We start from the raw sequence: 72,089 nt of genomic DNA, 5'->3' as shown, positions 1-72,089 counted from the left end.
TCTAAATCATTCAGTAATCCAGCCCTGCATGCAAGAGAGGCGAGTCATGTGGTGCTGATAATCCAAAAGGAGCTCCATTTTTCAATTCTATTGGCAAGAGGCACAACTCGCTCAGGAGAGAAGCTAGTTTTTTTTTAGTCTCTGGACACTGAGCAGGCATAAGAGTGAGGAAGAACGACGACTGAGACCTAGACTTAGCAAGAGCCTAAAGGAATAAAATGTCAGATAAAACTGGGCCAATAGCTAGAAGTCAAGCCAGAAAATGGCTCTACCACATACCATCAGTAGCTCAAGACAGAAACCTGGGTATTATCCTATCTTCCTCCCATTCTAATGATCCCTCTCCGCCAGCCAATCCATCACTAGATCCTCACTATTTTTGTAAATTTTATTTATTTATTTATTTATGGCTGTGTTGGGTCTTCGTTTCTGTGCGAGGGCTTTCTCTAGTTGCGGCAAGTGGGGGCCACTCTTCATCGCGGTGCGCGGGCCTCTCACTATCGCGGCCTCTCTTGTTGCGGAGCACAGGCTCCAGACGTGCAGGCTCAGTAATTGTGGCTCATGGGCCCAGTTGCTCCGCAGCATGTGGGATCTTCCCAGACCAGGGCTCGAACCCGTGTCCCCTGTATTGGCAGGCAGATTCTCAACCACTGCGCCACCAGGGAAGCCCTAGAGCCTCATTTTTTGCCACCGAATTATACCCTTAATCCTTCAGCCTCTCTCAACCTCTACTGGTACCACCACCCTAGACCAAGCCATCACCGTGTCTCCTCCTGACTTTTGTAATTGCTTCCATACTGGTTTGCCTGCTTCCACTTGTTTCCCCCCAATCCATTCTCCTTGTAGAAGCCATAGTGGCTTTTACAAATAGAAATCTGATCATGTAACCTCTAGTTTGTTCTCAGTACCTGTGAGTCTGTTTCTTTTTTGTTATATTCACTAGTTTGTTTTATGTTTTTAGATGCCACAAAAATCCAAACTTTGTATCATGGTCCAGTTGGCGAATCATAATGCTTCCCTTCCTGCCTCTCTAACCATGTCTGGTGCCCAATCTCCCCCTCCCCCTTCATCATCCTCCCCCACACACTGATTTCAGCCACACTGACCACCTTTCAGTTGCTCAAATATACCAAGCTCTTTCCTCCCAGCACTGTTCCCTTTGCCTAGAACATTCTTCCCTACCACCCCCAGCCTCATCCCCAACCTCTTTGCATGGCTGCTCCTTCTGACCTTACTGGTCTCACCCTAAATATGACCTCCTGAATGAGCCCTTCTCTGAGCAACCTACCAAAGAACATTATTCCTCCAAGCCCAACACCATGCAACACCATCCCCCCAAAAAGAAGGTTTGACACCTTCTTCCAGGGTTTTCACATCATCTCCTTTCTTTCGCTTGTCTCAAGAGACTGAGAAACAGAAACCCCAGTTTTTATCCTGGCTCTTTGAAGCCCATCAACGCTGCTGCAGCAGCAGTAAGAGATTAAACACTTCGAGATCTGCTCCTGCTGGGATCCATTTCCTCTATTGGCGGGCACTCTCCAAAAGGGATAGCATTCGGATGGTGGGGGACCCACCTGAGATGATTTGCTTTCAATGCAGTCAACAAGGCGAGGCAATTCAGCCTCCCATTTAGTACCACTTGCTTTGCTAAGTACATTCTGACAGAGTTTTAACAACCTAACTTGGGAACATTCTATCTACATATCAGTTGATTGGTTGAGAACTTTGATTTCCCCACCAGAGACCTCTCACTATTAATCCATGATTTATTAAGCTATTAGTCAAAGATTTCAACACCCCAAACATGCTGTCATTAATACTTATGCTACCCGATCTCTCACATTTCTTTTCCACTTCTTGGAATGACTTCTGGGGGCTTCGGCCTCTGTGTACCTGCCCCAAGAACCAGTGGCATCCCCATCTTACTTCATGTTCTACGTACACCCTTCAGCCTTGAACTCTGATTTAGCCAAAGAGGCCTTAACAGAATTGCCACCAAAGTCTTAACCAACTTCTATGCTTCTTAATCTGACTTCACCTATCTTGGCCCTGTAGAGGGTTTTTTTTTAAATAAATTTATTTATTTATTTTTGGCTGCGTTGGGTCTTCGTTGCTGCGCGGGCTTTTCTCTAGTTGCAGCGAGCAGGGGCTACTTTCGTCGCGGTGCACGGGCTTCTCATTGAGGTGGCTTTTCTTGTTGAGGAGCACGGGCTCTAGGCGCACGGGCTCAGTAGTTGTGGCGCACGGGCTCTAGAGCGCAGGCTCAGTAGTTGTGGCACACGGGCTTAGTTGCTCTGCGGCATGTGGGATCTTCCCGGACCAGGGCTCGAACCTGTGTCCCCTGCATTGGCAGGCGGATTCTTAACCACTGAGCGACCAGGGAAGCCCCCTGCAGAGGTTTTTAATAAGCCCAGTGGCAGCTTCCTATTTTTCTCAACTGATTAGCCTAACCCACTTAATCAAATCCATCTTCTGAAAACTCACTCATTTTTGCAAATATGCTCGAGAATATGATGAAAAGGGGCATACAAAATGTATACCACCTCTGACATAGTCCATCAAATTGCTCGTTTTTATAGTTGTTTTTAAATGCACTTTTAAAAACAGAACCTTATCTCTTTTTCTTTTTTTATCCCTTTTTGGGGTTAAAGAAATGAAGTCTGGCGGAGGGGGTTACTAATAATCAACTTATTATTACCATTGTCATATCGTGTTAAAAAGATACTTTCTTCCTACTAATACTAGCATAGATAATAAGCATTACTCTAGAATTTAGCTTTCCTTCTTTCCTCTTTCTCTTTTGGCATTTATTGCCTTTATCAATTAGAATTCCTAATTCCAAGAAACCAAAATGCACTCTCAATGTCTGGAGATAAAATTGAATTTACTGACAGGAAATTAGAAACACAATATCTCTGAGACACTGAGACACTGGAAAGCTGGGTATCAGGCATATTTTGGCTAGTTACTGCTCCCACAAACCTCAAAAGACACCCATGCCCATGGCTGCTGCTGCCGCCCTGAGTGAATGCTAATGGACCCTTCTTTGTGTTCTTTCCTCAAGATCTAAAGTCCTTGGTGAGAGAATATGATGGGCTGAGCTCACGCACGTGGCACATGCCATAGCAGCCAGGCAAGAGGGAGACAGGGAAACTGGCTGCAGGAATGGATGCTGTGATACATCAGCAGTGCCTCCCTTCAGGGCCCAGGCCCTCACCCCCCAGCTGCTGGAGATGTTGCCTGCTGATGCCCCACAGATGACTCCCTCCCAAGGAATCATAGTCCACTGGGAGGAAATGCCTCACCCAAGGGTACACCCTCTACTAGAGGCAGCCTGCATTCAACGCCAGTGGATACAAGGACACAAAAGTCTGGCCCCTGTGCCTCAATCTGGGACATCTCTGAAGGACCATCCCAGACTCAGAGCTCCTTGTGGTGTTGGCTGACATGTCTATGCAAACACAGTTCAACATCATCCTGTTTTCCTCTCTCCCTTACAGGCATTGTTCCTAAGAGTGCATCCCAGTGAACCACACACAGGCAAGTAAATGTCTGTCTCAGGATCTGTCTTCAATCTATGATGGCCGCCCTCACTTTTCCAGAAAGAACTGCCCTTAATAGGAGAGTCTGTTGTAAATATGACAGGCCTTGGATACTGGGTAACCAAAGAAAAAGGCATACATCTACTATGTCCCATACTTTTCCATGTTAGGTTAGACAATGCCATTAGCAAATAGTTCTCAATTTATAGTTCTATTCTTAAAATGCTAGTAAATTCCTATGAAGTCAGGTGAGTTTCCTTACCCCCACTCATCCCCTCCCTTCCCTGTTCTCCCTCCTATATCTCACTCCTTCCTATACCTATATCTATTTATTTCTATGTCTCTATGTACAGCTATCTCTATCTCTAGAAATGATAGCAATGGAGATGGAGAGAGAGAGAGACAGATAGCAACAGAGATAGAGTACAGAGATAAGAGACAGACAGAGAGAGAGAGCAAGAGCAAGCGAGCGCAGATACAATTTTACTTCCATCGGTCCTCATGATCTTCTCCCTTCCTCGAATTCCTTCTCCTTTTCCCTCTCTGCCACTATAAATCCTACCTATTCTTATTTGGAAAATCAATCCCTTAGTTAGGGAGTTTGGGATTGACATGTACACACTGCTATATTTAAAATGGATAACCAACAAGGACTTACTGTATAGCACAGGGAACTCTGTTCAGTATTATGTAACAACCTAAATGGGAAAAGAATTTGAAAAAGAATAGATACATATCACCTCACACCAGTCAGAATGGCCATCATCAAAAAATCTACAAACAATAAATGCTGGAGAGGGTGTGGAGAAAAGGGAACCCTCTTGCACTGTTGATGGGAATGTAAATTGATACAGCCACTATGGAGAACAGTATGGAGGTTCCTTAAAAAACTAAAAATAGAACTGCCATACGACCCAGCAATCCCACTACTGGGCATATACCCTGAGAAAACCATAATTCAAAAAGAGTCATGTACCACAATGTTCACTGCAGCTCTGTTTACAATAGTCAGGACATGGAAGCAACCTAAGTGTCCATGGACAGATGAATGGATAAAGAAGATGTGACACATATATACAATGGAATATTACTCAGCCATAAAAAGAAATGAAAGTGAGTGGATGGACCTAGAGTCTGTCATACAGAGTGAAGTAAGTCAGAAAGAGAAAAACAAATACCGTATGCTAACACATATATACGGAATCCAAAAAAAAAAAAAAAGGTTCTGAAGAACCTAGGGGCAGGACAGGAATAAAGATGCAAACACAGAGAATGGACTTGAGGACACGGGGAGGGGGAAGGGTAAGCTGGGACAAAGTGAGAGAGTGGCATGGACATATATACACTACCAAATGTAAAATCGATAGCTGCCTTTCCACCAACCATGCATCTAAAATATGGCAGCCATTTGTACTTGTTATAGACCACCACAGTCCATTAACATATATTGCATTACACATATTACCAAAACACAGTATTTTATAAACCAGGAGCAACTCTCATTTTGAAGATGTAGTAACTTCAGCCCAGAGAATAAGTGATTGTCCAAAGTCACGTAGTCAAAAAGTAGCAGAAAGGGGACTAAAATTGAGTCCAGAACCAATATCCCTTCCTCTAGTCCACAAATGAACAGGGTTATTTCTCATCAGGTTAGCTTACTCTCAAGCCCCATGGTGAAAACTCAGGGTTGTGCATCAGAAGAGATTAATGTTAGTTTCATTTTAAGAAAGGTTCAGAGTTATTTGGTTGCCAGGAATGGAAACCCACCCAGACTGCCTTAAATAAGAGGAGATTTTTTTTTAAGGTTCAGGAGTATCTCTTGGAAATTTAAGGCTGTTGAGAAACTGACACTAGAAAAGCTAGCTCACACCAAGGAAGCTATTTTCTGTCTTGCTCTTCTCCATTCTTCACTGCAATGTCATCTCCTGGTCTCTCGCTCCTTCTTCTCCCTTATGTGTGCACATTCTTCTCAAGCCCAGCTTTCTGTTTCTTCTTAACCATGAATGAAACACAGCTGCCTGAATGCCTTTACTGCTTCCCAGTTCCAATGCCACCAACTAGCTCCCTATCATCCCTGTGTCCCAATTACAAATTCCCAGGTGAGAATGTCTGATTAGCTGAGCTCAACCAATGAAAAGATTCACTTTACTCAGGTGTCTATCCTCATCCAAGCTGCTGGAGTCATGGAAGAGTATAGTTACATAATGTAATCATGATTGCAGGACATCACTTCTTTGTGTGCTGAGAGCGACAATTTCTCAGAGAAGGAGCTGCCCAAAAGAAACTGTTAGAGGGGCTTCCCTGGTGGCTCAGTGGTTGGGAATCCACCTGCCAATGCAGGGGACACGGGCTCAAGCCCTGGTCTGGGAAGATCCCACATGCCAGGGAGCACCTAAGCCCGTGTGCCACAACTATTGAGACTGCGCTCCAGAGCCCACGAGCCACAACTACTGAGCCCATGCGCCTAGAGCCCGTGCTCCACAGCAAGAGAAGCCACCACAGTGAGAAGCCCTCGCGCCACAATAAAGAGTAGCCCTCACTTGCCACAATCAGAGAAAAACCCGTGCGCAGTGACAAAGACCCAACGCAGCCAAAAACAATAAATAAATAAAATAAATTTTTAAAAAAACTATTAGAATAACCTTGGATATTAAAATGACAGCCTTGTATCAATCATCTGGCTTCTTCCAAACATCTCAATGATGGGCATCTCCATTTATGCATTTTGACAATCTGTCCAAATAGATGTGAACTCTAACAGTGCCAAAGTCAGGGGCTGTACCACTCAGACCTTCCTTCAAGAGAGACACCGGCATCTCGAAGACATATTTTCACACCTATGTTCACTGTGACAATATTCACAATAGCCAACAGGTATAATCAACCTAAGTGTCCATCAACAGATGAATGAATAAAAAAGTGTGATATATACCTACAAGGGATTACTATTCAGCCTGAGAAAAGAATGAAATTCTGACACATGCTACAACATGGATGAAACTTGAGGACAGTATGCTTAGTGAAATAAGTCAGTCACAGAAAGGCAGATACAGCATGATGTCACTTATATGTGGTATCTAATATAGTCAAACTCTTAACAACAGAAAATAGACTGGTGGTTGCCAGGGGCTGTGGGAGGGGGAAAAGGGAAGCTGTTTGAGAGATATCAAGTTTCTGCTGTGCAAGCTGAGAAAGCTCCAGAGATTGCTGTACAACAATGTGCGCCTACTTAACATTACTGTACCCTTAAAAATGGTTAAAATGGTAAATTTCATGTTACGTCTTTTTGACCACAATAGGGGGTGGGGGGAGGGAAGGAGAAAGAAAAAGAGAGAGACAGAGAGTGCAGTTAGCCGTCAGTCTCCACTGTGAGTGTCTTCAGGATCGACTTCAATTTTTAGCGAAGGCCACCCAGTTCCCAGGCACACCCCAGCCAGTGACAAGCACAATAACAGCACAGGACTCACTAGCATGGGATGCTTCTACAGGTAACCTTTACACCAGCGCTCCCTTGGGGCTGGCCAAGACTCTCTCACATCTGTCCTGCGTTGTGAGGCTCCTCTTCCTTCCTTTCCTCTTACCTTTCATAGGTGTCAGCCCTGCCTCATGGTCTGAAGGTTTCTGTGCCTACGTTTCCTCCCCTCCTCTTATCTTTCATAGGTATTATCCCCAACGAACCTCTTCCACACCTACCTCTATCTTGGCATCTGCTTCCCAAGGAAACTACCTGTCATAAATCACTAAAACCACCCACAAAAACGTTCTCCCGTACACCCGTGGGAGAAAGGGCATGCATGGGCATGCACGCCCACGGCTAAGGATGCTGCATGAGGAAGCCCCTCTGAGCACCAACCTGACACCCCAGACAGCGCTAGCTCCTCTCTATTCCCATTGCATCTTTCATACCTCCATCATCACACTTAGCACCTTATCACAGTTGTTTACAAATTCACGATCCCACTATGAATATGCTCCTTGAGGGCTAAGGGCGTACCTTTATTTATTTCTGTATCCCCAGCACCTGCCAGCACCTGGCAGATAGGACATGCTCAGGAAATGTTTGGGGAAAGAAAGAAGGTCAGGCAGGAGGGAAAGAATGAAGGAAGAAGGGTTAAAGGACAGGAACCATTTTTTATATATCTCTGCATGTGTCCAAAAATGCTCATCCACAGGCTGCACTGTATACAGTAGTCCGCCCTTCCTGTCATCCACCCAATTGTTACCAAATATATATTGAGTGCCTACAGTGTACCAGATGGAGAGAGAACATCTCCCCCTGACTCATGCATGTGGTCTCTATCACGAGCATCACAACACAAGGGCAGTTGATTCTATTGTGGTCACTGTTTCCCAGCATTATTTGGTCAACAAAGTATCCTCTGCGCACTGTGAATTTTGTGAGGAAGAGTGAGGGTCATCGCTCGGGAAAATGGACATTGATGTCACTGACAGTTCTCCCAAGACGGTACAGGGCGACATTCCACTCAATGACTCACTAGTCATTTTCTGGTACAGCCTGAGCTTTCTCTTCACTAATTACGTTGACCTTTCTCAAGGCAAAGATTGACACTGTGAATATATTACCTGTTTCAAAACTCATCTGTTTGTAAATGAAATGGTGGCGTGGTGCCTGCGGAGGTTTGCAGACATGGCCACATGAGTGTACCTCCCATTTGGAAGATTTTACCACATTTAAGTCATCTGAGACTTTTAAACCAATTGCCCTGAGACTTCCCTGGTGGCACAGTGGTTAAGACTCCACGCTCCCAACGCAGGGGGGCCTGGGTTCAATCCCTGGTCAGGGAACTAATCTCACATGCATGCCGCAACTAAGAGTTCGCATGCCACAACTAAGGAGCCGGCGCGCTGCAACTAAGTAGCCCGTGAGCTGCAACTGAGGCGCTCACGTGCCACAACTAAGGAGCCGGCGAGCTGCAACTAAGGAGCACACATGCCACAACTAAGGAGTCAGTGAGCTGCAACTAAGGAGCCCGCCTGCTGCAACCAAGACCTGGCACAACCAAATAAATTAATTAATTAAATATTTAAAATAAAAATAAAACAGGGGCTTCCCTGGTGGCGCAGTGGTTGAGAGTCTGCCTGCCAGTGCAGGGGACACGGGTTCGAGCCCTGGTCTGGGAAGATCCCACATGCCACGGAGCAACTAGGCCCGTGAGCCACAACTGCTGAGCCTGAGTGTCTGGAGCCTCTGCTCCGCAACAAGAGAGGCCGCGATAGTGAGAGGCCCGCGCACCGCGATGAGGAGTGGCCCCCACTCGCCGCAACTGGAGAAAGCCCTCACACAGAAACGAAGACCCGACACAGCCAAAAATAAAAACATAATAAATTAAAAATAAAACAATTGCCCCAACCATTACCAAATCTTGGGACTTTCTTCAAGAAGAAATACTACTAAATATAGCCAGATTTTAGCTCCATCTTTAAAAATTTGTTTTGCTGACTCATCCTAGCTTTGGGTAGATTTCTGAATTCCAGAGTGGAATGACCAGAAATGATGGAGACTGCTTGAGTTCAGTGTCCCTTAGCAACCAGCATTTCACTTTCCTGTTGCCATAACAACTATAGCACGAACATCAAGGTCATCAAGCCCACTGAGCCTCTCTCAGGAAGCTGAATCTCTCACACTCTCCAGTACTCTCTTCTCTGTTTGCTCTCACAGAAGATGTTTTCTGGAAAATGACATTTGCTTCTCCCTCCCTCCACTCCATACTACCTTAGAAAGCAATCTATTTAAAAGGAACAAGATAATCCCTAAGAAAGGGGATGCAAAGACCCAACCTCATAGATTGATAAAGCCACCATAACCTGGTATTTAAACTGTGCTATATCTTCAAATGGTTCTGTTTTTCAAAAATGGAGAGACAACATGGCTACGGGAAGGATTTTGAAATTCTCCAAGCCTTCGATTCCAGTATGACATTTGTCACCATCTTAGGACTCACTTAGGTCCTCCAGCTTGTAGTTTTGGGGGAAAAAGCGTGTGGGGCGGGGTGGGTGGGTGCTATATGTGATGATCTCCAAGGTCCCTTTCAGTTCCCACATTTTGTGAATCCACATTCCGACGTGTCACCTCTTGCAAAGCCTTGCAAGTGGTAAACGGAAGCCAGTCCCAGCAGAGGGAGGCTTGTCCACCTTTCATTAAAACAATCAGCCTCGTGGAACAAAGGTAAAAGGCCCCTCTCAACACAAGCTTTTGGGCCCACTCTCATGTGCCACTGGTAGAGCTGGCGCTCCAGAAATACTGAATCACTGTGAATAATTAGGCAGCAGCGAAACTTTCCCTTCTTTGTGTTCGCTTAAGAATTATAAATAATCGACATAAACAATGGCTTTTCACCTCAGCTCTCACTCGCAAAATCAGAAGAATGAGCTAGATATTAGCACTTAGAGACAGCATAATTTTGTAGTTCCATTAAGGCCAACAAATAAATCTCCCAGCAAAATTGATTCTATTTTAGGGGAAGAAAGGTCTACTTAGACCCCTTCTTCCCCTAAAATACAAGAATAAGTGATCCTTAGCCTGTTCCAGATAAATCCCACTTGCCAAGCTTTCCAAGTCATCACTGTTAACTGCAACCACCTTCTGAAATTCTGCCCTGCTGATCACACAATGTAGCTTTCATTGCATATCAAATACATTTGATTTCAAGACTTGTGCATTGCACTCATTTATTGAACTGAAGACCTCACCTTTTTTCTTTACTTTTTGATGATTTTTTGTCGGAAAAAAATATTTCATTAGTTGAGAACAGTTCTTACGGTATTGTGCCTTCTTCTATTTGCCAAAGTGTTTATGATAGTTATTTATGCTTCCTTTCTTTTTTTTTCCCCCCCAAAAAGCAGTGCTAGCTGAGGTTGATGCTCTAAATTATCATCTGCCCCCTTGCTTGTTCTGCCAGGCCTTACTGACATGAAAGTCTTAATGCTAGCTAATCAGGGTCCTCTCCCCCAGCCAGCATGGACACCTTGAGAAACTGCTGGGGGGCAGGGGGTAGAATTCGGCACCAAGACGTACCTAGCTGAAACTTTTTTCGTTGGGTAAAGCGAAGACACTGCAGGAAAGAAAGGATGCTTCCTGATGGCCCTTGTTTCATCAGTGCTTTCTCAGGAGGAAAAAGGTGACTTGGCAAAGGAGGAAGAACACCTGGAAACTAGTCAATGATTTCATCCTGCAGGCATGGAGATCTGAATAGTGTATTCCGTAGAAGTGGAAGAAGATGCCAGCCATGCAGCAAATGATAAATTCCTTATAAAAATGCTGATTAGAAACTGGTGCCTGGCGCATAGTGGGCACTTAATAAAAGTCTCTTGAATGAATACATGAATCCCAATGTCAGTAATTAGCATGTGCTGAGGAGAGGTAGAATAAAGTTGCAACTCTGAAGAATTCAATCAAATTCATCCACTCATGGACGATCCACATAATTCTATCTCATATTTATAGTTTATATGGTATTCTTCCTTCTCACTGCTCTGCGACACACTCTCACTGGCACTCACAACATCCCCATGAGCAGAAAATTTTTGTGAAAGTGGGGGTGGGTGGTGGTGGTGGAATGAACTGGGAGATTGAGATTGACATGTATACACTAACATGCATAAAATAGATAACTAATAAGAACCTGCTGTATAAAAAAATAAAATTTAAAGAAATGATTTCAAAATAAATCCCTTCCAAGCCTCTATCTACTAAGTGAGTCAGATATATCTGCAGGGAGATAATGATGTAACATTTATCTGCTCATTTGTACTATAAGTTGACTATTTAAAATAATTATGTTAACGGAATTGTGGTCTTCATAGCATCTGGGGGGGAAAAAGAATCAAAAGGTAGGATTGGTAAATATGTTTCTTGGAGTTACCCTGGGTACTCAGACCAGTATAACAGGCACAGGTGTCACAGTACATGAATATATTGGCATCAGGCTTTATAAATCATCTCTTAACGAATTTGGCTAATGTGAGTTAGGTCACCAGAGCAAAGTTAACTTTGAACCCACCATACAGAGAGCCAGAACCTGTATCATGATGAATCTACGAAGACATTAAACAATATGAAGCTCTGCCTGAGGTCCCAGCTGGCCTCTTTGACACTGCTCTCTAACTTTGGGAGTAATCCCAATTCTCCAACTGCATTGACTTCTACAGTAAGCATATTGTGTAAGTAATTCATTTTATAGATCAGTTTCTCTCTTTGAGTAACTATAACATACCTAACATGTATTAGTTATGGTAATGCTAACTACTGTAAGACACAAATCCCCAGATTTTAGTCATGTAATAGGACAAACTAAAAAAAAAAAAGAAAGAAAGAAAGAAAATTATCCTACTCCCATTTTATAGGTGAAGAAACTGAGATGGACCTTAAATGACTCACTGAAATCCTATAGCTAAATGGCTAGAGCACTGGGGGTTAAATTTAGTGCTCCTGACTCCCAGCCCAGTGGCTTTACCCTAAAGTCTAATCTTTTCTAGAAAGTGGATGAATTTGTAATTAGAATTCCTTACCTATAAAATACAGTCAAAGAAATTTTTTTTTAAAAAACAAAGGCATCAGTTAGGATCCCTGGCTGCAAGGAAGATAAACCAACTGCGATGATCTTTAGTGAGAAGGATTCGTTGGAAGCATGTAAATGGCTCAGTTCCAGGGGGCAGCTGGAACGTGGGGTTTGGTGATGGCAAGGGCTCCAGGGGCTGATTTGCTAGAAACAGGAAGCACAGCAACTCTGTCTCTTCAGAAATAGTCTAGCCAGAATATTGCAGGTGATACCACTCTTACCGATGCCATTGCCAACAGTGGCCATGAAAATTCCTCCAAACACTTTGCTTATGCTTGTATCACTACTTAGAGATTTAAGCCCCAGGTGAGGGCATCTGATTGGCTGAACTCAAGTCACACATCGAGTTGCTGCCTCTTTCAGAGAACAGGTGGAGGTGGAATCTGCTCTCCTATCCTCAACCCTTGGTTTCTGCAGCAGGAGAGAGGTACATGGAAGCCCACATCCAATGGAGGAGGGATAATTCTCCAGAAAAAAAGCCGATGGCATTAAGAAGATGAATGATTACTGAGCCAAAAATGAAAGTCAACTGCTTGTCATTCCAGGTTATAGATAAATATATTATTCAAGAGAATTTCACTAGGAAGTTAAAGCCTAAATGTAGAGAGCTGGGCCACCTCCCATCACTTGGACCCTTCTTGGGGTCCCTGGAGTGACATAATGAAAACAAGCTAACAGGACACACAGAATCCTAGAAAACCTGGTTGACTTGGTGAGATGTGGGTGGAAGGAGGCATTTCAATTCCCAATGAAGGAAGCACACGTCTACAAATCCTTGTGTTGGTTAAGCCCCGTTCCATCCTGTACTGTCTTTCATAAAGTGTACTCCTCCCAGTTCAGTGTACTTCCCTTCACCATAACAAACCACAGCTCACAACCAGAGTGAGGTTCTTATTAGAAAAGAAGTGAAGAGTAAGCTGGTACAGGTAATTTCTGCCTTTACTTTGGATTTTGCCATTGAGGGCCTCACCTGGTGATCTAGTGAGTTCTTTTAGTCAATGAGCTCTTCTTTCTAAGACCTTTTCTACTTCTTAACTTCAGGGACACTCATCAGACTTAGAGATATGTTGGCACCACAGTGAATAACCGTGAGTTTTGTCTATCCAGCACCCCATCTTCTTCTTTCCAGAGATAACACCTGGGTCCCAGCAAGGGGGAAAACAGCCTCCCAGACTCTCAGAACACACAGTGCTGGTGGGGCTGAGTGCACCCTCCCTTGATCCTGGGATGGGCACGACCAAAGTCTGGACAACTCACATGACCCTCCCCCCAGGCAACAGTGATTGGTTCAGGACACGAGCATGTACCCAAGTTGGGCCAATAACATTCAAGTCTGGGACTTCTGATGGAAGAACTGAGAAAAAGGAGGCTTTTTACACTGAGATGACAAAATTGTGAGGATACTCTGCTGCAGCTGGTTGCAGTCTATTCACCATAAGGTAACGGGCTGTCTAAGCATGAGGATAACAGAGAGAGGCAGAGCTGAGAGATGGAGATTTAGATCCTCACTGTTTGAGCATTTGCCTCCTGCCTCCATTCAGGAATCTACCCCCTGAATTTTCAATTATATGAGCTAGTAATTCCCTTTTTGTGATTGAGTCCATTTGGGTTGTATTTCTCTCCACGCTTGTTTTTCACAAATATATGAATAATAAATCCATCTATTCATTCAGCAAATATTTTCTGAATGCCAGGCACCCTGATAGGTACTGGGGATACTATCCTATGCAAAACAGACACAGGTGCTGCAGTCTGGGGGTAGAGACATGAGTCAAGACACAGATAAATATGCTTTGAAAAATGGTGAGGAATCTTAAAAGGAAAATATAGAGCACTACGAGACTATATAGAAGGCCTATCTGACTACTCCCTGACATAAAAGAGATTGTAAAATGTCTACAGGTAAAGAGGATATTGACATGAGAGAGCAATAAAGGGTAACCTTCAGGAAAGACCAAGGCAAATGAGAGGCAGACCAAACCAGACAGGTAAGGCAGTTTCACTCCCATTTTATGTGAGTAGCCCTCTTGTTTTTAATTGTGGTAAGAACACTCAATATGAGATCAACTCTCTTAAATTTTTAACGGTACACCACAGTATTGGTAACTATAGGCACAATGTTACACAGCAGATCTCTAGAACTTACTCATCTTGCATAACTGTAATTTTATACCTGTTGAACTATAACTCCCCATTTTGCTTTCGCCCAGCCCCTGGCAACCACCATTCTACTCTCTGCTTCTATGTGTTTGACTAGTTCATATCCCTCATATAAGTAGAATCACACAGTATTTGCCCTTCTGTCCATTGTTTGTATATACCACATTTTCATCATCTGTTCATCTGTGATAAGGATTTAGGTTGTGTCTACTTTTGGCCACTGTGAATAATGCTCCCATGAATATGGGAGTACAGATGTCTCTTCAAGGTCTTGATTTCAATTCTTTTGGATCTTTTTAAGGCTCCCTAACATAGAGCATGGATATAGAGCTGAGAATAAGAAAACTTATGTGTTCCAGAGCAGGGAATACAGTCTCAACTTCCAATGGAGACATTTCAGAGAAAAAGTCCTAAATGAACCCAAACTTGGTCAGCTTGTTTTCGGTGAAGGACTCTTTGAGCATCTGCCCATGACATCTTATTTTACCAGCACTGGGCTGGGCCATGAGGGAGGCAAGAGAAGGACCACAAACACCCTCATTGTCCTTAAGATGCTCACAGCGTTTGTACAGGAGAAACAGTAAATCAGTTTATCCAAGGGCATGGTTGTGTGAAGCAGATAAACCATGTTCAAGGACGGTGATTCTCAGCAGAGAGGAAGAAGGTGTTTGACATTTGAAAAAGCATTCAATACCCTAAAAACGTAAGACTTTATTAAACAAGTTTGTGGCTGGTACAAAACATAGAAGACAGCAAAACGTATTGAGGGAACATGAGTTTTTTTTACAGTTCTAGAATTTTTTCATCTAAAGGAGAGGTTCATGGCAGGTACAGCAGCAGCAGAAGGTAGAACTTACTAGGTACAAGGGCTTTGGGGTTAGATGGTCCAGGGTTCAAATCCCAGCACTGTCACTCACTAGCTGTAAAGAACGGGAGTCTGGGCATAGGATCTCACTTTTCAGCATATCAGATTCCTCTTTTAAACAACAGAGATACTAATACTGCCTACTTTATGGAGTAGATGTGATAACGAGATGGGATAATTATTGGAAAGAACCTTGTGCTTTCTGGCACACAGTAAATACTCAATAACTCTTAGCTATTATCATGACTGTCATTGTTCTGGTCTTTGACGGAGGGGGAAGGTGTGAATAGATTTGGCTCTTAAAGACTACCATTGCCCTAATAGCTAATAATAATAGTTAACTTATATAGAGTATGGATTGCATGCTAGACATTATGCTGAGTTCTTCCCACACTAATCCTCACTCATGCTCAGTGGGGAAGTACCATCATTACCCCCATATAACAGGTAACAGCACTGAAGTACAGAGAAGTTACTAATCTAGGCTCACAGCTGAGAAGTTGCAATGCAGAGATTAACCCTATACAGTCTGACTCAAAGTCTCCACACTTTACCACGATGCAACACTGCAAGGCAGTTCTTAATTCTGTCCAATCCTCAAAACCTTCTGCAGAGATTTTTTTCAAAGATTTTATCTCAGGCCCACACCAAAGTCTCCCATTCAGTAAGTCAAGGTGGACCTAGGAATCAGTATGTTTAAAGCTCTCCAGGGGATTCTGAAGATCAAAAGAATTTAGAAACTCCAGCTTTAGAGGACCATGACCCTGATGACCCTGACGGGGAGTTAACTGTAGCTGCCCCCCAGCCCCATCACCATGGTCTCTAGAATAGACAGTGCTGCATCTTCCACCAACATTAAAGAATTGTTTTCCTGCAGAGCTTAACTCAGTTGGGACCAAGGATAACTCAGCAGTCAGGGACTCATTCCAGGTGTCAGTTTCCTGCATCAAAGTCAAGAGCTTTCTTTGCCCAGACTTAAGAGGCACTCAAATATTAATTTCAGTTCCATTACAAATCACGAGTTGTAGCCCATGCCCACAGTCCTTGAAAATATTTTGAGCTCTCTAGACTCATGAAGTCTGTGTTCCACTCCCCCTCAATTTATCCCACTCCCTCCCAGAATGTTACGCTGTCCATTAATGACCATCCCGGTCCCCCAGATCAGGGTCAGACACCAGCCCCTCAATCGCCACAAAGAGATACAGAACATTCTCCATCTGATTCCAAGCCAAAAGGTCCCACCACAAGTCTCTGTGCAGGCTCAGAGCAGAGGAGTTAACCACTTAAGTGGTCTTTGTTATATGGTTGGCAATGACTCACCACAACGAGGAAAAGCTCTATCTGATTTTCTGGGAACATTTAGAATGAACATTGCCCTCGGCAGGACACGTAACCAAAACCAGAAGTTGTTCCCTGAAATCTGTAAAAACCACCGGAGCTGAGGGCTGTATACCTGTGGCTGTCAGCTCAGCCCAAATGAAGCTATCACTTTCACCATATGATCCCAGCAAGTCATTAAAGACGAGTGGTACCCATACTTGTAGATCAATAACCCAGGCAAATACATCCAACAGCAGCCAGAGTCAATGCGCACCAAGTCCATGTTTAATCCAGGCCAGGTATTTGCATACGGTGGAACCATGCAATTGCTAAACTACTCCCGGCCTCCGCCACCGCCCTGCCTTTTCTAGTGTGATATCCCGGCAGTCATTGCTGCTGCCTGCAGCAGCAAAAAACCTTGTTTAGACAAGTTTTTGAAGCACATTGTTCACACAACAGTGGAAAAAGAGACACTGAGCAAAAGCTCCGTGCTTTGACTGATGTCTGATACAGCCTAAGGTGACATATTATAAAAAATTTAGTTGAAACAATGCACATAGCTGGAGCTCTTTTGCAAATGTAAACACAAGTACCTTCACAGCAATTTCCTCATTATCTACTGGTGGTTTTTCTGCACTCTTGCTTTTGCTCCATCCTCCTTGACAGAGTACTTTGGGGGACTTCTGCCGCTGACTTTAATGTATTTGTAATACAGATTTTCAGCTGTATTAAAGATAAATCGACTTTTAACTCTATTCAAAAAGTCTAGGGGCAATGTCTTGTGAAATCCAAAAAAACCTTATTTTTTGCACAGGGGAAATTGTAAGGGTAAACAATGATACTTGGTGGCAACTGACTTCAATCTGTGAAATGGGTCTCTTCGGGATGTATGTGGACAAGCAGAAAAGTGAACTGCCTTGCAGCTCACCCCACCCCTACCCCCATTCCCTGGAATACACATTGAAAACACATTCTCAGCATGTTAAATACGGAATCCCCATCCATGAATTTCCAGATGAACAAGCAAACCATGAAATTAAATGTAAGCAGGTAAACTTGGGGAATGTCTACTCTAAGATTTTTCTCTCCCTATTTCTGATTCCTCTCCATAAATGTGTTAAATATAACTATGTGCTATTATTCATGTATCCTAAAACTTATTCTTTTGTGCCATTGGGGAAATTTATTCTCCTTTAGTAAGAGTGATTTCCGTATTTTTACAATCTATTTCTTACCCCTATTTTTCTTAGTTAATGGCACATTCAGGATCCACTTTGGAAAGGCTATTTAATTCTCAGTGCTGCAGTGATTAAACACATTCAAGTGACCAACAAGTATTGAGCATACTCTTCGTGATGAAGACACAGCGTCTACTCACAAAAAAAAAACTAAAAAAACCCACTAAAATCAAAGGAAAGCATGCATCTCAATCTTCCCTCATCCTTCCAAAGGAGCAGCATGCCCTTCACAACGGTCACCAAACCATCATTTGAGTACCACCATTTTCTAAGATGTAGCAACCTCCTGGTTTTGCTGTTTATTTATCTGTTTGGACTGCTTAAAGCCAACAACAGTCCCTGAGTTGCAAGCAAATTAGTCATGAGAGCTACAACCAAAATAAGCAGAGATAGAGAAAGGAAACTAAAGCTTACTGGACAATTGGTGGCAGTTTCCCATGCTTCCTCCCTCTCCTTTCTGAACAGCCTTCGATTTGCATCTGGAGATCCACATGGTTCCGGGACGCTGACTCCACCCAAAACTCCAGCAGGGGAGCGTGTGACCTCAGCTGAACCAATCCATGCATTCCACCCTTCAGATCAGTGACTGCTTCAGGATTAGGTAGATGTTTTTAAAAGGATGTGCCTGTAAATGGGACAGAGGCTCAAAATTAACAGTGACTTAACCAAGATCAAGGTTTATTTCTCTATCAGATAAAACTCAAGCTGGGATGATGACTCTGCTCTGTGGAGGCAGCAGGGGCCCGAGCTCCTTCTACCTTGTTGCTCTTCTAGTCCTAAAGTCCTGCTCTTATATGCATATTTCCAAGATTGCTTACAACTAGAAAGCTCCCGTGTTTCCTCTTCTTTACTTTAGGGGAAAACCACGAAAACTGTACACAGTAATTTTGCTTACATCTCATTGGCTAGAACTCAGTCACACAGTTACACTAGCAGCAAAGGAAGGTGGAAAACATAGGGCTTTTTTTCAGGCATAAATGTGCCCAGCTAAAATTATGTTACTAGGAAAAAAGAGGAGAACAGATATTAGAGGTCAACCAGTAGCCTCTTCCTGGCATGTGAACTAAACTATTTCAGATCCTCGTGTTGTAACTTGGAACCCAAGATAACAGGTGAATATTCTTTTTCTGGATGTATGGTTTGCTGAAGTAGGAACCTGAGTGACAGAAGCAATTTTTACAACCATAAGGAAACCAATAATAGGATGAAGCTGACACCTGGAAGAGGACAGAATCAAGGAAATTCCAGAGAAAAGTATCTAGATATCTAATAACATCATAAAATTCTGAATCAAACCACATCTGAAGCTCTATCTTCAGACTTTTTCACTTATGTCACCCCGTAAACTCTCCATATTTTCTGAAAGCTTGAATTGAGATGTTCTTATTTTCAATCAAAACTTCCTAAGATACAGAATGAGAAAGGGACAGAGAAAGAGATGGGGAGAAAGACCCAGATGAATACTGAAAGATGCGAGATAGCCATTAACACAAAATTTGACCAAAGTTACTTTGAGAAACATGAAGGGTATAAACTAAAACAGAAGTGCTGAATATTAACAAGAGCAGAGAATGACTGAAATATTATCAGAACTTCTTAGAACAAAGAATAGATGACAAAGAATAGCTGGTATTGAGCAGCCGAGAAGTATGTTCTGAATAATTCTTTCCCAAACTGCTAGTGGGGGTTAAACTCTACTGCCACATCACACTTTACTCCACCCTCTTCCATAGAAAAGACTTTGTTGGGCGAGATAATGCCTTCAACCTAAAAGCCGCATTAAATTAGCAATTATTCTAGATCAAAGCCTTGGGTAGATGCCACTGGCCTTAACTCTTCAACAAATTCCATTGTGATGGTCAGTGTGAGCCCTTGAACACAGCTTTGTAAATTTCCAAGTATGTCGTCTAGGCTCCTTTAACTCTGGGCCCCATGAGAAGATCAAGCAATTACAACCCTTTTGGCCTTTATTTCCCCTAAGATCATCATCGGAAGTTATTAGGCAAAATTTACAATGTAAGTGAAGACAAATTAGGCACAATTTTTAGAAATTATGAAAGGAGTATGTTTTTTCTCTAAGATAAAGTTGAATAAGACGTGTTTGAATAAAAAGGAAACTGAAGAGGTGAGAAAAAATAAGGTGGAAGAAATTGTGTTCTTCACGGTCACAAATAAATGAGAGGTGGAAATGGAATTAGAATTGGGATCTACTTGTTCTAATAGACATCCTACCTAAAATTCCTTCCATTTTATTGATTTCCAGATTGAGAAGAATTTTAGTAGGGATAAGTACTGACAGAAATATGGCTTAAAATTGGTAGTATCCTACTGCAAAAGGTCATTCAAATTTGTAAACAAAAACAGACATTCCAGTAGGTATTTTTATGTATTATTTTGCATATGAGACAGGAAGCAGACAAAAGAAGACTGTTAAGAGTAGAGATTGTGGAGCAGGACATTTGTTCATTTCACAAATACTGATTGCCCTTACTATGGGCCATGAACCACTCCGGGTGCTGAGGACACGGCGTTAAATAAAACAGACATGAAACCCCTGTCTTCAGAGGCTTTAGGTGGTAAAGGCTAAGAAAAAAGAAGTGTAAGGAGGCTGGGGAGTTCTGTGATAGCAGGGGAAGGAGTCAATTTTAAGTAGGAGAGTCAGGGAAACACTCCCTGAGGTGACTATATTGGTTGTCTATTGCTCCATAGAAAATTAGACCTTAACTTCGCATCTTAAAACAACAAACATTTATTATCTCATAGTTTCTGTGGGTCAGGAATTTGAGAGCAGCTTAGTTGCTTGGCTCTGACTCAGGGTCTCTCATAAAGTTGCTGTCAGCTGGGGCTGCAGGCAACTGAGGCTGGGCTGGGGCTGAAGAATCTACAGTTGGGCAAGCCTCGGTACCTTTCTACGTGGATGGCTCTATGTGCTGCTGAGGGCCCTCACAACCCAGGAGTTAGCTCCCCCTAGAGCAAGTGATGAATGAGAGAACCTCATCTCAGAAGTGACAGACCACTCCTTCTGCTGTATGCTCTTGGTCACACAGATGTAACGTGGGCCACTGTGGGAGATTACCAGAGCGTGACTATCAGGAGGCCAGTATCGCTGGGGGCCTCCTTGGAAGCTGGCTACGTTGATATTGAATAAATAGCTGAAAGAGATGAGTTCAATATCACAAAACTTAAGACGAACAACTTAACTTTTATAAATTTTCGTTTTCTCATCAATATACTAGAAAGTTTTTAACTATCTACACCATCATCATGTTGAGAAGCCTTAGATAATGTCAAAAATTTCTTTGGCTCGGTGCCTGGCATTTCATAAATGAGCAACACATGTCAGGCTATTATCATTAGTGTGGAAGTGGTTGTCATCATCACCCTCATTTTACAGATGAGAAAACTAAGCCTTCAAGATTTAAATCCTCACTGATGGTCATGCCCCTGAAACAGATGATAATCATATTCAAGCCTTCTGAATCCAATAGCTTCTTTTTTTATTTTACTGTGCAGCCTCATAGATACCATGGGAAGGATGGATAAAAGAGTTGAAGGTTATTCCAAAGCAGGAATAAGAAAATTAAAATTATATGAGGAAAGAAAGGCAAGAAGACTCAAAACCTACTCCACTGGCAATTACCATCAGGGCTATCAGGAGTGCTTTTTGGCTTAATGTAATAGAAAACCCAACTCTCCACGGCTTACACAAGAAGTATGAGTGTCGGTAATTGCTAGCTTTCATTCTCACAGTTACCTTTTGTCCTTTTGTCTTCATGCTTGTTGCTTCATAGTTACAAGATGACTGCTGTAGCTTCTGGCATCACACTGACAATTCAGGAAGAGAGGAGGGTGGTATGCACAAGTTCTGCTTTCCAAGATGCCTCAACTGACTTTCATTTACACCTAATCAGCAAGACCTGTATCGATGACTCCCCTAGTACATGGGTAGGTGGCAAAGGCATGGCTTCAACCAATCACGATTCACCCCTAAGCCTAGTCACGTTACTGCCCAAGTAAAATCTGAGTTCTGTGTTTGGAAAAAAGGGCAAGTCTTTGTCTATTGTAGGCAACTGATAGGTTCATCCACAGTCAGGTGGATTCCCCAAGAGAAAAGCACCCACCAGCATGGTTGTTTGTTCCCACTTTTCAGGTGAAATCCATGTAAATACTCTGTAGCTTTTTTTTTAATTAATTTAGTTAGTTAGTTATGGCTGTGTTGGGTCTTCGTTGCTGCCCGTGGTCTTTCTCTAGTTGCAGCGAGCAGGGGTTTACTCTTTGTTGCGGTGCACAGGCCTCTCATTGCGGTGGCTTATCTTGTTGTGGAGCATGGGCTCTAGGCACGCGGGCTTCAGTAGTTGTGGCACGCGGGCTCTAGAGCTCAGGCTCAGTAGTTGTGGCGCAAGGGCCTGGTTGCTCCGCAGCATGTGAGATCTTCCCAGACCAGGGATCAAACCCGCGTCCCCTGCATTGGCAGGTGGATTCTTAACCGCTGCGCCACCAGGGAAGTCCAAGTCTGTAGCTTCTATGTCAGAGATATAAAAACTGCAGAAGAGCCGCTGGGCAAATGGCTCCTTGGAAGCACCTAACCTTGTTTATAGCGTCTCTCAGAGGCAGGTGAAACAAATCTGGCTTAAACTTACTGAAGGCTCTTAAAGGGCACCAACCAATAACACCCCTTGGCGATTCAGCCAGACTACACTGTCACTGCCGAACACACTTCTACCCTTCCTGCCCTCACCACAGGTCTGCACTACCCAGTGTCTCCTTCCGTGGTAATTCAGGATACTGCTTCTTGCGCCTGGTAGGCAGCAACAAATATTCTCACAATTCCAAATCACAGACGTTATGCACATCAACCTTTAGCATAGAACAAATCTCTTTTTTCATTATTTTTCATATTTGATGATTTTATTTAACCATTCTCCATTCTTTGTGGCATCAGAGAGCCCCCAGAAGTATATTCTACAATGGAAAAGTTTCCAAAAGCTCATAGAAGTATAAGACAGACTTGAAAAACAATAAACCTCCTCAGATAATCTAACGAAAGCACAATGCAGGACTTTTTAATTCAGGGAAAGCAGATGCTTTAAAAAAAATTCTCCTCACCACTGAAGTCATGAGGTGCTGCAGTATATCAGAAAGAACAGAGAGTATCAGAATTCATAAGCTCTAAGCCCTGTGTGTCTAGCCAGAAGCACTGAGGTGTGAAGCAAGTTATCTATGCTGAGGCTGAGATATCTTCTGCCAACACAGGTTGGGGTGGTGGATCTGGGGTTGACCCCCAAAAAATGGTATTCTGTGCGGAAGTACTTTCTGAATAGCTACATTTTATTATGTGACAAGTTTGTGGCAGATCTGATGCAAACTTTACTCTCATCTCATTTGAGCCCGATCTACATGGTAGATGCTGTTATTACAACTTTAGAGTTGAGAAAATTTGGGATCAGAAGAGCTAAAGGGACAGTTCTGATGACACAGACAGAAAATCATAGAGCTTGGATTCAAATTTGGATCTATATGGCTCTTTCCACCACAGGATTATTATTATTATTCATTTATTTACTTATTTATTTATTTTTGGCTGAGTTGGGTCTTTGTTGCTGCACGCAGGCCTCCTCTAGTTGCGGTGAGCAGGGGGTACTCTTCGTTGTGGTGCGTGGGCTTCTCATTGCAGTGGCTTCTCTTGTTGCAGAGCACGGGCTCCAGGCATATGGGCTTCAGTAGTTGTGGCACACGGGCTTCAGTAGCTGTGGCTCCCAGGCTCCAGAGCGCAGGCTCAGTAGTCGTGGCGCATTAGCTTAGCTGCTCCGCATGTGGGATCTTCCCAGACCATGGCTCGAACCCGTGTCCCCTGCATTGGCAGGTGGACTCCCAATCACTGCGCCACCAGGGAAGCCCAGGATTATTATTTTTATTTAGAGTTTCTCGCACGAGCATGCTCACATGCACACACACACAAATTCACTGCCTATAGTTGTGTTCTCTAGCGTTGTCTACTTTCCAAAACATCTCACCGTCCTTCAGATCTGCCCAAGGTAATATTTTAGAATCTTTAAACAAAACTCAACAACTTACTCGAGTACCCTGTCTTCCCCTGACATATGTTACTTCTGAAACACACACGCGTGTGCACATACACACACACACATATATATATAACACAAGCCATTTTATTTATTTTTTTTACAAGTGTTTTTTTTTATTCTTTTCTCTTTTTATTTATTTATTTATGGCTGCCTTGGGTCTTTGTTGCTGTGCGCGGGCTTTCTCTAGTTGCAGCGAGCGGGGGCTACTCTACGTTGCGGTGCGCGAGTTTCTCATTGCAGTGGCTTCTCTTGTTGCAGAGCACAGGCTCTAGGGCATGGGCTTCAGTAGTTGCAGCACGCAGGCTCAGTAGTTGCAGCATGTGGGCCCTAGAGCATGCGGGCTTCAGTAGTTGCAGCACGTGGGCTCACTAGTTGTGGTGTGCAGGCCCTAGGGTGCACGGGCTTCAGTAGTTGTGGCACGTGGGCTCAGGGGCTGTAGCTTGCAGGCTCTAGAGAGCAGGCTCAGTAGTTGTGGCACATGGGCTTAGTTGCTCCGCAGCATGTGGGATCTTCCCGGATCTGGGCTCCAACCCGTGTCTCCTTCATTGGCAGGCGGATTCTTAACCACTGTGCCCCCAGGGAAGCCCACACAAGCCATTTTAGATCTTACAGTTTGGGGTGAATTATCAGAAGATGAATAAAATGACTGATACTGATTAAACTGAAAAATATGAAAGGAATAAAATTGCTGAAGCTACAAAACTTTTAGAAGCCAATAATCTTCTAACAGAGAGGCTTACTGACATTCTGGCTAGATATGGAAAATCAAAGAGATTGGAATTATGAGGAGAAAATTATTCTGCCTTTTATAAACGAGAGGAAGGAGGAGGAAAAAAGAGCAGCATAAGCGAGGGAAGTAATTATAGCAGGATACATTTCATTTCAGAAAAAGTCCTTTGATAACCAGAAAACACCACATTTTAAAGTTAAGGATTTAATACTCCTAAGTCCATTACAGATAGACTCTTTACCATGCTGGAAATAATTGAAAAGCAGAGGCATGCAATTGACCACTTTATGGCTTCTTTGATTTTTCCAGGCTGTTTGAAGAGTTGAATTCTGGAAAGGATTTGAAAACTGGGCATACCAACCCTGACCAGCTAATTGCCAATGAAGAAGAATGAATTACTCTGCAATTATATTAAAGGTGAAAGAGGTCCCAAGGAAAAATTCTAACCAAAAAAATGGACTGACTTGGGATAAAAGCTTGATTGGTAACAGCCATGACTATTAAGATGTTGAGCCTGAGTTCAAAGGAAGGACAAGATCAACTTTATGTCTGACAGTCTTAAGACAAGGTCACCACCTTCTACCAAGTATATGCCAACTTATTCAGATATGTCATTCCATGTCACACATCAGATTTGTTTACCATGACTTGTTCCTGGATTTGCCCTTAAGGTTTTGCATCCAGGTCATTAGTTTGGCCATTGTCAAGTTACAGACAAATTTATGACAGAGGAGCACAGATAGACTCATTCTTCTAGACTTACATAGGTGGTTACTCACCTTATGGAACTCATTAATCCCAAAAGCTGATAGAGCTTGAAAATAGAGACAGATTGCAAGCAGGTTTTGATAATTCTTGGATGACAGATCATAATGGGTCCCAAAGAAAAAAGAGGCCCAACAATTATCTTTTGAGCATCTAATAGGGTTGCCACATAAAATACAGGACACCCGATTACATTTGAGTTTCAGAAAAACAATGAACAGTATTTTAGTGTAAGTATATCCCATGCAGTATTTGAGATACACTTTAAAAGGTATTGTTTATCTGAAATTCAAATGTAACTGATCATCCTAGTTTGTTCTGGTTTTTCTTTTGCTTGTTTGCTTGCTTGCTTACTTGCTTGTTTTTGCTAAGTCTGGCAACCTTAGTCTCTATTAGTGTAGGGTCCCATCTTACATAGTGAGTAAGGAAAAATTGCCTGTCTTAAAAATTATCATGAAAAACCATTTAAATCACTCAAAGTCTAGTCTACTTGATATTATATCATTGTACTATCTCTCAGTGACTCCAAAACAGACTGTTTTCCCTCAATATTGAAAAGTTCTCAGTTGAACACCAAATGAAGTCTGGGTTGTGTTTATGGGCCATGCTGTATAAAAAAATATATTGTCTGACTTTTTAAATTAATGTTTATCAAAACAGTATCAGTGCATGGTTTTAAATGCAAAATAGTACACTTAATTTAATGACATAATGAAAAATTACATTCCTCTGCCTAACCTCTCTGCATACTTCAGACCAACTCCCCACAGCCAACAAACACTCAACTCTTCTAAATGTTTTCCTTAATATTTACTTACATATTTATAAATAATAGGCCTATACTATTCTTTCTTAACTTACCCATTTTAGACATTATCTACACCTTTTATGATGCTTCTGAGCCAACCTGTATTTTATGAATATGCCTTCTTTTTTGGACAAGCATTCATAGTCCTTGGAGTCAATCACTGCCTTGGGTTTGTTTGTTTACCTGTTTTTGCCTGGTTTTCTAAGTGAGGTTTGTTCATATTTTTCAAATGGTTCAACATCTCTGCCACACACCTGTGAATAATATTTTCCGTTTACCCAAACACATCAGTTCCATTTTCTTTCTTCCCTAAAGATCTCCCTCCCAGAGCTTTCCACCCACTTTGCTCCATTCCGGACCTTCATTTCTCAGCCTGCTACTCAACTGTTATTCTAGGTCTTTTCCTTTGCAAGTCTCCTGTGTTGGGGTGCCCATTCCTGAATTCCATGTTTGCTTTTTTTGTTGTTTTCTACCCAATTGTTTATAGGAGTACACCCTCCAGAATATTCCCCAGGAAGGCTATCTGAGAGTAAATATATTGAGTCTTTGCAAGCATGACAGTGTCCTTTTACCAGAAAATAAATATCCTGTCTCTTGTCAGGAGTGCATAGGGAAGGGTAGTCTACTGTCTGGGCAGAGTGGAACAGGGAATCTGGCCTCTAATAGCTCCATATTATTTTCTTTTTTAACCAAACTCTGTTTCTTCAGCCCCATTCATTACCCTGCTCTTGGTAATAGCTTTTTTGAATACAGAGTAAAAGAAAAAAAAAGAAGTTACTAATTTTAGGGCTCCGTGTGTACCAGACCCTTTAGCTAATTTTAAAAAGTTCTAACATTTGTGCCTGCCATCAACCAAATCATGTCCTCAAATACTGCTTTTTTAATGATGGTGAGAATGACTCAAAAAGGTCCTACCCTATATGATGTGAAAAGGGAGAGACAGCATTTGCTAATAGTCTATCAAAGCTGTACTGGAGAATTCGAGAACAGGTATGAGGTGAGGATACAATAATAAATGGAGTAAAGAAATCCCTAAATGACTAGGGATGCAATACTAGTTGGGAAATAATATTGGTACTGGACTATAGCTAAGGGCAATAAAGGCTAGTATGTGGGAAGGATGGAGGCTACCATGCTCAGGACTCCAGTGGTTAAGAACAGGGATCCACGTTCAAGTCCCAGCTTACGTATCTTCTCACAAACTCTGGCTCCAGTTTCTAGCTCATGCTGAATTCTCCATCACTACTCTGAATCTCTCCCTTCTTGTGCTTTTCTGGACAGTATGAGGCCACGCTGAACACCATCCCAGTGCCTTCACTCCATAAAGTGCCCCAGAAAAAAGATAATATAGTATATGAACTTCTCTATAGATGGTTTAGAAAAGACTGATGGAGCAGAGGCAGGGAACGGGAGATTCACAACACTTTTGTAGCGACAGTCACTAAGGATTGGATTTTGCCCATCATTTTTTTCAACCCCTCTATAACTGCCACTGGCTTTTAGTTTGTCTCTAGCTAATTTGCTAGCTAGTTCTCTTCCCTCCAGAGCCCCTCTGCCTCTTTCCACAGTGGCTCCTGAGAGCTCTCACATTCCTTTTTTTTTTTTTAATGAGTGGCATTTAATTCTCTTGTTTCAATTTTCTATCTTCAGGACTTGTACAGAGACCACCATTTTGTTGATAAATAGCCTATGAATGTATTTTGCTAAGCAAAAGGTTATCTGATCCAGAAAGAAATGTTGCCACCTCTTAAGGAGATAGACGTGGCTGTGTGTTACTAGTAAAGAACAGTTTTGTTTTTCTCACACCTTCTTATAGTTATATAGTATGACTGCATTTTTATAAAAACATACGTGTGTATGCACATACACATACATAACTTCATATACATAAATGTGCATATTATACACACAACTTTAGATACGTGTACAGAGAGAGAGAGAAAGAGAAATTTGTAATTATATTTACTAAAACCCTTAAGAAAGGGTCAGAGAAATTATCTCTGGAAAGTGCTGTTAAAGAAGGGCTTTGGACAGTGTGCTCCGAGGCGCCGCGGATCTGTCTTTTGCTTCAACAGCGTTTGGACAGAACAGACCCAGGGACACCCCTTGCTCCAGCCTCCCACCACCCTCCAGCCTTTTTTCCAGTCACAACCTGTGGAATCAGCCGCTCCGCTATCCTCGGTCACAGGGACCGGCCAACACCATTTTTTGAGCTGAACTCCTCATTACCGATCAACCACGAGCTCCCGGATTCCTCAGAACTACTCCACCGACGTCAACCACCTGGCCAACATGCATCTGCGAGCCTCCTACACCTACCTCGCTCTGGGCTTCTATTTCGACGAGGTCGCTCTGGAGAGCGTGGGCCACTTTTCCGGGAATTGGCCGAGGAGAAGCACGAGGGCGCCGAGCGTCTTGAAAATGCAAAACCAGTGCGGCGGCCGCCCTCTCTTCCAGGAAGAGCAAAAGCCTCGCCACGACGAGTGGGGTAAAACCCAAGACGCTGTGGGAGCCGCCGTGCTCGTGGAGAAGAACCTGAATCAGGCCCTTGTGGACCTGCCTGCCCTGGGCTCTGCCCCCGCGGACCCCCGCCTCCGTGACTTCCGGGAGAGCCGCTTCCGGGAGGAGCAGGTGAAACTCATCAAGAAGATGGGCGACCACGTGACTAACCTCCGCAGGCCGGCTGGGCGAATATCTCTTTCAGAGGCTCGCCCTCCAGCACCACTAGGAGCCTCCGGAGCCCAGCAGGCTTTGAGGAGCCCCTCTCTGCAGCCACTAGGCAGCTTTTTAGCCACCCTGGAGCCCTCTCCCAAGATGTGGACCAAATGGGAACAATAAAGCTTTTTGCAGAAAAAAAAAAATAGAGCTTTGGTTTTCTGCATTTTTACAGGGATGTATTACTCAAATAATGAGAAAATGAAAGTGCAACTATCTCCATTTAGAAAAGTAAATTGAGTATGTGTCAGATGAGAAATAAACATAAGAAGTCTAAATAGAACCACAGAGAATGTTTTTAAAAAAGAAAGAAAAAAAGGCATTTATAATGGAGAGGGAGGGAAGTCATGATCTGAAAAAATTCATTAAACAGAGGATGACACATCTTATGTCACATTCCCATAATACAATACAGAGGTCCTAAGTGCATTTCATGAAGCATGAAAAAAAAAGAAACAGCTAAAGGTTAATGAAAACCCAAAGAGAAGGAAGTTCGTTGTAAGATCTGCAAAATCCATGCAATCTGGAATTGCATTCATATTAAGGAAGTGGGTGGTTCATACTCTCCCCGCCAACCCCCCGCACTTTACCTCTTCATGGATAACTCTGGTTTTTCTACCAGATTAATTCAGCTCAGATCACTTTCTTTATGGAAACATATTAAATAAATTAAGGAAATTAGCCAATTTGGTCGATTTTATAAAGAAATGGTGATTATGTATGCAATCCCACATCTGGTAGAGACATGAGTAAAGGACCAAATTTCATTGCAGTAGTTACCATATGCTCACTCCATTTCCCTTAGCACTATGAAATTGATGGTACCATTGGAAAAAAAAAAAAAATGAATCCCACAGAGTTAGAAATAATCTCAAAATTAAAAAAAAAAAAAAGAATAGAACATAAGTCAGACAAAAGGAAAGAAAAATTCCTGAATTTCTTAGGGTTTTTTCCCTGATTATAAAAGGAAAAAAGTTATTAAAGATGTTTAAAGACAATTCTTTAAAAGCCTGATGAGGTGACAATGACAGACCAGGTTATTTGGACTAGCTCTCCCACTGAAACAGCTAAAACTGCTGAATTAAACATTTGTAACCCTTTAACAGCATCAAAGAGCTGACAAAATAGAAAGGAAATACCAAGTAAGTATTAGAATAAGAAAGGTAAATGGAAAATTTACGGTTTGCTTTACCTCTGAAGGCATTTGCCAATCTGGAAGAAACGGAGCTGTGTTTTTGAAGGCCTTGTGGGACTGGGGAAGCAAGAGTTAAAGCATGGGGCCCATTCAGTGTTGTGTGTCTGGTAAACCATCTCGCATTTATGCATTAAGCTGAGATCTCAAAGGGCTACAGCATCACAGAAAGGATCAACCATCAGTATTTCCACCCCAGTAGTTTTTTGGGAGAAGTACCTTGGTGCTAAGCAGAGCAGGAGAAAAGAAAGGAAGGAGAAAACAAAGAGTATTGTCCTTGAGAGGGGGTAAACCATGGATAAGCTCTCTTGAGGGTTTACAGTCCCAATTTTGCAGCACCTAAGTGATCAAAAAGATATATGCCATGGTTTTAACTTAAAATAGTTCTCTGGTCATCAGGAAGTCCCCCCACACGTACACACAAATAATTGTTTAAGGGCAGTGAGCCACACAAAGACACCAACTATATAAGGAAATAATATACCATGAGTGAGAACCAGCAGAAATAACAGACACCTAAACACTTCAGATACTGCAATTATCAGACATGGAGTATTAAAAAACAACTATGCTCCTTTGTTTAAGGAAATGAGATAAATTTGAAAATGAATGAAGGGTACAGGAAATTCTAAAAAGTGTTACAGCAGATTTGAAAAAGAACCAAATTGAACTTGCATAAATTAAAAATACAATAACTGAAATTTAAAACAATATATAGATTGGGCAGGAGATCACATATAAAGAGAATAAATGGACTGGAAGAGAGAAGGCACTTATCCAGAATGCAGCTCACAGAACAAATAACTGGAAAAATAAGAGAGGCTTAGGAGGGACCTGGCTCAGAATAGGTATTCAGCAAACAGTTGCTGAATGCTCTGAAAACCAATGACACTATAACTTTTACTGATGAGGTTATTTCCTGGCTTCAGATGTGAGCTGGCTCTTCTAGACTGGGACTTAAGAGAAGATCCTGTAAAAGGAATATCAATTTCAGTGGCTGCAACTGAAAAAATTGATATGATCCACAGACATTTACTGAGAGCTTACTAACTGCAAAACACTGTGCTAAGCATCAGAGTTAAAAACATGTATGTTATTACACATAATTTATATGTTCTTTCTTATAAGAACAAGAGTTTCATAAGGGTTTTATAAAGGCACAATGTTCTAACCAGATTCTTCTACTAGCTTGCTGTGCAATCTTAAACAACTTATGTAAAGTCTCTCTGAGGCTCATTTTCTCTATTTTTAAGATGAGGACAATAGAAACAGAAAAGATATCACAGAAAGCAATGGCTTTGCTCATGGCATATCTATCGTAGCTGCTCAGTAAATATAAGTATATTCCCTCATTAACTAAAAATGTTTTTTGATGCACTGGGATTGGAGAAACCTGTATATGATATTTAATTCAACTGGATTGTGAATCCACATAATCTCCAAAGCCAGTGAAGTACTGGAATCTCCTTTTGATTATGTCATAGTTACGTAACAAGATGTGGAGAATATTGCTAGCGACCTGTCCAGTATCCATTCCCCACTTCTTCCTAACAGAACCCAAATCTATTTGTAGCAGTAACATGATGACCTAATGCTTTATCTCCCAGACCCTCGGAAGGCAAGTGTGTCCATGTGACAGCTGTAAGCAAGTTAGTAAGTCCGGCAATGAGGTATTTATTAGCCATGCTGCCACATGAGGCTTCCCATGAGCCCCTTTAGCCTTTGTCCCTCCAACAGCCACCTTGTGAGCATAAGAACAAAGCCACACAGAGCAGCAAAGAAGGAACAGAGAGACAGCCTGGGTCCTTGATCGCCGGGCTGCCATGTTGACCCAATACTGACGACTCCCAGACACTTCTGTGAGGCAAATGCCTTACTCATTTAAGTTTTACAGGCTTTTTCATTACAAGCTGTATTAGTCGGGGTTCTCCAAAGAAACAGAACCAACAGGATAGATATAGATATATAGATACAGATAAAGATACAGATATAGGTATAAAGAGATTTGTTTTTATAAGGAATTGACTCACGTGATTATGGAGGCTGAAAAGTCATAAGATCGGCAGTTAGCAAGCTGGAGACTCAGCAGAACCAATGGTAAAAGTCCAGGCCAAATCCAAAGGCCTGAGAAACAGGAGAGCCGAGGGTATAAACTCCAGTCCAAAAGCCAGCAGGCTTGAGACCTAAGAAGACCCAATGTTTCGATTCAAGTTAAAAGCCAGGAAAAAAGCAATGTCCCAGCTCAGCAGTCAGGCACGAGGAGTTTGTCCCTTCATCATGGGAAAGTCAGCTTTTTTGTTCTATTCAATTGATTGGAAGAGGGCCACGCATTAGGTAGTGCAATATGCTTTTCTCAGTCTCCCAATTCAAATATTAATCTCATCCAAAAACACACAGACACACCCAGAAGAATGTTTGACCAAATATCTGAGCCCCCTGTGACCCAGTCAGGTGGACACAGAAATTGAACCATCACACAAGCAGTCAGATACAATCCTGATATACCAGTCTGGACCACCTCATGGGCACCTGTAAAAGAAAACCCAAGACTTCATTTAAGAATAAGTTTTTTTGTGAGGTATCCTCAACCCCTACAATTTGACATTTAAAAAATCCACAGGAAGGGTAGTAGCACATGAACACAAATATTAAGGGAGTTAAGGATAGTGCAGAAAATCAGCTATTGTGGCTTAAAATGTTAACTAGCCCTCAAAGAATAGCTATAGTAAAAGTCTTGGGAATAGGCAGAGAAAACATGCTAGCCCCTTCCCCATGGAGTTCTTCACAATTGCTCCCAAAGGAACTTTGAAATCGCCAATGCTCAACCTGGAAAATGAGACATGAGTTGCCGGTCCTACCTCTGGCCCCACGAGAGAGAACAGAAGCATGTACCTCATCAGCATTACAATGTGAATGTAATTTTCCTGATGTGAAATTCAACATCCTTTTTGATCATTTTCCCTGATACTTTGGAATTTGTGTATAATGAGCATGTAAAGCACAAACTTATTTATACCTTAAAAGTGGTTTCATGAGCCCAAAGGAAAGGTCCTAATTTACATGTGACACTTGCTCACTCATTCATTGACTTGTTGGATAAATTACTGAGTGCATTCTAAGTGTCCAGCTCTGGGGACACAAAGCCAAGTACTTTGTGAAAAGGTTTAGGAGCCAGCTCTGTCCTCTAAGAGTTAATAATCTAATATTAACACTGATAGACAGCCACAGACCTCATGGCACAGAATAAAAGAATTAATCTGGGACATTCTCAGACAGTGAAGTATTTATGTCACAGACAAAAGAGCTTAGCATTGAAGTTAATGTTTGCAAATAAGAGTAATTGGACATGTAATGAAAGTGTTTCTGTGTAAACTTCCATTCCCAATCTAGCTGAGCAAACTTGGGCAAATTGCAGAGCCTCTGTGAGCCTCATTCCCCTTGTGAGGAAACAAAGATAATGATATCTAACATTGCAGATTCTTTGATGTTTAAATAACAGCATATAAACCATATAACACAATGTCCAACACAGAGTAAATGGAAAGTACTTTTAATAGATGCTCCTGCAACATGACAATTGCCTGAACAATAGTAATCTCACTAGAAAAGTAAAGGGTTTACATACTACGTGTATGTGTGAATTTCACAGACTTACCTTTTTTCAACCAAAGAGCCAGGGTCCCTGATACGTCCCTAATGACTCAGTTCTCATCAAGGCAAACTATTTTATTGAAGCAAAGAGTATGGGGGCTGAAAGTATAGGAAGAAACCAAATTAAGTGATTGTTTATATGCTTTTGCCAGTCATAGAATTAGCTATGTCTGTTTTGCATTATCAACCAGCGGTCTTTTGAAATTCCTGTCACTCCATCTTTTCTTTAAAATGAACAATTCTATATTGCTAAACAATATTTTCTATGTCCTTCTTTTAACATATTCATATTTCTGATTAACATAACACTACTTTTATTCATTTGTTGACTTAATTCATTAAAAATATGATTTGAGCACCTACTAAGAGCCAGGCACTCTTCTGAATGTAACATGTTAAATAATATCATCAAGACAGACACAGTTCCTAATCCCAGCTATTTTAGTCAAGGCTGCTGTTCCAAAACGTCTTCCTTTCATATCACTCACTTTCTTGGCCACTTATTATAAAATGTCACCCTTTAAAGATGGTTCATAACATAAGTATCCACTAAATTCCCATCTTTATTTATAGACTACAATTCATCAGGATGATTTTGATTTTCACTTCTATTCTCTCATCCACAGTTTCTCGAGTTAGTAGGGTCCCAGGATGGACAGAAGTATTGATGCTTAATTTTGGTGGTTGGAAAAGTGCTCGTGTCAAGGTTGACTGAACAATAAGTCATTCCTCTGAAACAAATGAGGTCCTAATGCAATGTGATGATGACACATGAAAAGGAGCCTTTCTGGTAAATTCTCTAGAGTTTTCATCAACTCAGCAGGTAGGAGAGATTGAATACCTGCTCAAAGCATATGTTTATCAGGGACATATGCACTAAGACATGAGCTATCATTTTTCCAAGCAAGATTTTAAACTCCAAGGGCTTTCATGTTACAAGACATTAAAGGCACTGAACGGTCACGGCATGAATTACAGCTGTTTACTGCGTGGGGAACCAGTGGGTAATTCTCTGCACATCAAAAGATGTTGCCACCAAATTTTCCCTCTCTCTCAGGACGTTAATGCTGACCCTGACTGATGCCCCATGAAAGACTAGTATAATGTCTTTTTAAATAACTTTTTTTGCCTTATGTAACATTCACAGACCAGGTATTCAGAGAAAAAAATTAGCAAATTTCTAGGAAGAGTTGAAAGCATGTTTTGTTTTAGATGTTCATCCTCGCATTCATGGAGAGAAGAGATGAACACATTTCCAGAAGTTCAGCAAAACTTTTTCAGAAATTCAACAAAAACTCCTGGAAGGCTAAGAGGTATCCATCAGTTCCTTCCAGCCCAGAGCAGAGTCCCAGACAAGGGCTTAACAAATGGCAGCACAAGGTCTGTATTGATGTCCTTCCTCAATTGCCTAATTTATACCTAGGAAGCAACTCACCCAGCGGGGCCTGGCCTCTTTGTTTAATCATCCGCCAGCCCCTTCACAGGCCAGTCGTGGTGATAAAGCACAGCACTGCTACCCCGCTGCTGGCCAGCAGGTAGGAACACCCCCGGGTGCTCACAGGCTGGGAAATTCTCTGCCTCTCATTCTGCCTGTGTCATGCTTGTCTGTCGGTCTCCACAGCAATGTGACTGACTCTGTCCCTGGCTCTATCTCTATTTCTAAATCTTCCTCCTTCCCTGACTCCATTTCTGTCTCCATGTGAACCTCTCTATCTCTGCCTCCCTCTGCTTGTTCATCTCTCTCTTTATGTTCCTCTCTACATGTATCTCTCTCTGTCTTTCTCTGTCTCTCTTTCTCTCTCCCTCATCTCTCTCTTTCTGGCTCTCTGTGTGTCTTCCTCTGTTTCTGTCTCTCTCTATGTCTCTCTGTCTCTGTATGTGTGTAACTTTTCCCATCCCTTTCTCTTTCTCTCTCTGTCTCTTTCTCTGTCTATCTCTCTCTCATACCTGTGCATGCAGACACAAACAGCCAATGGCATTATTATTTTATCTTCACTATTAACCCCAATAAACTATTACATGTCTCCCACACTATCATGATGAAAAACAAAGTTTCCCTGCAGAGAAATGCACACATTATTAGAAAACAAAATTCCGATATAAACACAAGGCAGGGTCTTCATTATCCTCTGCATCCAGGATTTACACAAAGACCAAAACATGTACTGAAGGCTCTTTCTTGTCACTTAGATCAGTAGCCCAAAATATCCCTAGAGCGATTCTCAGACCCATAACTATGTCTATCACTGGGTATAGGCTAAGTTATATATTTTATATTTCAATTTAATATGTTTTCCAAATATATGTAACTCAAGTTTTCCTTTTTTTTTTTTTTTTCACCACGCCATGTGGCATGTGGGATCTTAGTTCCCTGACCAGGTATCAAACCCATGCCCCCTGCAGTGGAAGTGCAGAGCCTTAACCACTGGACTGCCAGGGACGTCCCAAGGTTTCTTAATGTAGAATCCATGGCTGTCCACAATAGGTGGTTTCAGGGGGTTCCGTAAACACTCTGAAACAGTATGTCATTTTTTATCAGCGCTTTTCAGGAAAAAAGTCCATAGCTTTCAACAAGATTCCAAAAAAAAGTCCTTATCAAACAGACAAAAAAAAAGTAATCACCAATGGGGTTGTCATGTTCAAAAAATTATAAATTCGTTATAAAAATTTTTCTTTTGGTCAATATACATCTTATCAACCAAGGGAAGCTAATAGGTACACACCCACCATCATATGGAAGTTCACAAAACATTCTGACAACTAAAGCAGTGCAAATCACTATTTGAGAGGCTTATAAATTCCACCTACTGGGAACTTTTTCATTTGGCACTGCTGGTATTTTTCAATCCTTTTTATAATCCTTGAGAACTATTTATGACATAGTCCAAATGAGCTCCATCTAAATAAATTTTTACCTTCCTCAACACTTCCAAAGGATCTTTCCTTTTCTAACAGAGCTCCTTAAACAGACACTCACAGGAGAGGACAGAGACACAAAGCACTGAGCAAGTAGCACATTCTATTCTCTACAATTAGTTCCACAGAGGAGTCAAGGTACAGAAAAGGTTGGAAAGGTTACCTATTGTCTTCCTTCTCAATACAGGATGAGTTTGTGTATTTGATTTCAACAACTGCCCAAATAATGAAACCACAGAAAATGGTCAAGGTTAATTCAATGTAGATACTTCACTTTAAATGCAATTGTCATTTCATTTCTAAAACACTTCTAAAAAGAAATGATTGGTTGGGAAATTAGTATCTAAGCAGAGAATTGAAATAAAAAATGGGTTGTTTAGCAAGGATGTTAGCTTCAGGAAGCACCATGAGGCCAAGGATGGAAAGGTCCTTTAAGAATTCCACGATGACAAAAGGGCAAATCTTTCAAACTGGCCTTCAAGGCTCCTTAAAATGTAGTGTGAAACTTCAGATCCATCCTTATCTCCAATAGTTGTCAACAGCCATTTTACCTCTTCCCTTCTTTCTTGAAGCCAATATTCTAATAACCTTCCACATCTTTGCTACTGTGGCAGACAGACTACAAGGGGGCCACCATTGTCCCCAACGTTCCTGGCGTGTTCACATCTTTGTATCATCTGATTCCCTTGAGTGTGTGCTTCCAACCAACAGAATATGGCAAAGGGGACGGGATGTTACCCCCACGATTATGTTATATAAGATTCTTTATTGCTAGCAGATTCAATCTGGAATCTCTCTCTCTCTCTCCATTACTCACTTTAAAGAAGCAATCTGCCCTGAACTCTACAGCGTCAAGGAAATCAATTCTGCCACCAATTTAATGAAACTTCGAAATGGACCCTACCCAAGTTGAGCCTCTGGTGAGAATGAACCCTCGTTAACAACTTGATTACAGCCTCGTGAGATTCTGTGCAGAGAACTCAGCCAAGCTTTGCCCAAATGCCTGACCCACAGAAACTGTGAGGTAATAAATGTATTATTTTAAGCTGCTAAGTTTGTTACCCAGCAGAAAAAACTAATACAGTAAGTACTGTGCTGTCTTTCTAGAATGCTCTTCGTCTTCTTTGAAATCCCATCCCTTTGTAAAGAATCAGATCCAAAATTTCTCCTATCTTTTTCTCACGTAAAAGCTAACAATTTGTCCCACGGCATCCTTGGCAGTTTGATCTTCAGCCTCTTCCCAATAGCCCTTTCCCACAAGGGTGACTCTGGGCCTGTTTTCTTACAGGGATTTCTCTACCTGTGTCCACACAGATCACCATGACTTCAAATATATCTACACAATCTGCTCCTTCTGCCTGGTAAGATCTTCGTAGTTTTGTGGTCCTGCTTCCCTGGGCCCATCACTCCTCCTTTTCTTACCACTCAACTCTCTTCCTCTCTCCACAACAAAGGTGACTCTTAGCGTCTTCCTGAACTTTAGTGAGACCCCAACCTTTAGACTTATGGCCTAGTTTCTTCTTGGCTCTGAGCCCAGGCTGATTTCCCCAGCCAATCAAACTCTTTCACAAGCTTGAGAAGGGCTTGGTTATGAATCGTCCCATCAGTGGACACAGCTCCCTAATCAACTCAATGAGGCCCTCACCACTGGTACACTGAAGCAAAGAGCTGTGGGACCAGCCTCTCATCAGTCACCTGGCCAGCTTCTTAAATGCTTAGCACTGAGATTCAGGAAAAGATGAGCCCGTGTTTGAGCCCACATACAGGTCACAATAGATCTACCTCACTTTACTTCATCTGCATCTACTAAACATCAGGTGAGTGTAAAGTTAGCCTTCAATGCCCATAAAATATTATCCAGTGCATATTAGGATGTGTAGGAGTGTAAACTGGGAAAGCCCTTTTTGCAGAACAATTTGGAATATCTATCAAAATATAAGAGTTTATTCCCTTTTATACATGGTAAATTATAATGCTGTACACCTGAAACTTACATAATAACAACAAAAAAAGGGTTTATAACCTTTGATCAAGCAATTCAACTGTGGTTACTATCATAGAAAAGCATCTTCATGGGAGCACAAAAAGACGAGTACCGGGCCATTCTATGGAGCATGGTTTTTTGAGTAAAAATGTGGGAAAATGTTGAAGATGGATGACATACGCTATGATATATCCATACATTCATACTATAGGGTGATACTCACCAGTTAAAAAGAATGCTGGGACTTCTGCTTCCAGGAAAAGGGAATAGACATAGTTTTCCCTAGTCTTCCTGCTAAGTATAAATAAAAACCCTTGACATTATATATAAAACAAACATAAGGAAACTGTAAAAGGAATGAAGAAGGCAATTCAGCTAGGGATCAGAGATCAAAGAAATGACACAGTGGTAAATGCCCTTGCTTTTCTTTTTGCCTTATATATCCCCCAACTGGAGCTGAAGAAGCCAAAGTCCAACCTGTATACAAATGTTTATAATATTCCTAATGGGCCAAGACTGGAAGGGAGCAAGATGACCTTCAATGGGTGAAAAAAATTAAAGTGTGGTACATCCATACTACAGAACACGACTCAGCAAGAAAAGGAACTGCGAATACATGTGATAACCTGAACAAACCTCCAGAGAATTATACTGAGTGAAAAGAGTAGATTCCAAAAGGTTACACTCTACAATATGCCATTTACATAACATTCCTGAAATCATAAAATAATAGAAACAGAGGAGAGATTAGCAGTTGCAGGTTTAAGGAGTGGGTGGGGCAGGAGAGATGTAGATGGAGCAACATGAGGGGTCTTTGTGATGGAAATGTTCTGTATCTTTATGTATCAATGTCAACATTTTGGTTGTGATATTTTACTGTAGTTCTGCGAGATATTACCACTGGGCGACACTTGTGAAAGGGTACTCAGGATCTCTGTATTTTTTCTTCATGTGAATCTACAATTATCTCAAAATAAAAAGTTTAATTAAAAAAAAAAAAGAAAATACTGTCTCTAAGCTCTCCAAGAGGTACTGTTTTTAAAAAGTAAGTTGTAGAACATTACCTAAGGTATGACCCCATTTGTGCTAAAAATAAAAACTAAATTTTATAATGACTTACTGAGTGGCAGGCACTGCTTCAAGCCCTTTGTAAATATTCACACATTCAAGCCTCACTATAAGTCTGTGAGGTAAGCACTATTTTTTTTTTATAAGTTTATTTATTTATTTATTTTTGGCTGTGTTGGGTCTTTGCTGCTGCGTGAGGGCTTCCTCTAGTTGCAGAGAGCGGGGGCTACTCTTCGTTGCGGTGCGCAGGCTTCTCATTGCAGTGGCTTCTCTTGTTGCGGAGCACAGGCTCTAAGCACACAGGTTCAGTAGTTACGGCGCATGAGCTTAGTTGCTCCACGGCATGTGGGATCTTCCCAGTCTAGGTATCAAACCCGTGTCCCCTGCATGGGCATGCGGATTCTTAACCACTGCACCACCAGGGAAGTCCCATAAGCACTACTGTTATCTGCATTCTAGAGAGGAGGAAACTGAGGCTCAGAGAGGTTGGATAGCCCAGCCAAGGTCACCCAGCCTAGACTCAGAATAGACTAGGTCACCTAGGATAGTCTCAGGACTTGAACTCAAGTTGCCTGACTCCAGGGTTTATGCTCTAAACCACTTACTGCATGTTTCCAACTATCATCCTGAAAGGAAGTTTTCATGTAAGTAAGTGGAAAAGGGTCTTAATAGATACACACAGCCAGTGGTGTCCTTGTAAACAAGCTTTACAAGGGGGAGCTCCGATCTGTAGTCTTTGCCAGTTTCCATGGCAACAACATGCCCAATTTCAAGCTCCTAATGTGATGTCCCTAAACACAAGGGTTGTTAGAAGCCAGCTCCGGCACATCACTGTTGTGCCCCTGTGTGTGATAAAACAAATCAAAACTATGATGCCCTTGGGGAGGGGAAAATGGGGGGGTAAAAAATGAAAAGGGTGGTTTTTACTTTGTATTAACAAACTGTTTACAATGAGAATATACATATTACTCATACATTATAAAAATGCAAAATAAAAACAAGTTAAGAATAGATCCTGTTAGGAAGAACTTAAAATCTTATTAGGCCAAAGCCCCTTCCAACATATTCCAGAGCTCAGATTACTTCACTCCACCCACTGCCCACAGGACACTCTCCCAGGCCCCTTCTCAGGACAGATAAGTCCTCTCAAGAGTTTGGCCTTGGCCTGGTTCCAGCCTCACCTCCTGCTCCTGCTTCCACAAACTCCTGTGCTGCAGACTACATGCTGCGCCATGGGCTGTCAAGTTACCACGCCTCTGTTCACGCCCTTTCCTATTCTGGGAATGCTTTTCCCATCTCATTTCTATACTCATGCCCCACAGCTGACATAAAACCTCCCACCGGATTGTACTCTCCTTGATAGGAAGGATCATTTTTTACTGAATGTTTTCTCATTTAATCCTCACAGCAACCCTGTGCGAAGGGGTCATTTATGATCCACATTTTAAAGGGAAGGAAAACACTGATGAAGAACTCATTCAGGGACTTCCCTGGTGGTGCAGTGGTTAAGAATCCGCCTGCCAGTGCAGGGGACACGGGTTCGAGCCCTGGTCTGGGAAGATCCCACATGCCGTGGAGCAACTAAGCCCGTGAGCCACAACTACTGAAGCCCTCACGCCTAGAGCCCATGCTCCGCAACAAGAGAAGCCACCGCAATGAGAAACCTGCACACCACAATGAAGAGTAGCCCCCACTCACTACAACTAGAGAAAGCCCGCGAGCAGGAACGAAGACCCAATGCAGCCATAAATAAATAAATAAATAAATAAATAAATAAATAAATAAATTCATTTTAAAAGAACTCATTAAAAATGTATTAGTTATCTATTGCTGCATAACAAATTACCGCAGAGGTTAGCAACTTAAAACAATAATATTTATCTTTCATGGTTTCTATGGGTCAGAAGTCTGGTTACTAATGAATCTCTGGCCCACATGCTCTCACAGGCTCTAATAAGGGGTTGCTGGGGCAGCAGTCTTATCTCAAAGCTTGACTGGGGAAGGGTCTGCTTCCAAGCCACTCATGGTTGTTGGCAGGACTAGGTTCCTTGTGGTCTGTTGGACTGAGGGCTTCAGTTGTTCCCTGACTGTTGGCTGGCAGTTGTGCTTCTCTCCTTGCCACATGGGTTTCTATATCGGGCAGCTCACAGCATGGCAGCTTGCTTCATCAGGAGAGAAAGCAAGAGGAGTCGGAGAAAGAATGTGCAAGCAAGACAGAAGCTACAGTCTTTTAAAACCTAATCTCGGAATGCTATCCCATCACTTTTGCCAAACTTGATTTGTTAATGTGAGTCACTAGGGCCCAGCCTCACTCAAGGAGAGGGGACCGATTACACAAAGGGATGAACACCAGGAGACAGGGATCACGTGAGCCATTTTTGAAGCTACCTATACAAAGAGTTACACAGTGGCTGAGGGGCAGAACACAGACGTGTAGGACACTTTCAGTATCTCCATACTGATACAGCATCTTTTCTCTGTCTGTGTTCATGGCTAGTGTTCTCTATCTTGCCATATGCATCCTTTTAACAAATATGTATTGGACACCTATGACATGCCAGGCACTGTCCTGGGTGCTGAAGGACGGCAGGGAACAAACAAACAAACTGAAAAATTATACCAGATGATAAATTGTATCGGATGATAAATGCAGGAGAGGAGACAAAAGAACCCTCCGCCACTGTTGGTGAGAATGTAAATTGTTGCAGCCACTATGGAGAACAATATCAAGGTTCCTTAAAAAACTAAAAATAGAGTTACCATATGATCCAGCAATCCCTCTCCTGGGCATATATCCAGACAAAGCTCTAATGCAAAGAGATACATGCACCCCAATGTTTATAGCAGCACTATTTACAATAGCCAAGACATGTAAACAACCTAAATATCCATCAACAGATGAATGGATAAAGAAGGTGTGGTACATATATACAATGGAATATTGCTCAGCCATAAAAAAGAGTGAAATAATGCCATTTGTGGCAACACAGATGGACCTAAAGATTATCACACTAAGTGAAGTAAGCCAGACTGAGAAAGACAAATATCATATGATATTGCTTATATGTGGACTCTAAAAAAAATGATACAAATGAAATTATTTACAAAACAGAAATAGACCCACAGACATGGAAAACAAACTTATGGTTACCAAAGGGGAAAGGGAGGGAGGGAGAAATTAAGAGTTTGGGATTAACAGATACACACCACTCTGTATAAAATAGATAAACAACAAGAAACTTCTGTATAGCACAGGGAACTCTACTCAGTATTTTGTAATAAGCTATGTGTGTGTGTGTGTGTGTGTGTGTGTGTGTGTGTGTGTGTGTGTGTATAACTGAATCACTTTATTGTATACCTGAAACTAACACAACATTGTAAATACTTCGATTTAAAAAAATTACATAGATGATAAACAAGGTAAGATAATAAAAAGAGATGTCGAGGGAGGTAAAGGTCGAAGACAGCCACTCTGGGTAGAGACGTGAAGGAAGTTGGGGAGATGTAGGGGAAGAGTTCCAAGTAAAGGGAACAGCAAATGCAAAGGCCCTGAGGTAGGACCATGCCTAGTGTACTTAAGGCACAGAAAGGAAGCCAGGGACGTACCAGCGAAGTCAACAAGAAAGAGAGAAGGTCAGAGAGGTTGGCAAGGCCTTGCAGACCATGGTAAAAACTTTGGTGCTTCACTTGAAAGGTGTCAGGAAGCCAGTGGAGGGTTAAAATTTTCTTTTCAAGACCAGATCATGGAGTAAGAGAACAAAGTATTTTGGGGGTCACTTTCTGACCCTTACCATTGTCTCGACTTTGACAGTTTTTCTTTCACCTGTTTTAAAGGACAGTTTTGTACCCAGCACAAGGTAGGTACTTAATAAATGCTTAATAGTGTTACATAATGTGGTGAGGTCACTTTAAAATCAGACCCTGTGCTAATTCAAAAATGTTCAAGGTAACAAACTTTATTAATCATTTGTAATGATCCAAGTTCTAGACAGATGGAAATGAATGGAACATGGCTCCTGCCCTTCAAAGAATCATCCTGTAGTGTCCACTCTACAATGAAAGATGTTACCGTCAGGATGGCAGAGGATTCCAAGGATAATTCTGCATACTTCAGCCAAACTTTTCCTTGCATGGATTCCCAGGGTATGGAATGGCAGAGAACTGAAGCATATTAATGAACTATATTTTATAGAAATTAGGTCATTTCTTGGCTAGAACTCTTCATGAAGTGGGTCACATATTTTCCCACCTTTCTACCTGAGTCATAGGCATAAATGAATCCGGTGATGGTTTCATCTTGAGTGCCAACTTTGACACCTATTGGCTTCCAGGAGAACTATGTTAAGAATGATTCTGAGGCCACATTCAAGTCCATGCTCAATGTCTACCATGGATCCAGAGCAAAGAAATGGTGGCTGACCAGCTCATCAAGATTATGTTGTAAATATGGTCCACCATGTCAGTAAATGGCAACTCCATCATTTGATTTGCTTGAGCCAACATCCTTGGAATCATCCTGGACTCCCCTTTCACTCTTACAGGCCGCATCCAAATTGTCAGTAAATGCTAATGGCTCTACCAGCAATGTATATCACCTCCACTGCTTCCATCCTGTTTCCATCTCCTACTACTCTCCTATGCACCATACTCATCCCACTGTTGTTCCTTGAGCCTACCAGGAACCCTCCCAACTCAGGACTTTTGAGTTTCTAGTTCTCTCTAGCTGGCGGGCTCTGTCACCAGGTAACCACAGCTTGACCCTCCTCCTTCACCTTCTCAGTGAGACCTTCTCCACCTTCCTATTTACAATTGTAGCTCCCACATCCCCTCCTCCCAACACTCTTCCCTCACTTGTACATATCCCTCATCATCAATTTACATCCTATATACTTTTGTTACTTATGTATTTAGTGGATACGTCCCTCCACTAAAATATATGCTGCATGAGGACAAAGATTTCTCTCCTGTCTGTTCACTGTTTTATCCCCAGCACATAGAACAGTGCAAGCACGGTAGCTGCTTAATAAATATTTATCAAGTGAAGAGTAGATAAACAAATGGATGACCAGGGCTATAATTCAATGAGGGTCAGCAATTGTTGGTATTTTAGGAGCCTCTTTGTCGCTACACTAAATGGCCTTATCCTGTAATGCTCTGGTTACTTCACTATAGCCAATGAGTCTGTTTAGAGCTGCACTGTCTAATATAGTAGCTACCAGCCACAGGTGGCTTTTTAGATTTAAATTTATACAAATGAAAATTAAGGAAAATGGAAACTTCAGCTGCTCAGTCACATTAGCCATATTTCAAATGCTCAACCGCCACATGGGGCTGGCAGCTACCATACTGGACAGCACAGGTACAAAACATTTCCATCAGTGCAGAAAGTTCTGTTGGCCAGCACTGGTCTGGAATATCCACTCTGACTACCCCAGAGTAATTACTATAATTAATCTGCTGATTTGAGAGACCAACTAAATCAACCTGTTAAAATTATATCCAATAAGAACAAACTGAGTATTGATCCAGGCCTGAAGAATTCTCCTATGGGATTGTGTGCCTGGGCTTTCTGACTTCATCCCACAGGGTCTCTTCTTCCTTCATCTTGGCTTTTCTCTGCTGTTCCAAAGTGATGAGTTTTCTGGGTAGAGGGCTTATAGATAGGTGAGTTGATACAGTAGCACCTCTACTGCATGAAAATTGCCTCCTTAACTCAGATTGTATTTTGCCAATCTTCGAAGATAAAGGACACATGGCAATTGTCAGAAATAAAGATAGGAATGGGATAAGATTCTCTTTGTGGCTTGGGATCAGAATAGGAGTAAGTGGGTAACAAAACAGGAAGTGGACCAATTATGAAGATAAGTGGACAGAACATTATAAGGTCAACAGTAGTTGACATTCATAGTCTGGGATAAACACACACTATGTGTTTTCAGTAGAGGAGCATGGTTTACATTGTTATTTACAGCCTGGGGATTTTGGTAACCCAGGCAGAAGTGCCCATCACCAGTTTTTGTTTCAGTAGGTCACAGGATCCACATACCGCTTCATCACCGATACCTCCCATAGGCATTACCCCCAGTGCTCTTTAAATAATCCAGCAAACCACCCGCAGAGGTTGGGATGGGCAAACATCCTTCAGAATGAAGTATTTTCCTCTGCCTGCTTTCAGTTCTCTCCTCTCCAGAGGACAAACGGATCTATCACCGCTAAGGGAAGTCCACACTTCAGCACTTTTAACTGTCACCTTCAGGAAAAACCGCAGTCTCTCTCCCTCTTCCTGCTTAATTACAAACTGCTTTCACATCCATCTAAGGAAATGTACCTATCCCTAGTGCACAACAAGCCTTGAGAGCCCTCCAGGCTAAGATCAGAGGTTAAGTTCAAATGGGATACCAGCACAATCTGACCTAATTTTAACCCTGCTAAATAATTAAAAGAAAAAAAAATTAAGCAAGTTTCTTAAAAAATTCTCTATGTCTTTTAATTTGCAATTAAAATTAATTTATTTTGAAAACATGCCATGTTTCATCCCCTTCTTTTTTTCTAGTCTGAGGAATGCTTCTGTTATTTCACAGCCAAAATGTTCCTTTCATTTTCTGAAGGCCAAATACTTAATGTGGTTTACTTTTCACTATTTAATGTTTGTTTCATGATAGTATCCGAATTTCATTCCATGATTAATTGGTTCTTCCCTTATCTATGCCTCAATTCCGTATTTTAGAAACCTGGCCAGTGGATCTTTGGGGATTCCAAATGTCTTGTTCACCCGTTGTGTTCCCCATCGTGCCTCAAAGAGAATCTGACCATGAATTGGTGTGGAATTCTTGAATGAACGTACAAATGAATGAATGAATGAACGAGTGGATACAGAGTCACTAGGCAAAGAAGTTGTCACATGCTCAACATTGCTAACACTAGGGAAATACAAATCAAAACCACAGTGAGATATCACCTCACACCTGTCAGAATGGCTATCAACAAACAGACCACAAGTAACAAACACTGCTGATGATGTGGAGAAAAGGGAACCCTCATACACTGTTGGTGGGAATGTAAACTGGTGCAGCCATTGTGGAAAATAGTATGGAAAAACTAAAAACTAAAAATAAAATGACCATATAACCCAGCAATGCCACTCCTGGGTATATATCCCAAAAAAGCAAAAACACTAATTCAAAAAGATACATGCACCCCAATGTTCATAACAGCATTATTTACAATTGCCAAGATATGGAAGCAACCTAAGTGTCCATCAACAGATGAATGGATAAAGAAGATGTGGTATATACATATATATATACACACACACACACAATAGAATACTACTCAGTCATAAAAAAGAATGAAATTTTGCAATTTGCAGCAACATGGATAGACTTGGAGAACATTATGCTGAGTGAAATGAATGAGACAGAGAAAGACAAATACTGTATGATATCACTTATATTTGGAATCTAAAAAATACAACAAACTAGTGAATAAAACAAAGAAGAAGCAGACTCACAGGTACGGAGAACCAATTAGTGGTTACCAGTGGGGAGAGGGAAGGAGGGAGGGGAAATATAGGAGTTGGGAAGGGAAAGGTTATTATGGGATTATATGAAATCATGTTTAGATTTAAAGAATCTTTCATTCAATTAAAAAAAAAAAAAAAAAAGAAGCCATGCAAGACTGCATGGTCAGTCTTGGCCTGTGTCTCTTCACTTAGAGAATGTTCTCAGATCCTATATCCAGAAGCACTTTTACCAATGGGACTTGGTTGTGCAGAATAATCCTGCTTACCCCAGCTCAAGAGTAACTGGGTGAAGGAGAGATACTGTGAGGACACTGGGATACAACGCAACTTTCAAACAATAACAAGGACCCAAACAGATGCCACGTACCTGAATGGGTTTAAAAAGAAAAAGTCTCGGGACTTCCCTGGAGGCACAGTGGTTAAGAATCCGCCTGCCAATGCAGGGGATGCGGGTTCGAGCCCTGGTCTGGGAAGATCCCACATGCCGCGGAGCAACTAAGCCCATGTGCCACAACTAATGAGCCTGTGCTCTAGAGCCCATGAGCCACAACTACTGAGCCACCGTGCCACAACTAATGAGCCTGTGCTCTAGAGCCCATGAGCCACAACTACTGAGCCCCCGTGCCACAACTACTGAAGCCCGTGTGCCTAGAGCCCGTGCTCCGCAACAGGAGAAGCCACCGCAATGAGAAGCCCACGCACCACAACGAAGAGTAGCCCCCGCTCGCAGCAACTAGAGAAAGCCCGCATGCAGCAATGAAGACCCAATGCAGCCAAAAATAAAATAAATAAATTTATTTTTAAAAAAAGTCTCTTTGGACTTTACCCATTTCTTTTAGGCAAAAAGCATTTGCAATAAGTAGAATGTACCAGGGAACAAAGACAACACAGAAGTGTTCGCTTTCCAGTCACATACTGGCACCTGGATCATCTTGGCTGAAATGGCTCTCAGTCGCTCCTCTGTTGGTTTCTAGGTGGCACAGGGAAATGCAGACTGAGCTCTAACTTAGCAGGACACTGTGAAAATGCAAATGCCAAAGTGGTAAGTACCAGAGACTGGAAAGGCAAACTGGTGATAAAGGAATGAGTATGGGCTCTAAGTCAAACTCCCTGCTCTGCCCATTACTCGGTTGTATGTGGCTGTGAGACCCAGCCAAGTTACTCAACATCTCTGGGCTTCAGTTTTCCTGTATCTAAAACAGGAATAATAACAGTACCTACTTCATAGGGTTGTTGCACAGAGTTAGCAAGTTGACATATGTAAAGCCCAGAGAGTACCAGAAAAGTAGTCACTCATCAAAAAATGATTGATCCTATGATGACAATGACAATGTCAATGATGTTGGGAAAACTGTACTTTAGTTAGAGATTCCCATCCTAGGACACAGCTTATATTATGGACAGATCTAGGTTGCATCCATAATCCATAGGTCCTATGATACTACAGAGGAAGTGGTTCCACCGTATTTCCACATATACACCCACATGTGAGAGGATTCTATAGCACAGATGTTCTGGGCCATCACCACAAAAGTGGACGGTAGCAGAATATAGCATTTATTAGTCAGACTGGCAAAAGCTCAAACCTCAGCTCTATCACTTATTATCTATGCAGCATGGACAAATTAGACAATTTTGCTCTGTTTCCTCTTCTACAAAATAGAGATAAAAGCAGTATCTGTTTCCTTGTACTGCCACAAAGATGAAATAAAATATTGCATGTAAACTTTCTAGTCCATCTCTGCAGAGGAAGTGTTCAGTAGAAAGTAGCTCTCATGATTTATCTCTGGTTAAGGTGCTGGTGGGGCACATCAACCTGTTCCTTTGAGTCCATCATGGGACTTTGATCCAACGAACCACTGACTCTCCAAGTTGCAAGGGGCCTCCAGGATCATTTACCCCATGCTCCTTTCTCCACAGATGAGAAATTCTGAGTCTCAGAGAGGTAAGTCACTTGCCCAAGCTTACCCATCTGCGTAGAGGCAGAGGATTCGAAACTGGTTCTCCTTATTTCCTGTTCTGGGGTTCTTTTAGCAACAACTGAATTGATCCCCTCTGGGAGCAGAGCCCTCCTGATTCTCAGGTGCTGTTTTCTTCACCTTATCCCACTGTCTCAGATGCTATTAATGCCCTAGCCAACATCTCTCAGCATCTGTTGCTCAGCTTATGTCCTGGCTTTTTTTTTTTTTAATTTTTATTTATTTATTTTTATTTATTTTTGGCTGTGTTGGGTCTTCATTTCTGTGCGAGGGCTTTCTCTAGTTGCGGCGAGCGGGAGGCCACTCTTCATTGAGGTGCGCGGGCCTCTCACTATCGCGGCCTCTCTTGTTGCGGAGCACAGGCTCCAGACGCGCAGGCTCAGTAGTTGTGGCTCACGGGCCCAGTCGCTCCGCGGCACGTGGGATCTTCCCAGACCAGGGCTCGAACCCGTGTCCCCTGCACTGGCAGGCAGATTCTCAACCACTGCACCACCAGGGAAGCCCTATGTCCTAGCTTTTGGTGGAACATCGCTGAGGATACCACACACTGTCTCCCAGGGGTTCGCCCCCGGGACTAAGCCCCAGTTGCCCCCAGAGGCGGCCTGCTCAATAACCTACCTGGTGTGGGCTTCTTTCTTTTCCACGTCTCACTTCCCCATCACCTTCCCAGCGCTTCCCAGGATCACCTTCCAAATCAACTATTAGCACTCAGTGGTTTACCTTGTGGTCAGCTTCTGGGGAGTGCAACCTAAGACACATACGGGATAATTGTTTGAAGAGGGAAAAAAAGAGGAATAACACAACAGGAAAAAATCAGTACAAAACAAAACACATTGCTTGCCGAGTGCACAGATACAATCTGGGCATCACAAAGAGTTGGATCAGAAAGTACAAACTGGTAATTGGGAGTCACGCAGGCTAGAGAACCTCAAGGGCCCTGGCATGCCTCTGGGTCAGACCGTCAGCCGATGGTAAAGTCACCGGACTCCTTCAATGGACGGTCCCACAGCACAACACAGCATCTCATACCCATAACTCTGCCAACACATAAAATATCTTGTTTTCTTTCTCCCCTAAAAACCTCCTCCCTCTCTCTACATGTTCTTCAAATGTAAATTCCCAGCCTCAGAAACCTCAGTCCTTCATTTGCCTTCCCCAACACATCAGTAGTGAGGGTCATCATTCAGACTGTCTCCAGATGGAAACAAATACACTGGGCATTTCACAGAGAACAAATCTTCCATAGTTCAGATTTTCGGTAAAAATACAAATAGCCCCACTACATGTCAGTCACTTTATTAGGCACTATACGTACTCTATTCTTATTCTTGCCCCAAACTGTAAAATGGTAGGTAAAGGAAATCCCATTCTGTGGGGCAGTTAAAGCCCAGAGAGGTTCGGTGATTGTGCCTGGGTCACACAGCTCGTACACAGTGGAATAAAATGTGAACCAGTGCTTTCCCCCAAAGCTTGAGTTCTTTCCACCCTGTGACATCCGGCCTCATGTTCAAGATATACTACCTCCTTGAAACATGAATTGCCTTAGTCACTTTCTCCTGAGCTTGGCTAATTTAAATTTTGCAGCCAACACAACAGCTGCTCGAATGTGATTCAAAGAGCTTCAGGGCCCCTCTCAAGTTGAAGACCTCAGAGGGATTATGGAGGGGGAAACAAATGCAGCTTGTCTCCTAAAAAAGAGGTAATTCAGACTAAGTGAGGCTGGAATCAGGCTAGTCTGCAGGCTACTTTCCCAGCCAGAGCCAGGGGAGGTCAAGGTCGACAAGAAATCCCAAATGAGAAAATGAAGTGCTCAGCTGTATACCAGGAGGCCTGCCAAGAAATTAATTCATTAAAGAACAGGCTCCAGTGCCATGAAAAGCACACAGCTTTTGATAAGGCAGAAAGGCAAGCCCACAGCCAAACGTCTGGGAACATCCTTGCAAGGAGGAAGCGGCTTCTTCCATTTTGCAGCCCTGGTGGTGTCCAGTTGGGGGCTCCCTTTGACAACTGGCTCTCTCGGTCAAGATTATTTCCATGGTTACAATGGCTATTTATTCATCATTAGAAATGACGCGTTGCGGGGTAGGGGAGGCTGGGGGAGCAGAAGTGGGATTGAAGAAAATCTGGGAAACTGGGCCAAGCCCAAAGTGAAAATGTCCAACATTAAAATATAGAAATGCCAACTCTTTGAGAAATAAAATGTGAAGCCATTTTAAGGTACAGAAAAGTCAAGAAGGGACAATAAGTGACTTTTTTTAAGCTCCTCACTTTTGCAAGAACAAAGGACACTCACTATTTCATGTTCATAAAAAAAGGATCCAGGAATTCCTGCTGTCTTTAAAGGAGGATAATCATTTCAAATCTTCCTCTGTTAGTGCCAAGCTGGTGCTGAAGGAGACTGGTAATTTTTGTTTGGGAGTGAAAAGCTACAGAGAACTCAAGGTTAAGCAAGCAATTAATGCAATATTGACAGTGGGGTGTGCTGATAGACTGATCTGGCTCCCGGCAGTCTGGCATTTCCACCTCACTTGCATTAGCCATTTTTGGATTAGGAAGAGAAGGTACAAGAAGTAACCATTTGCCAAGGGGTCAGAGGATCTGAGTTTTAATGGATCAAGAATTTCTACATAGGAGGGATTTGCGATAGGGCAATGGAGAGAGTGTGGAAAACTGGAAGGGGAAAGTTGCGAAAACTGTCTTGAAGCTGCATTTGCATAACCAGCATAAAGCTATTCCTTGGATTGTATATGTCTGTGCAGGGCCTTAAAGGGGCTGATAGACACATGGGTGGCTTTGTTTCTGACTAGCCATGTGGGATCTTAGCAAAGTGACTAACCTCTCCAAACCTCAGAGCTCTATCAACATGTACTGAAGGCTTACTGTGTGCCAGGCACTGCCCCAGACACTGAAGACCCAGTGGTAAAGCAGACAAAGCTCCTGCCCTCAGGGAGCTGACATTTAAGGGATGAGAGACACAAAACCTAAATGGGTACTCTGATTCCAGGTGATGTCAAACTGAACAAGAGAATAAGAAGTGAGTGGGGTCAGAAAAGGGGAAAAGCTGTTTTGGAAAGAAGGCATCAAAGAAGTTCTTTTTCTGAGGGGAAAACACCTGGGCAGAGAACTGAGCAGGGCAGGGTCCCTCATCCTTTGCGGCACTACTGACATTTGGGGCCAGGTAACTCCTGGTCATGGGGACCGAACTGTGTATGTAGGAAGCTTAGCAGCTCCCCTGGTTTCTACCCAGTAGATGCCAGTAGCACCCTCCACAGTGTGACAATCAAATATGTCTCCAGACAGCTGCCAGATGTCTTCTGTGGGGCAAAACTGCCCCAGTTGAGAACCACTGGGGAAGAGTAAGGGAGAGAGCGATGTGGTTGTTCAAGGGCAGAGTATTCCAGGCAGAAGGAAAGGCAAGTGCAGAGGCACGGACAGGGTGGGAATAAGCAGGTGATTTGGAAGAACAGGAAGGAGTCTAGATGGTTAGACGCTGATGTCACGGAAGAAGAGAGAGGTTGACGGTGAAATCGGAGCAGCAGTGAGGGGTGACATCACGCAGGGCATTAGAGATGGTGGTAAGAAGTTTGGAATGTGAGTGGCAAGAGAAACTACTGGAAGGTTTGGACACGGAAAGGCTTTGACTTCATTTTCATCTCACTGGCTGCTGTGGGGAGAACTGACCCTCGAGGGTAGACCAGAAGCAATGGGACCACTTATGGAGGCTCGCTCCAGCATCTAAGGAGAGATGCTGGTGCAGAGACTGTGATGATGGCAATGGGCATATGGAGAAGTTGTCAGAAAAAGATTATATTTTGATGGAAGAACTGCCAGAATTGGGTGATGTACTGGATGGGAGAAATGAAGGGAACAGAAGCCAAAGAAGTGCTTAGTTTGGGGTATGAACAACATCTGGGTGGGACTAATGTCATTACACTGAGCTGGGCAAGACTGGGCAGGAACAAGTTTGGATGGAGGAACCAATAGTGCCAGCTTGGATGTGCTGCCTTTGACATGCTTCTCCAGCATTCCAGGGGGCGTCTGAACATAGCAAGAGTTCAATCAATGGGACAAGAAAAAGAGGGGGGAAAGCAGACAAGGCTGAATAATCATAGCATAGGGTTCTTTACGAAGGTTTATGAACTAAATTATGCGTTTCCCTCAGACATTTCAGTTAAGACAAATTTGGGAAGAAAATTTTATCCATGTCACTTACCCATACCTTTCACTCGCAATACTTTCTTGCTAAAATAGGATAGTTGATAGGAGGAATTATTTGAGTATCTACGATCCATCATCCATGAGAAGCTGGGTTAATCTTCACGACTCTCCCACCATTTATTTATTAGACAGTAAATCAGTGGCAGAGTTCTTTGGAACCAATCTCTTTACAATATTTTTCTCTATGGTTTCTTACATTAAAAAAAAAAAAAAAAAGTTGCACTCCAGAGAGAAGGATTATAGACTCAGATATTGACTACTGAGAAAAGTGATTTTCAAGGAGTTTGAGGGTGACTTTTATATTTAGAACAAGCTGAGCTTTCTGTCGTTGAGTAGAGAAACTGCTACTGGTCATTAATTAAACAAACCCCTGCTGTTTCTCTCCATGGAGCACGCTGCATGCATGTTTTCCTGTGAAAAACACCAGTGGGTGGTTGCCATTTGGAGCATCAAACTCTGCGACTTCAGGTTTTTGCTTCTTATTTGTCATTGTTGTTTCTCTGCCCTTGTAGTCTTAACCCATATGGCACATCTCTTCCAATTACTGGGACATGGAACCTCAGTTTTAGATTCTCTGAAGGATCAGCAAATTTTTCCTATAGAAGCAAGAAAATATATATTTTAGACTTTGCAGGCCATATAGTGTCTTTCAAAATTATACAACTCTATCATTGTGGCCCAAAAGCAAACATAGATAACATGTAAACAAGTGAGTATGACTGTATCCCAATAAAACTTGACAGAAACTGGCCATGTGTGGGATTTGGTCCATGGGCTGCAGTTTGTCCAGCTCTGCTCTGTAGGATTAATCTCTTGCAGATGGCATCTGAGTCATCTGTAGAGTGACTCTGATGTATACAATAGAGCCCATATTAAGAAAATCATTTAGAATATAGCCTCCCAATCTGTTGCAAAGTTATAACACGTGTGAACAGAATTATAATATCTTTTTCTTTCAAGTTTCATGAGAGAGATTTAAGCATTTGTAATTCCAATGGAAGAAAGTTTTGGTAGCGTATCAGCTATATCTATCCATTATTACCATGAGGCTATAAAACAAATCATCCGAAAACTCAGTAACTTAAAACAATACCCATCTATCATTTCTCCAACATCTAGTGATCCCCTGGATGGTTCTGCTAATCTGGACCTAGTTTGCTGATATTGGCTGGACTTGCATGTGTATTTGCATTCAGCTGGTGTGTTGGCTGGGGCTGGTTGGTTTTGCTTGGTCTTGACTAGGAGGACTTGGTTCTCCTCCATGGGGCCTTCATTCTCCAGAACACTAGCCAGGGCTGGTTCTCATGGCATGGCTGGAGTCCAAGTGGAAGCAAGAGAATAAGTCAAATATGTAAGCCCTCTTGAGACCTAGGTTCCAAATTGTTGCACCATCATTTCCACTATATTCTTTTGTCTAAAGCAAGTCACAAAGCTGGCCCAGAATCATACTGAAATGGAACTATAAAGTTTCTGGGCGAAAGGAATAAATCCAGAGAGACCGTGAATGGGGGTCATCAATGCAGCTGGTCCACCCCTCTGGCCACTCAAATACCAGCTCCTTACAGGCATGCGCTCTCTGGATTGGAACACCTCATGCTATCGCTTAAGCAGGGGAAAGGTGGGAGAAATCAACTGATTCTGATTCTTTGAAAATCAACGTTCCAAATATATCAAATTTGTCTTTCTTTCTGTCTTTCTCTCATCTCTGCCCACTTTATTTTCCTCTCTCTGCGGACGAGCTTCTTCTGTTGCTTAGCCTACATGGTAGAAAATATGGAGTGGAAAATGGCTCTCCCACTGTTCCTATGGTGTATTTTTCTCAGCTCAGACTGAACCAGAAAGTCTAAGTCCTAACTTCATACTCCTGAGCAGGTGGATTTTATTGGTCCAGCTTGGATCAAAGGGCCACGCTTGTCCAGTCATGTATGACCAGGGTTAAAGACTATAAACATGGCTCCCAGCACCCCTTGTTTTGTGGGTGAAGGAGGCACTTAAGAGGTTGTTGAGAATTGCACAGGCACACCCCCAAAGTGCTTATGATGACAATTCTCCCCAGCTTTAGGAATGAGTTTCAGTAAGAAGGAGGAAAAGAAGTCAATCTTGTGATATCATAAAAAGGCATTCATTTATCTGATTCTTTGAAAATCTTTGTTCCAACATATCAAATTTTTAGAATAGCTGAAAGATGGCATTGCTTATTTTCCTCTATTTAACCATGCTTAGGAGAAGTCTTTTAGCCTTAGTTCGGGGGTCCCCGGCAGCAGACGCTGAGTCAAGGATTCAAGGGCAACTAGTGTATTTGGGAGGTGATCCCAGGAAAAGCCAAAACAGGAGTGAGAAAACCAGACAGAGACCAGAAGGAACGAATGAATGGTGAATTAACAAGCAAATTACCACTGTGGGCAACTGACACTTAATCCTGCTGGGGAACTCTAAGAAACAGTGTCAGTCATACACTTAAGGCTTGTCAAGCATTGGTTAAGGGAATGCTAGGATTGGATTGTTTAATCCCTGGCCCTGCCAGCCTGCTGCTTACATGGTAAGAATGGTTCCACTGACCAGAGATCGCTCATGGGCTTCAAAATTCAAGTTCCGGCCATTGAAGTCCAGCTGGTGTACACTGACCATAACCAGCCAGGGGAGAGGGTATGATGAAGCAGGAGGGGCCACCCAGATAGATACACACAAGATCTGACCTACTTCTAAACAGGCCCACACTAGAAGGGGGCAAGTGAGACGTTGTAAGTTAACACATTAATCCAGGCTCAAGATGCTAGTATCTCGAAAGAGTATGAATGGTGAGGCTGGGAAGAAGTGGTTGACAGCTGCTAAGAGTTAGAAGGAAGAGTCTACAGGAATTACTAATGGGTTAGAAAGTGACACAGGTGACTTCAAGGTGAGTTTTTTGTTTGTTTGTCTTTATTTTGTTAGGAAGGGGATGGCACTCGAGGCCAAGCAGCAACCAAAGTATAGGCAAGTGCCAGGCTATGATGTTTTCTAAGACTGGATGCCTGGGGGGCTCGAAGGGGGGTGGGGTGGGGTAGTTTCCTAACTGCTGGAAAGTTAGGTCAGGATCTGATTCTGTGGGGCACACACTGCCTTGTCTTCAGCAGTGAGTGACCCTGGGAAGCTTTTACAGCGAAGAGTGACACGATCAGATCTGCGCTTTATAAAGTTATTTTGGCAAATCAAGGAAATCACATCATCTGAGGAAAGAGTAAATGTGCAAAGGGGTCCAGCTACAAAACTGACATAATCCTGAAAGAACAAGGGGAAGAGGGCAGGCTTGAGGTAGAAGCACCGGCAAAGAAGTGAGAAGGAGAGATGTGGGAAGCATTTCAGGACTGCAGAGGAAGAGTCAAACAGAGCTGGAGATTGGATGTGGGGTTGGAAGAACTGGGTCAAAGAAGGCTCTGAGGTTTATTCCTGGTTGATAGGGAGGATGGGGAAGCTCTTCCCCAAGCTAAGGGGATTCAAAGAGAGAGATCATTTTCTCTTAGGTGGGTTGCCAGATAAAATGCAGGAGGCCAAGTTACATGTGAACTTCAGATAAACAAATAATTTTTTAAGGATAAGTATGCCCCATGCAATACTTGGAACATGTTTATACTAAAAAGTTATCCATTGTTTATCTGAAATACACATGTAATGAAACCTTCCATATTTTTGTGCTAAATTTAGCAACTCTCCTCTTTGGATGTGCTGAGTTTGAGGGGGGCTGTGGGACACAGGGAGCAGGTGGAGTCATATGTCTCATATTGAGGGGACAGGTCGTGGCTAGAAGGGCATACCTGAGAGTCACTTATGGAGGATGATTTCACACTTCTGCTCCTCACACTTGGCTGTGCTTGGGAATCACCTAGAGAGAGTTTTAAAGAACACTGATGATCAGAGATTCTGTTTTAATTGTCTACGGTGCAACCTGGGCACTGGGATTTTTTTTTTTTTTAACATCTTTACTGGAGTATAATTGCTTTACAATGGTGTGTTAGTTTCTGCTGTATAACAAAGTGAATCAGCTATATGTACACATATATCCCCATATCCCCTTCCTCTTGCATCTCCCTCCCACCCTCCCTATCCCACCCCTCTAGGTGGTCACAAAGCACTGAGCTGATCTCCCTGTGCTATGCAACTGCTTCCCACTAGCTATCTATTTTACATTTGGTAGTGTATATCTGTCCATACCACTCTCTCACTTCGTCCCAGCTTACCCTTCCCACTCCCCGTGTCCTCAAGTCCATTCTCTCGTCTGCGTCTTTATTCCTGCCCCTAGGTTCTTCAGAATCTTTTTTTTTTTTTTAGTTTCCACATATATGCGTTAGCATATGGTATTTGTTTTTCTCTGACTTAACTTCACTCTGTATGACAGACTCTAGGTCCCTCCACTTCACTGCAAATAACTCAATTTCGCTTCCTTTTATGGCTGAGTAATACTCCATTGTATATATGTGCCACATCTTCTTTATCCATTCATCTGTCGATGGACACTTAGGCTGCTTCCATGTCCTGGCTATTGTAAACAGAGCTGCAGTGAACATTGTGGTACATGACTCTTTTTGAATTAATGGTTTTCTCAGGGTATATGCCCAGTAGTGGGATTGCTAGGCCACTGGGATGTTTAAAAGCATCCTCAGGTGATTCTAAAATGTAGCAAAATTTAGGAAGCACTGATTATGGACATAGGTGGAATTACCAAAGTAGAAAAGAATGCCCAAGATGGTCCCCTGGGGAGCCATCTGCATCTAAAATGTACATAGGAGCAAGGAGATAACAAAGAGGAGTGGACAGTACAGGTCAGAGGGGAGGAAGGAAACAGCAAAGTGGAGAATCAAGGAGGGAGTGGTCAGCTGTGTTCAGTGCTGCAGAAAGGGAAGAGAGGCTAAGTAGGAAAGCGGCATTGAACTTGTCTCCTAGGACTTGTGTATTGGACTTGTCTATTAGCCTTTAAGGGCTCTGGGTCACAAGGGGTCAATGTGGAATGCCAAATTGCAGGGGCTGAGGAATATGTGAGGTGAGCAGATAAACTCACCAACATTTGGTGACATTTGTAGGCAAGCCTTTATCTCCTGTCTCTTTACCTGGAGAACAGAGAAAATACCACCTTTCCTACTAGACTCTCAGGGGGACAAAAGCCAGATTGGAAAAGAAAAAGTGCAATGAAAATTCTTTTGCATGAAGTTCTGGAAAGAACACTGACTTTGAAACAGTTAGTCTCAGCATCATTGCTTCCCAGCTGTGACCATGGTCATGAGAGCAGCCTCTGTGAGCCTCAGTTATGGCATCTGTAAATTGGGGACAATGGTACCCATCTCAATAGATGTTGTGAGGATTAGATGAGGTATGCAGCCCCCAGGACAGGGCGTGGCACATTCTGAATTCAACTTTTTTCCAAACTGCAAAAGATTATTCAAACATCAGGTGACGATGACAATGACAATGGTGATGGTTATAAGGGAAGAAAGAAGCAAACGCCAAAGGGGTAAAAAAATAGAGTCTGCACAGAATATAAAGATTCCCTAATATAGGTTGTGGTTTACTTGAGAGATTTTCAGCAGAGTCTCATAATCATACTTTCTTCTTTATGGGGGGTAGGGAGGAGGGGACACAGAGTGAATGGATAAATATGAACGAGAGAACACACACCATTTCTCTAATTTACTTACTGGTGTTTAAGAAGCACTACCTTGAATTCTCCCATCACTACTAAGGGATTTTAATTTCTCTTGGGGATGCTTTTTCTCCTCATCTCACCACTAAAAGAGAATCTGAAAATAGCTGTCACAAATGAGGTTTGCATTTTTCCACTACAGGTCACTACTGCTTATTCCAATATACTTCCTCGCAGCAAACTAACTGCTCAGGCAAGGAAGAAGGCAGACAGGATCAAAGCTACTTGTAATGGCTAAAAAGTGCCTGATTTGCCCAATTATAAAAGTTAGAACTCAAAGTGGGTTTTCTTTTTATCTTTAAAGCACCTTACAAAAGTTAACTAATTAATCCCCGTAACACCTTCTGATGTGTGCATTATTATTTAACTCAAGATGAAGCTTCAGTTGGTGGCTGAAATTTAAATAAGGGCCACTTGGGCTTCCCTGGTGGCGCAGTGGTTGAGAATCTGCCTGCCAATGCAGGGGACACGGGTTCGAGCCCTGGTCTGGGAAGATCCCACATGCCGCGGAGCAACTAGGCCTGTGAGCCACAACTACTGAGCCTGCGCGTCTGGAGCCTGTGCTCTGCAACAAGAGAGGCCGTGATAGTGAGAGGCCCCCACACCGCGATGAAGAGTGGCCCCCGCTTGCTGCAACTAGAGAAAGCCCTTGCACAGAAACGAAGACCCAACACAGCCAAAAATAAATAAATAAATTAATTAATTAATTAAGGAGTTCCTTTAAAAAAATAAAAAAATAAAAAAAAATAAAGGCCACTTGATAGTGAGAAATAAGCCAACTGAATATGTAACCAAACTTAGGAGGGCTGTAGATGTCACAAACTGTCCTCCAAGAAACCTGTGTGTTGCAACTAAAAAATTTAACAGACTGCCTCAGTAGCTATCTGAAAAAAAATAAAATAAAAAGGAAATTGCTCACTGAGATGTCTACTATTTCAAACAAACATTCAAATCAGCAATTTTGGAGGCTTGTCTAAAAATTACATCTCCAGCAAAATTAAGATGTCAATATTCTTTAAAATTATTTCCCCAAATTCATACAAAGAAGAACTTATACCTATCCTTCTTGAACTCTTCCAAAATATCAAAGAGGAGGGAATACTCTCACAGTCATTCTATAAGCCACCATCACCTTGCCCTGATACCAAAACTAGACAAAGACAACACCAAAAAAGAAAATTATAGGCCAATGTCTTTATGAATATAGATGCAAAAATCCTCAACAAAATATTAGCAAACTGAATCCAACAACACATAAGATGGATCACACACCATGATCAAGTTGGATTCATTCCAGCATCACAAAGATGGTTCAACATACGCAAATCAATCCGTGCAATACAACACATCAAGAAAAGACAAAAACCACATGAATATCTCGATAGGAACAGGAAAAGCATTGGATAAAATTCAAAATCCATAAAAACTCTCACCAAAGTGAGTATAGAGGGAACATATCTCAAAATAATAAAGGCCAGCTATGACAAACCCACAGCGAACATAAACCTAAATGGTGAAAAGCTGAAAGTCTTCCCACTAAATTCTGGAACAAGACAAGTATGCCCACTCTGACCATTTCTATTCAACGTAGTATTGGAAGTCCAATCAGAAAGGAAAAAGAAATAAAAGGTATCGAAATTGGAAGGGAAGAGGTTAAATTGTCATTATATGCAGATGACATGATACTCTATAGAAAACCCTAAAGACTCCACACAAAAACTATTAGAACTGATAAATGAATTCAGCATGGTAGCAGGATACAAGATTAACATGCAGAAATCCGTTGTGTTTCTTTACACTAACAAGGAAATATCAGAAAGAGAAAGTTTTTAAAAATCCCATTTAAAATTGCACCCAGGGAGTTCCCTGGTGACACAGTGGTTAAGAATCCGCCTACCAATGCAGGGGACATGGGTTTGAGCCCTGGTCTGGGAAGATCCCACATGCCGCGGAGCAACTAAGCCTGTGTGCCACAGCTACTGAGCCTGCGTGCCACAACTACTGAGCCCGCGTGCCACAACCACTGAAGCACGTGGGCCTAGAGCCTGTGCTCCACAACAAGAGAAGCCACCGCAATGAGAAAACTGCACACCGCAACAAAGAGTAGCCCCTGCCTGCTGCAAATAGCGAAAGCCCACACGCAGCAACAAAGACCAACACAGCCATAAATAAATAAATAATAAAAACTGCATCCAAAAAACAAACAAACAAAAACCAAAAGAAACAAAATACCTCGGAATAAAACTGACCAAGCAGTTGAAAGACTTATATGCAAAGAACTAAATCATTGATAAAGGAATTTGAAGATGATTCAAGGAAATGGAAAGATATCCCATGCTCTTGGATTGGAAGAATTAATATAGTTAAAACAGCCATATGACCCAAAGCAATCTACAGATTTAATGAAGTCTCTATCAAATTACCCATGACATTTTTCACAGAACTAGAACAAATAATCCTAAAATTTATATTGAACCACAAAAGACCCAGAATTGCCAAAGCAATCCTGAGGAAAAAGAACAAAGCTGGAGGCATAACCCTTCCTGATTTCAGACAATACATAGTGGTGCAGCCACTATGGAAAACAGTATGGTGGTTCCTTAAAAACTAAAAATAGAATTACAATATGGTCCTATAATCCCACTCTTGGGCATATATCCAGAAAAGATGAAACTCTAATTCGAAAAGATACATATACCCCAATGTTCATAGCAGTACTATTCACAATAGCCAAGACATGGAAGCAACCTAAGTGTCCAACAACAGATGAATGGATAAAGAAGATGTGGTATATATATACAATGGAATATTATTCAGCCATAAAAAAGAATGAAATAATGCCATTTGCAGCAACATGGATGGACCTAGAGATTATTGTACTACGTGAAGTTAGAGAAAGACAAATATTATATAATATCATATGTGGAATTTAAAAGTTAGTACAAATGAATTTATTTACAAAACCGTAACAAACTCACAGACATAGAAAACAAACTTACAGTTACCAAAGGAGAAGAGGGGAGGGATAAATTAGGAGTATGGAATTAACAGATACACACTTCTATGCATAAAATAGATAAACAACAAGGGCCTACCATATAGCACAGGGAACTATATTCAATATCTTGTAATAACCTATAATGTAACATAATCGAAAAAAAGAACATATATATATATATATATATGTATATCAGAATCACTTTGCCGTACACCTGAAACTAACACAACATTGTAAATCAACTATACGTCAATAAAAAATAAAGAAAAAATAAATAATTTCCCCAGCTGCAAGTCCCCAGCAAATTTCTATCATTTGGCTTAGAGCAGTTTTTCTCAACCTTGGCACTGTTGACATTTTGGGCTAGGTAATTCGTTGTTGCTGTCTGGCGCATTGGAGAACGTTCGGCAGTATCCCTGGTCTCTACCCACTAAATGCAGTAGCACGGCGCCCCTCCCCCTCCCCTAGACATGACAATGAAAGTGTATCCAGATGTTGCTAACTGTGCCCTGGGGGGCAAAATTGAGAACCACTGGCTTAGTCAAGAGGTCAAGCTATTTCTCTCCAGTAGCACTCACCTCCAGAGGGCCCTGGTAGATTTACCAGGGAAAAGAATTTTTCTTTATCTTCCCTGGGTAATTACTCTTTGGTCTAAATGAACAAAGAATGCCAGATTTTCCCTTGGCATCAAGGGACTTGGGTGTGCAAGCACACAGAGGGTTCCTAAAAGATTCACAGAATAGTGAACACAGCATTTTGTAACTGGATGCACATCTCTCTGGACAATGGTGTCTGGATAGTGTCTAGAAACTGAGTTGGGGGTGTCTGCCTATGGCCTGGAGCTTTTGTGGTCCTCCTAGGTTTCCCACTGGCAATGCTAACTTTTTAAGGAAGGCTTGCAGCCCATACAGGACATTTCTGGCCTTGCCTACCTCCTCCAACTTTGCATCCTGAAATGCCAGATTCGCCCACTTTCTTAGCAGGGAGAGAAGAAGCTGAAAACTCCATGGGCTAATGAGAATGAGTAACTGGGTATCAGCATTTTACAAATCAATCTCTTGCTTCCCTATCCCTCCCCATCTCCATTCCCTCTCCCTTGACTTCCCACCATCCCAGAGGTGAAGGAAATCTTGGTCTCTTTTAGACCAAGGGGACAAAATTATGCTGGAGTTAAACTTAAAAAAAAAAAAAATTAAAGGAATTTCTCCCATGGCAGATAAAGAGATGAAAGAAAGTGTAGTACATCCATACTAAATTCTGTGGGCTGAACTGTGTCACCCCAAAATTCTTATGTTGAAGCCCTAATCCCCAGTGTGACTGCATTTGGAGATAAGATCTTCAAGGATGTAATTAAGCTTAAATGAGGTCATAAGGGTGAACCCTAATCAGAAAAGATTAGTGTCCTTACAAGAGGAGGAAGAGATAGCAGAGAAAAGGCCATGTGAAGACACAGTGAGAAGACAGCTGTCTGCAAGCCAGGAAGAGTCCTCACTAGGAACCAACGCTGGGACCTTAATCTTGGACTTCTAGCCTCCAAAAAGATGAGAAAACAACTTGCTGTTGTTTAAGTTACTGAGTCTACGGTGTTCTGCTACAGCAGCATAAGCAGGCTAATACACTACAGAATATTATTCAGCAGTTTAAAAAACAAGAAAAAAAAAAAGCATGAGAACACTCACTGAACTGGTTAAGATCTACAAGATATATTAAGTGAGAAAAAACAAATAACACTGACAAGCAATATGTACATTATTGTGCACTTGTCATTTTAGAATCCCACAGATAAAAACTATCTACATATATGTATTTTTATGCCTTTGCACATGTACAGTGATGTGTCTGAATGGAGAGAGCTGATTTGACAACAGTGGCTAGCTCTGGGGTAAGACTGAAATTTGGGGGGAGGGCGTCATCAAGAGGGTCTTTTACACTATTTGGATTTTTTTAAAACAAAGCTAATGTAGTATCTATTACTTGTGTCATAAAACAAATAAAAAGTTAAGGTTTTCGTCTCACTCTGTCCTTCCCGTATTTTCAAAGTTTGGGTCATGTTCTAAGTAATGCCCACATCTGGCTTCTCCTGAAAGTATTATAAAATAGTAGAGAATAGGGAATCCTTTTTGGTCTAAATCCTAGGAATGGAGCAGACCACTTTCCAATCTTTGAATGTCACTGTCCATGACATCATGGGGGAGAGGCACAAAGGAACAAACCCTTCCTCAAAATCCAAATTAAAGTTTATTAACAGGGAGGACAATTATGACATTTTTATTCTCTAGACATGCACCTTTGGCATTTCTCATTCAATTCATTTCAATGGAAGTCAGGAAGAGAGAGAAACAAATTTTTAGTAAGAATAAAGACTGAAACAAAAGTCATCCAAACAGAATACACCCAAGTGATAAAAATAACCCCCCATGAAATAGATTTCTAAAATAAAACTGAACCACGTTGAGAGGAAAAGACATCATAAACCAGACTGGGTGATTTCATGGAGTTTGTAATCTTGCTCAAAAATTTTGCCCATCTATCTGCAGGAAATGTTTCCCTGTGTTACAAGTTTCCAGTAAGACCTGCCCGGGAAAAAAAAAAAAAAAAAAAGTGACTGACAGCAAAGGTACTCCCAGCCCAAGTGCACTTTCTATAACCCAAAGTTTGGCTCTTGCAGGAAGAATAAATAAAAGATTTGCTTCTTTGTAAAAAGGAGATTAACACATGACTTTTCCATCAAATATTTGTGGTTATTCTAGTAGGTTTCAGGATTATAGAGATGTCAAATGTGGTCTATTCTCACTGCTTTGTGGGAGATATTTTAGTGATGAGGGGATCACTTGGTCCTCTGTCAATTGCTCCTTTGGGCTGTCTTTTCTTACCCAGTGGGAATAAGCAGTGGGTCTCTCTCCTTAAGGCTCACAGACACATTCCAAGTCTTGCTTCTCCCTCTTCCTCCCTTGCTGGGCTAGATCTTTAGTTTCATGGGTCTTTGATTCTCTGCTGGAACAAGCTGCACTCCCTTGGCCACGAGGCCTCTGCAGAGGTCTCCCTTCTCCTTGGCAAGCCCTTCCTTCTCTTTGCCTCCTTTCTTTGAACTGTCCAGAGTAAGCTGTCCTCTTGTAGACGGTCATGGGCACCACATACACATCCGCAGCTCTTACCACAATTGAACTCAATCATTCAATGTCCATCCACCATGCCAGACTAAACTTCAGGAACGCTGGGATTTTTATTGCCTTTGTTTGACAGTGAGCACCGTGCCAGGAAAACAGTCATCACTACATATTTGCTAACAAACTGCTTTCAACTAAGCTCTGTTTTCAGGAGATAATGGAAGGAGTTAAGGTCAACTAAGTTACCATTTCCAGGGATACGTGGAGAATCTGCCTCAAAAAATTCCTTCCACAAGGGGTGACTTTAGGGAGGGCTGTCTAGTTGATAGGTTGGACAGATGAAATTTTCACTGGATACTGCCTCGTTCTAGATTTCATGACTATTTCAAATATACTTCCCTTTGGTCCAGAGTTAGGGCTGGTCATATCAATGGTGGATCCCACACACTTGCCTGGATCAATGTTAGAGTCTTCTTATGATAATCGAGGAGCTGCTAGGTAAATAGCATTTATTCCCAGCACTATTTTCCCAAGAATTTTATACCCCTTAAAATTTAAGGCATATATGTTGTTTTGGTCTTAAGAATGCCACATTGCCCTTATTCAGCCATGGCATAATAACTTTTCAGCCCCAAAGTTGTCTGCTAAAAGGAGCTGTGTGGGAGGTGGCGGGTGAAAGAATCATAAATACTTTGGAAGAACTTGTTAGAAAACAATTTTTCATCCTCACGACTGCTAATTGCTAACTATTCGGTATTCTCTCTCTCTCATTGGGTTTTAACATACCACATGTCCCATTTCATAAGACCATCAAAATATTTCTCAAATTAATTTAAGTGAAAGTACTCTGGCTAAATCTTGGTTTAAATGATGTTGCTCAGGTCTCTTGTTGAGAATGCAGAAGTCTCTCCATTATCCTTATTAATGAATAAGTTTAGTGGTGACAGGAATATTAAACAGAATTCACAATTGAAACATATATACTTATTATCTTTATATTTGGCTAACAACTTCCTGGAATCGAAAGGCTTTTGAGTTTACCCTGGGAAAATAATCTCTAACTATCTTTCCTTTGAGCTGCTGCTATATTGCAAACTAGAAAAGACAACAGTAGATACTATAAGGCAGAAAGAAAGAGGCACAACAGACCCATTCAACCCCACACAGTCTGAGGTTAAAGCAGATGAAGAATGCAATGGCGGCCAATTAGAATCACCTGGGACCTTTAAACAAGCTAAGCCACACCACAGACTAACTGTATAAGGATCTCTGGGGGGTGGGCACAGGCATCGGCATTTTTTTTTTTTAATTTATTTATTTTTGGCTGTGTTGGGTCTTTGTTTCTGTGCGAGGGCTTTCTCTAGTTGTGGCAAGCGGGGGCCACTCTTCATCGCAGTGTGCAGGCCTCTCACTGTCGCGGCCTCTCTTGTTGCAGAGCACAGGCTCCAGACGCGCAGGCTCAGTAGTTGTGGCTCACGGGCCCAGTTGCTTCGCGGCATGTGGGATCTTCCCAGACCAGGGCTCGAACCCGTGTCCCCTGCATTGGCAGGCAGATTCTCAACCACTGCGCCACGAGGGAAGCCCAGGCATCGGCATTTTTAAAGCTCCTGGGTGCTTTCCATGTGTAGCCAAGGCTATGAACTGTTGGTTTAGTGGCTATACTGTGCTTGGTAACTCTCTCTGATGAGACATGGGTCTGTAGCCTGCAAGCACTTTGCTAAACATGGCTGTTCCCAATGAAAGCAGGGAAAGTCTCAACAATACCCGTGTCACCAGAAATAAAAAAGAACTAGCAGTCACAATGTATCCCTTCAAAAGTATTTAAACAAATAGGATCAAATGAAACTTAAAAGCTTTTGCACAGCAAAGGAAACCATAAACAAGACCCAAAGACAACCCTCAGAATGGGAGAAAATATTTGCAAATGAAGCAACTGACAAAGGATTAATCTCCAAGATTTACAAGCAACTCATGCAGCGCAATAACAAAAAAAAAACAACCCAATCCAAAAATGGGCAGAAGACCTAAATAAACATTTCTCCAAAGAAGATATACAGATTGCCAACAAACACATGAAAGAATGCTCAACATCATTAATCATTAGAGAAATGCAAATCAAAACTACAATGAGATATCATCTCACACTGGTCAGAATGGCCATCATCAAAAAATCTAGAAACAATAAATGCTGGAGAGGGTGTGGGGAAAAGGGAACCCTCTTGCACTGTTGGTGGGAATGTAAATTGATACAGCCACTATGGAGAACAGTATGGAGGTTCCTTAAAAAACTAAAAATAGGGGCTTCCCTGGTGGCGCAGTGGTTGAGAATCTGCCTGCCAATGCAGGGGACACGGGTTCGAGCCCTGGTCTGGGAAGATCCCACATGCCGCGGAGCAACTAGGCCCGTGAGCCACAACTACTGAGCCTGCACGTCTGGAACCGGTGCTCTGCAACAAGAGAGGCCGCGATAATGAGAGGCCCGCGCACCGCGATGAAGAGTAGCCCCCACTTGCCGCAACTAGAGAAAGCCCTCGCACAGAAACGAAGACCCAACACAGCCATAAATAAATAAATAAATAAATAAAGTAAACCCAAAGTTAAAAAAAAAAAAAAAACAACTAAAAATAGAACTACCATACAACCCAGCAATCCCACTACTGGGCATATACCCTGAGAAAACCATAATTCAAAAAGAGTCATGTACCAAAATGTTCATTGCAGCTCTGTTTACAATAGCCAGGACATGGAAACAACCTAAATGTCCATCATCGGATGAATGGATAAAGAAGATGTGGCACATATATACAATGGAATATTATTCAGCCATAAAAAGAAATGAAATGGAGTTACTTGTAGTGAGGTGGATGGACCTAGAGTCTGTCATACAGAGTGAAGTAAGTCAGAAAGAGAAAAACAAATACAATATGCTAACACATATATATGGAATCTAAGGGCAAAAAAAAAAAGGTCATGAAGAACCTAGTGGCAAGACGGGAATAAAGACACAGACCTACTAGAGAATGGACTTGAGGATATGGGGAGGGGGAGGGGTGAGATGTGACAGGGTGAGAGAGTGTCATGGACATATATACACTACCAAATGTAAAATAGATAGCTAGTGGGAAGCAGCCACATAGCACAGGGAGATCAGCTCGGTGCTTTGTGACCACCTAGAGGGGTGGGATAGGGAGGGTGGGAGGGAGGGAGACGCAAGAGGGAAGAGATATGGGAATATATGTATATGTATAACTGATTCACTTTGTTATAAAGCAGAAACTAACACACCATTGTAAAGCAATTATACTCCAATAAAGATGTTAAAAAAAAAAAAGTATTTAAACCAAACCATTCAAGGGTACCAAGTTTTTGTATAAGGTTATTTGCTGCAGCATGTTTTTGTAATTCATAAGGGACTAGTTAAGTAAATGTTCAACTTCAGAACATGAAACTACTAAGAGAATACTTCTATTTACTGAGCGCATATTACGTGCCTCTACTGTAAATAAGATCATCTTCTGGGAACTTGAAATTCATCAGAGTTCAGGACCAAGATCCTTGCTCTTGTGAAGCTCACATTCTAGACAAAGCAAACTACATCATTTGCACGGCCCAGTGCAAACTGCACATGTGCTGCTCCTTATTTAAGAATTACTAAAATTTCAAGATGACGATGGCAGAGCATTAAATCAAGCATGGGGTCCTTCGAAGTGCAGGGTTGCGTGTCCATAAAACGAACCCAGTTTCTAGAGGAAGGAGACAGGTGATAAACAATAAAGGTAATAAGTAAGTACATAAAGTGCATAGCATGTTAGAAGCTGGTAAGTGCCATGGAGGGGAAAAGAGGAGAACCAAGAAAGGAAATCATGTGTAAAGTTGAGGTAGTGGCCCCACTGCAAGGGTGAGATTTGAGCAGACTTGAATGAAGCGAGGGAGTCAGCTGTGAATATTTGGGGAAAGAGCTTTCCAGACCAGGGACTAGATAGAGCAAAGGCCCTAAGTGAGGCTGGGAGCGTGCCTGGAGGGCGGATGAAGCAGAACTGGTGAGGGAGGGTCAGAAGGAAAGGAAAGGCTGGATCACACAGGGCCTTCGAGTCTGCTGTAAGGACTCTGACCTTTCACTTGACATTTTAAAAGATTTGCTGTGGTTGCTACGTGGAGAAGAGTCTGTAGGTGGGCAAGTAGAACAGGAAGAAAGTTATTGCAGTGATCCAGGAGGAAGTACAGATAGAGAATTAGAATATATGTGTATATATATGTTACATATATGTATATATATGTTACATATATGTATATATGTACATACATATATAATATGTACATATATACATATATGTACATATGTATATATTATATATATGTAAAAATGTGAAAAATTGTCAAGGAACAGTATATAAAATAGTATGTACTTAATGGCCCATTTTTTGTTGCATAAAAACAAACCCCCAAACTATATATATATATATATATATATATATATATATATATATATATATACACACACACACACACATTTGTATATAAGTAGAAAAAGATCATAACTGTCATGAACCATGCCGTTAATGGTTACTTCTCTGGTTTGGGGTTGACAGGTAGTAAGGAACAATGTCACTTTTTATTCTATACTTTCCTGACACACTTGAATATTTTATTTTAAGAATTAATTACTTTTGTAAATTAAAAAAAAAAACAAAAAAACACTGCTGGCAATTCCCTGGCGGTCCAGTGGTTAGGACTCCGTACTTCCACTGCAGGGGCCATGGGTTCGATCCCCGGTGGGGAACTAAGATCCCACATGCCGCGTGGCTCGGCCAAAAACCAAACAAAACCACACAGCTTTTCAAAGTAGGATATTCTAGGAGTGGTTCCTCTCTCAATACAAATATGGGGATGTTTGGCAAAGATGGGATAATATCTAACCGGGCTTCTGCAGCTTGAGAAAGATGTAGTTAATCTCAAAAAATAAAAATAAAAAAGAAGTGAAAACAAGATTACAAGGTTTGAAGCCAGAATCTGAAAAAAAAAAAAAAAAATGTAGTGAGATGGAAATTTGTAAACGTGGAGAAAACCAGGTAGAATAGTAAATGACTGACTTTAACACAAGAAACTGGGCACAGGGTGTTCTGCACTTATTAACAAAGGTCTAGCGAAGGGGAGGTAGGAGGATTAGGCTGAAAAGAAAACGAATTCTCCTAACAAGAGGATGTTAAACATGGGCCTGGGGACTTTTCACTTATGAGAAATCCTGCCTTATCCAGGATGCTGTTTCATGATAAGCATTGCTCTCTGGCCTCGCACTAGTGCTTTACTGGATTCTCCCCCAACACACATACGGCTCACCAGGGGCCCTGTTACCCTGCCCAGGTGTCTCCTATTACACTTCAGTCTCAAATTCAGAATAACAACCCCCCCCCCCCAATGGCCCTTCAGAGCACCACCCCTTCCATTTTGGAGCACATTCCCTCCCTCTTTCACCAGTTAACTCTTCTTCCTTCTGGAATTATAACCTTCCTCAGTCTGGCTAAATCTGCGATTATTTTCTCTCATAACACCCTGTGCTTCTCCTTGAAAAGAGGTTTATATGTATTTGACTGTTCACCTTCCCCAACCAAAGTGTAAGCTTTCAAGATCAGGAAGCAGGTGTTTCTAGTCCCAGGATGTACCTGAACCACAGTGGTCCCCAATGTGCTGAAAGAATAAATGTTCATGGCAGCTCTATTTACAATAGCCAGGACATGGAAGCAACCTAAGTGTCCATCGACAGAGGAATGGATAAAGAAGATGTGGCACATATATACAATGGAATATTACTCAGACATAAAAGGAAACGAAATTGAGTTAGTTAACTGTAGAAAAACAAATACCGTACGCTAACACATATATATGGAATCTAAAAAAAAAAAAAGATTCTGAAGAAACTAGGGGCAGGACAGGAATAAAGACACAGACACAGACGTAGAGAAGGGACTTGAGGACACAGGGAGGGGGAAGGGTAAGCTGAGACGAAGTGAGAGTGGCATGGACATATATACACTGCCAGTTGTAAAATAGCTAGCTAGTGGGAAGCAGCCGCATAGCACAGGGAGATCAGCTCGGTGCTTTGTGTCCACCTAGAGGGGTGAGTTAGGGAGGGTGGGAGGGAGACACAAAAGGAAGGGGATATGGGGATATATGCATACATATAGCTGATTCAGTTTGTTATACAGCAGCAACTAACACAACAATGTAAAGCAATTATACTCCAATAAAGATGTTTAAAAAAAAAATGAGTCACAGTCTTCCCTATTACACATATAGAAATTAATTCAGCAGCCTTTCTGAGCTCTTTTCCCTTCACCTCTAGGATCCTAGGAGATCAAAGAGAATTTCTTACCTGAGAGATAAATATAAAAAGGGCAGTGTTAACCGGTGTGGTGTGGCATTTAGAGGGCCAGGCTGTGCTGAGCAAGTTGTTATTTCCTGATGTGACAATGAAGATTTATCAGTTAGTCGGAAAGGTGAGAGTACAAGGTGGCAGTCACATGCAAAACCCGAGCGTTTACTGTGAATACCACTGAAACTGGAAGGAAGGGAGCAGGGCACGACACACAGGACACAACATAAACTGGTTAGAACCAACTAGGTCCAAGATGGCGGAAGGTTCTACTTCCTGTGGACCTTGAGCCTCATTAGACATTCATTATAATACATTAGCTAAACGACACGCCCACCAGTGCCATGACAGTTCCGAGGCTAACCATAAAAGGCCAAAAAGTGGGCAGTGGCCCAATCCCTGGAAATCCCCGCCCCTCCCCCCCAAATAGTTGGAATAATCCTCCCACTCATTAGCCTATGACATTACCCACCCCAGGGAATTCCCTGGCGGTCCAGTGGTTAGGACTCGGCGCTTTGACTGCCATGGCTTCGGTTTGATCCCTGGTCGGGGGAACTAAGATCCCTCAAGCCGCGGGGCATGGCCAAAAAAAAAAAAAAAAAAAA

The 72,089-nt window shown here is 42.1% G+C and overlaps 1 pseudogene across 1 annotated transcript; it reads left to right on the top strand.

The window, feature by feature from the left end:
- The first annotated feature begins 28,368 nt into the window (after positions 1-28,368).
- On the top strand, positions 28,369-47,656 carry LOC309606944 (ferritin light chain pseudogene; annotated as a pseudogene). The gene has a single exon. The product of its transcript is annotated as a ferritin light chain pseudogene (transcript).
- The last annotated feature ends 24,433 nt before the right edge of the window (positions 47,657-72,089 follow it).

Source organism: Balaenoptera borealis (genome assembly GCF_965194805.1).
Source record: "Balaenoptera borealis genome assembly, chromosome: 12".
In the NCBI taxonomy this organism is placed as follows: Eukaryota; Metazoa; Chordata; class Mammalia; order Artiodactyla; family Balaenopteridae; genus Balaenoptera; species Balaenoptera borealis.
The sequence above is the reverse complement of the archived record's forward strand: the minus strand, read 5'-3'. Positions and strand labels throughout refer to the sequence as shown.